Below are 51,930 nucleotides of genomic sequence, written 5' to 3'. Positions count from 1 at the left end.
GACATGGCAGCCTCACTATATAGATTGCAGGAGTTGGGGGCTCAAGGAAGGAGAACAAAAGAAGAAGGTATGCTTAGATTCTACACAGTAATTCGATTACACTGTTACATTTCTGAAATATGTTTGTTCAGTGTAATTCGTTTAAAGTTTTTCAGAGTATTGGTTTCTCTGCTCAAGGACCACAATAAATTCCACAAATCTGTACATGGACATGATTTACCTGTCGATTTATGTACTACTGTTGTACATAAATCGAAGCTCCATGTACAGATTTGTGGAATTTATTGTGGTCTTTATTTACATGATATGAAATTATGAAAATCGTCTGGAATGCCCCTTTAATGATTTGAGGGGAATCACATCCCGATGAAAACAATAATTGCTTGGTTCAACAGTTGGTTCCGTCATACAAAGTGTATTACATTTCACACTCCTGCGCCTGTAAGTCTTAGCTCCCTGCGTTGTCTATTTTGTTCTTATTAAATCATTGCATTTTCTTTTGTATAGCTATTATGTTTGGAATTGTAATTCTATGATTTTGATATTTGCTGCCTCCTCTTCCTCCTCCTCCTTCTTCTTCTTCTTCTTCGTCTTCTTCTGATTAAGTCTGCCTCCTTCAATAAACTGAAGATTCTTGCACACAAATGTGTCCCGTGATATGTATTGTAGGCCATTATTTGCTTTTGTTGTGAAATGCGAGAAATGAATTCAGTTCAATTAAAAAACAAGATTGTCAGAGCTCTCTACTTTACTGTCTATAAAATTACGCGACTAAATCCCCTGAACCTCTCGAGTCACACTCTACGAATTCTACCCTTACCCGCGGGATTCGCAAAATCGTGAATTGGGCTACCATTGCTACGAGGACGACGGCAAAGAAACCACTGGTGGCCACAACATGAACGTATAAACAATACGCAAAAGCTGGACGCTGATGGCGTACTTCCACCTGTGACAGTCCCTTATACCAGTGTTGTCGCGTGAATGTTACTAAATCTGTATTCCCTGAATTTCACGAGTAAAGCTTTGGGTGCGCGGGCGTGTTTTTTTTTTTTTTTTTTTTTTTTTTTTAGACGGCGCAGATTGGGGACCCTATCCCTAAACCTAACCCTAATCCTAATCCTAACCCTAACCATCAAACCCTAACCCTAACCCTAACCCTAACCCTAACCCTAACCTTAACCCTAACCAAAAACCCTAACCCAACGTTTTTCCCATAGGTTTAACACGCGCCATGCCCCAATCTGTGCCGTCTGAAAAAAAAACAAACGCGGGCGGGACTAAAGTTGATGCACGAATCCACCCAATGCTGATGACGGACTAACCCCCATTAGCTGTCGCTTGTTACACCAGGGAGGTGGAAGTTTCTTCCACCTCCCTGGTTATACCATAAGTCTGTGGAAAAACGTCACTCGATCATGTTGTCAATCATTCTGTTGTTTCCCCTACATGCCTTCAAAAAAAAAAATACATGTACAATGTTCCTTGTATTATTCTATGAAAGTTCGCATGAAATGGATGTACTGAAATAATCATTGATTAAAGATATATGTATTTTGGAATCCGTACTGTATAGGGTCTAACATACGGGAATCGCCACTTCACGTACTTGCCCCCCCCCCCCCCCACCTTTTTTTTTTTTTTTTTTTAACCCGGAAGTACGTAAGTGGCACTAAAAAGAAATAGAGAGAGAGAGAGAGATCTTGAAGGGTTATATTTTTGCGCTGCAGATCTTTTTTTTTAAGTTTTTTTTTTCTTCTTTTTTTTTTACTTGCATGGTCAGCTGAAGAAACCCGGAAGTGGAAGGAGAAAGATGAGCTGAAGACCTTTTTTTTTTTTTTTTCATTTTTAAGGATTGAAAACTTTCGATATGATAAAAGTGTAATATCTCGTGAGAGGAAAGTTTTAAATAGTTTAGGGCCTGTATAGTCATTAAAAAGAAAAAGAAAAATAGGCCCCAGACCTTCATCTATAGTGGATCGAGGTTATTTTCAATTACTGAAACTAGTCCTGCAATTTATTATCTTATTTACTTGTTTGTTTTACTTCTAAGCTTTTCATATGGATTTATGGAATAATCAGCCTGTTTCCATGCAAGGGTAAGTACCTTGATGCAACTTTCACTCGATAGCGTTTCTTTCCATTTTTGCCCCATTCACATTTTACATGGCGGAAATGAACCCACGGGGATATGAGGGATCGTTAATTTTTATATGGATCGGAACATAAAAAAAAAGAAAATGCATGCTGAAATAATGTATAAATATAATTGGTCATGATTTGCGCTGAAACTCGCAATATTATGTTGAATTTTACTGCTTGAAGTAGGAATTTTCGGCCTAAATAGTCTATGTAGGCCTATACCGGAGTTCATTTTTTTTTAATACTAATACAATGTTCAAAGTAGGCCCTACTGTCTTTCAACAGGGCCTGGCAAAATTTAACGTGACCAGGGAGGCGATTCTCCCAGTCTCACCTCCCTGATACTGCGTGTAGAACCAAATTCCCAAAAATGACTTATGGTCCTTCGACCAGAATTAACCCTTTGTGGGACACGTATATAAGACTATTTCCTGGTCATAGGTTTTAATGTGTGTGAAATTATTTGACCATTAAATTGGCACAGAAAGAAATCGATAAAGCAGTAGAGCCGAAGCCAGCTTGGACGAAAATTCCCGCCATCAAAACCAACAATAATGAGACCGACAACAAAAGTACAGGGTGTTTCCGGCGGAAGCTTTTTGTTGCTACTTTTGGTACACCATAGCAGTTACAAGGCAGGGGCGGATCCAGGAATTCTGTAAAGGGGGGGGGCGTGACTAATATTTCTGGTGCCACTTCCAGGTTTCATTTCATTTTTTTTATTTCTCTTGTTTTTAACGAAAAACAAAGGGGGGCGTGCGCCGGTTGCGCCCCCCTCTGGATCCGCCACTGCAAGGTAAAACGGTCTATTTGTATAAATTTTGTAATAACTCTGGACTAAAATAAGCATTTAAGATGAAATTTTCTAAAACATTTCTTTTATGTACATATTTTCAAAATACATAACAACCACAAGCCATTCTCTTTACAAACAAAGAGGCAGAGTCTGCCTCTGGCAGACATACAAATACACCAAACTTTAAAGGGATCGTACAGGTTTGCTTGAGACCTAATTTCAGGTTTCTAACATTTTTTGGTGAAATAATGAGAAACCTCTTGTGAAATATGAAAGAGCATGTAATTCTATGAGGAATAAGTTATTTGATGAAAATTGGTTTTGAAATGGCCGAGATATCAAAAAAAAAAAGAGCGATTCTAATAAGGCTGCCTTCTAATAAAGGGTTGGACCCACACTTTATTACGATCGCTTTCTTTTACTTTGTTTTTGGATGTTTCAGTCATTCCAAACCCGATTTTCGTCAAATAAACCTTGAATTCCTCTTAAAATGGTATGCTCTGTTGGATCATAAGTGTTTTCTTGGTATCTTGCAAAGAGTTAAAAGCCCAATTCTCATCTCCACCAATACGTTTTTCTCCGAAGTAACATTTCTCGAGATACTACGAGTAGACCCTTTTGCCGTGTGACGGCCGACCACCTGTTGTTATCTTTATTCTACTACGTACACTACGTGTATTACGTGTACCTCACGTGCACGTACATCTGTACAGGCGCGCGCGATGACTTTTGCAATCAATCTGCTTTTCATTCGATTCGACTGTAGGATCGAGCGTACTGGTCGACTCGAATCACTCTTGTACTTGTACTTGTGCATGGACTCGGGTTGAGAAGGCCCAGTCCAAATTGGGTTGTTAACTACCGGTCATCCACATAAGATTGAGCTTCTTTCAAGTAGAAAGGAAGTATTGAGCGCAACAATGTCTCGACAGTTATCTAAAGATGTCACTGACATCGAGGTAAGTCAGTTTGTTTAGCATTGAGTTGGTTCAGATGATTGCAAGCCAATTTTTATTTTGTAAACAAAGTAGCCCTACTAGAGTGGTCTAGTCACTGCAGACACTGGTCACCAATGTCACGTCTGGTGATGCTGAGCTAGGATTCGTCATTAGCACACTACACTACGCCAAGACCAAGGCAACGGATATCGAACTGTAACTTGTTAGATGGAAAATCCCTTTAACTTTGTCTGTCCGAAGGAGGAGTTTTATAGCATTTTTTTACTGATCTTTCGGTCATGGAATAATATGTGTATCAGTGAGATGAGTAGTGCGTTAGAGCGAGTGGATCAATCGATGACAACGCCAATGAAAAACCACAAGGCCCCTGTTCTCAGAAGTGTGGCTGTGAATGGCCTGTATAGTAGTAGGCTAGTACATAAGAGGCGAGGAGTGTGACGTAAGCAAAGCAAGGAGAGGGCTTCGTCCATTGTCACCACCACATCAGTGGCAGCTAGTGCTCCTAGTAAAGACATATACCATAACTTAGAAGGGCACATCGATTTTGATGGTCTGTTTATAAATTCAGGACATACAAATGTACATCCAATAGATTTCAATTACAATAGTAAATAAACAACACAGCTAAAGATTTGATCAAAATTTTTAACTGTTGGAGATTCCATTTAGAATCTAGTTTTCTGTTTGAATATTAATAAAAAAAAAATGTGAATTTTCATTTCAATTCAGTTCAATTCAATAGGCCTTACTTGCATTCTATTTATAGCAGGCGGCAATGCACTCCAGCCCCTTTCCCCTTTCCGCATTTAGGAACTACAGTTGTATGCACAGCTTTACGTCTACAAATTCAATTTGACATTATCTCTTACTTTAGACTTGTTGAGATACATTGTATGTTGGATGATTGGTCCCTACTCAAACTCATACACTAGTTTTCGCTGCACTATCTGGCAGTCAGCTAGCAGTTTTCAAGGTGTTTGTTCCTATACAGTATTACTAGTATGGTATCTTGCACATGCTGTAGTGAAATTATACTTCATGTATTGTCTCAGACCCATGGCACAATAACTTAATTTCGTTTCCTTTTTAGGTAGCATTTATATATAAATTCCTAAACTAAGTGGGATGAAACAAGTATCAAATAGATCTACTTCTTTTTTTGTCACAGCTTTGCCCTTGGTAATTTCTTAACAGTGCTATGTCCCTTGATGGTTTTATTTTGTAGCATAGCACTGTTAAGAAATTGTCTCTGGGCAATAGTTTTGTAACAATGTCCTTGAAGCAGTCAGTATTTGTAAATAGTTCACAGCATGTTGTGATCTCACATTGCAGCTTCCCCAAACATGTCAGTACAAAGCATTGCCAGTGGTATTTTGGCTTTGAATGCTGGTGTCAATTTATATTGTCAAACTCATAATTCAATGGAATTCAATGAAATGCCATTTGTAGAACTACATTGTAAGATCCACTTTTTGTTTTATTTTGGTGCATGTATAAGTGAAAGCTGCCTCTCTGCTGAATTGGCTGTTGGGGTTTGATGCAGCCAAATCATTTTTTTTTTCTCTTGCACTCTGTTCCTCCACAGAACCTGCTTGCCCTGAATCCTGTAGTACCATCCCATGCAAAACTAGTCACGACCAAAACAACAAAGCAAAACAGGAAATACTGGAAGAGGAACGGACCAAAGTCATGTAATGTAAGTGTAACAATTTCTTTTCTGTTGATACTCAAAGCTGTGAAGTGTGCTTAAGGACATGTTTATACTTACATACATAAGGCATGCCAAGCACTGATCTATCAAGTTTATGGTGATTTTGCTGCAGAACTCTGAATTTTTATGGCATATCAGAAAATGGAGAAAGATTAGGATGAAACTGGTTAAGTTTGTAACATCTCTGCAAAATCAGAAAGGAATTCAATATTGCTATTTAGTCTGTTCAAAAATATATTGCCAATTAAAGGTGCATAGTCCCGGTAGTGTAGAGGGCGCTGTGGATGATACTGCCAATCACCGTTAGCATTGATACGAAGATTGCCAAAATTGAGCTGTCATCAAGAGTAAAGCGCATAGGTGTTGCTAAGTAACGTTGCCTTCGTTGTCTTCTCTGCGCATCACGCAGTCTGTAGTAATGCCAGGGTGCGTGCATATGTGCTTCTTATTATGACATCACAAAAGAAGTGTGCTAAAGCTGTCATCCCCCTCAGCCGAATCATGAGCCGAACTGTGATCGGACCACTGACTACAGTGGATCGGACTTCTTTGGACTCGGGGAAGTGGGCCACAGCGTAAGCACCAAAGAGGAGTCGATAGCATAGGTCTCTATAGGAAACTTGCGCCGTGCGCCCGCGTACGCATTTGACTAAAACACCGGGACCATGCACCTTTAAAGAGTTAGTTGTGAAATTTAGCAGTTAAGAGGCTTTTCATGATTCTGCAACATAGACCAAAGAAAAAAATATGTATAGGCTCTCTACTAGGTGTTACAAAAAACATTTCCCACTTTTGATCCTTAATATTTCAAAAACTATATACCAGATAACACTGACATTGATATGAGCAAATAGCTGAATAGTGTACAATTTTGTTGGAGGCAATTTCAAAATGACAGCATAATCCAGTTTCATTAAATTAAACATTTTTTTTTTTTTTTTTCAGTTTATAGGTTTCAGATTTTGCTCTGTTTTCAACCCTCTGTACAAAACTTTAACTTTACACAGAAGTCAGTTGGTGCGTACATGGGAGTGTGTACAACGTGTAGTTGACACCCAGACAATGGTCCTGGACAATGACCAAGATTTGCATGAGAAACTCCACTATCACAGCTAGTCTTTATCATTCTGAAATGTGGTGTATGCAAGCACGTGGAAACATGTGCTTACTTTTTTCATGTGCATGCATTTCACCATTTGCTAGGAATTCAGACTAGCAGTGCCCAGGCAGTCCATCATGAATATCAAATTGATAAAGCATTCATGTGCCTTGGAGCAGAGCTCTGAACAGATGGTATCCAGGTCCATTGTTAAGGGTCATTGTAAGTACTCACTCACATACACATGTATCATTAGTTCCTGTGTAAAGTTCAGGTTTTGTACAGAGGGTTAAAATTTGACCAAAATCTGGAACCTAACTTTGAAATTAATCATGGATTTCATGAAACTGAGCTTGGTTTTCATATTCAAATCACCTCCAACTAAATTGTACACTATTCAGCTATTACTCATATCAATGACAGCTTTATCTAATATATAGTTTTCGAGCTATTAAGCTTCGAAAGTGGGAGATGTTTTTTTTTTGTAACACCTTATGTATATGTATATATATCATTTGAACTATACAAGACCAAAATGAAATGTAAATGTACATTTTTTTTAATACTGCCATATGAGATGTTTAACCCTAAAAAGACTGGGGGGGGGCCTAAAAGGCCCCCCCCTCGACATTTCGCGCGATTACTCTGCAACACGCAATGCTCTCGCCGCGATGCTCTATGACTTTTTTCTTTCGAGTTTCCCGCACATTTTGACACCAAATTTGTGACGCCCGGGGGTACGGTTCTGAAGTTACATAACTTTTTGTACATGCACGTGAGGCCGAAAATGGCTCAAAAATGTGATTTTGTGTACAAAGTCAATGCAAATTCAGTTTTGTTCACATGGTTCATATAAATATGCTTATTTTTACTCTCAATGGCTAAAATCAATTTGTTTTAGGAGTATTATGCTTCAAAAAGTGTCTGCCACAAATTCTGTCAAAAAAACAACAAAAACATAAGGTCGAAAAAACAAAGAAATACATAAGAAATTCATAAAACAATAAAATAGATAAGAAATTAATTTTGATACCGAATTTTTTTTCAAGTACATTTGCTAAGAATGCCACAAAGAATAATTAGACCAAAAATGAGCACTTTTGGAGCTTTATTTACTGATTTAGATCAAAGAGTCTGATTTCTCGCATAAATTAGCATAATTAAATCAAAATAAAATAAAAGAAGACTATTTTGTAAAATCTAAATATACGATCTTGTAGATTACATTGCACACTACCATTGTGCAAATTTCCGCGGCGATCGCGCGATCCACGGCCGAGATCTTAAGGGGGGGCCCTTTAGGCCCCCCCCCAGTCTTTCGAGCTACCAAAATAGCCCAGTCTTTTTAGGGTTAAGGAGAACAGTAAATATGACAACACAAGATGCAGCAACAAACCACAAATGTGTAGTATTTTTGAGTCAATTGGCGAGTAGCTGACATCTTCATGTTCGCAAAATAGGGCATCAATGAATCTCAAAGATCCAATCTTCTCATTCTTTCGTTGTCATTGCATGTTCCGCAGACCTGTGGGCAGCTTGATAACAACTTTGACGATGTGAAACACACCACGCTGAGCGAGAGGGCGGCTATGAGAGAAGCGGCCCGATGCCTCAAGTGTGCAGACGCCCCCTGTCAGAAGAGCTGCCCCACTCAGCTCGACATCAAGGCTTTCATAACCAGCATCGCTAACCGGGTATGTGTCTCAATCCAATCCATCAAGGGTCTGATTTATGTGGTCAGGGAAATAAATAAACATTTAAGATTCATTTATGCTGATCTAGCCTCTCACAGAGCTATATCATTTCCTTATAACATGAATATTATCGGGTATGTGAAATTTTGAACAAAGTATACTTTATTCTGATGCAAAATCACACAAGCAAACTGAATTGACCCAGAGCTAAAAGTTCATCGCATAAAAGACTCCACTTTTACTGTTTTTAAATTTCTACTGCCTCGTTTCTCCTCCCTCCGCCAGAACTACTATGGGGCTTCCAAAGCCATCTTCTCGGACAATCCTCTGGGCCTGACCTGCGGAATGGTGTGTCCAACGAGTGACCTGTGCGTTGGCGGCTGCAACCTCTATGCCTCGGAGGAGGGCCCCATCAACATTGGTGGTCTCCAGCAGTTTGCTACTGAGGTGAGATCACTGTATGGTAAAAATCAGAAAAAAAGGTCTGCAGTTGATGTTTTGCTCCTTTCAGCATTTCATAAATTTCTTTCATGTTGCACTGTTACTATCCCAACAGCTTGAATTGTCCCTCTTATAACTATGATTGTACTCGAAGCTCACATTTTTTCCATCATTGTAATGAGTGCATTGATTCAAAGTTTATGACCATTCATGAAATGATAACTGTTAGAATAGGAGTAATGTTGATTGTATTATCTATGGAAGTCTGAAAACTTGTCAGATCTGAAATGCTTGTTTCTTTCTTGTATATGTGTTTACATGTTTCTGGAAATAATGTTTATTCATAACTATTATATCAACTCCTGAAATGATTACCTTTGAGCCCTCACTCAAGTTTGTAGTCATGAATTCTGGTCCTTTTCCTTCCACGTGGCAGATTTTCAAGGAGATGAAGATACCTCAGATACGCGACCCGGCAGCAGCCCCTCTCGACGATCTCCCCGACAGCTATCGCTCCAAGGTGGCCCTGATCGGATGCGGTCCAGCGAGCATCAGCTGTGCCACCTTCCTTGCCCGCATGGGTTACACCGACCTCACCGTCTTTGAAAAGGAGTCCTACATCGGAGGCCTCAGTTCCTCGGAGATTCCCCAGTTCCGGCTCCCCTATGAAGTGGTCAGCTTCGAAGTAGACCAGATGAAGGATCTTGGTGTAAAGGTAAGATTACTCATTGGTATCAAGGAGGCAAGAGAACATCTAATTCACCCTGGTATTTACATGATGCTCTTGCAAATAGTAGCTAAGAGGTATCTATGTAAACTTTTGTGTACAATTTATGTGGTTTTATGTCGGCAGAATATCTATTTAGTGTTTTTTTAATTGTGTTTGTGTGTGTGTTTTGTTTTGTTTTTTTATGAAAAGGTAAATTGTAAAGGCTACTGAAGTTATTAAAGCTTAGAAATATCTTGACAGTCGACTCTACACATGCCCACTGTGTGTAAGTTTATTTAATGATTTCTTTCGTAACCACACTAATTTACTTTTGTTCTCTGCCATATCTTTTAACCATCTCCCCATTGAAAGGTGGAGCTAAATAAAGGTCTCGGCCTCAACGGGATGACACTCAATTCACTTAGGAGCTCTGGCTATGACGCGGTCTTTGTTGGAATCGGTCTTCCTGAGGCCAAGAGAGCCCCTATATTTCAAAAGCTCTCCGAAGAGCAAGGATTCTTCACCTCCAAAGACTTCCTGCCCAAAGTTTCGCTTGCTAGCAAACCAGGTCAGCTACATTTTCACTCCCAATTTCTTTGATATTTCTGTGTTAATATGTTGCACAAATGTCACAATATTCATGTACTTGTGTGTTGTGTAGATGGGTATTTCATATGCAAGTGGTGTTTAATTATAGTGGGAGTTAAGGTAGAAAAAATTTTGTAGGGGCCAACCTCCTTGCAATTAATCACCTGTGCATGATTTCCGTGCCAAACTGAGTCCTGTAGTCTTACCCAAGCTAATGTATCATTTAGCCGCATATTTGGTGTGCTACTTGTCTTCAGTTTTGCAACTGTACATTTCAAGAGTGTGTTTGAATTGTATAGTTATTCCTAGGACATGATGTTTAGCTGTAACTTTTCTGTAAGAAGTGTGTGTGTCACCGAAATCTTACTTCGGCGGTAAGGTCTGCTCCTGAATTTCATTTCTCTAATAAGAAAATACTTGCACGAAAGATGATTGAGGTGTGGCATGTAGCTGCATTGGTCATGTTCATTGTAGAGTATCATAGATGAGGAAAGTCATGTGGAACATTCAAAAATATTCCCCTCCTTGACTAGGAATGTGTGCATGTAAGAGTGCTCTCCCAAGTCTCCATGGCCATGTGATCGTCCTTGGGGCTGGTGACACAGCCTTTGATTGTGCAACCTCCGCCCTGCGGTGCGGGGCCAAACGGGTGTTCATCGTCTTCCGTAAAGGCTTCACCACCATCAGAGCTGTTCCAGAGGAGGTAAGGAACATGACTTGTTTCAAGGCTTATCAGCATTTTCCTAACTTGTCATTCAACTTTATACAGACAAATCTTTGCTAGACACATGCTGAGTAAATGTCAAGGTCGATTCGTTGAGCAGTAGCCAATGGCTTTTGTAAGCAAGATATCCATGGGGCATGTCAAATTACAAGTCATTTTAGTACTTTGCAGTTTGAAAATCTTTTGTTCTCCTGTGAGTTATACTTGATGATGCGTGTCATATTTGTGTTATGCTGTTTGTGCACATGAATATAAAGTTGAGGCTAGTCAAAAGATCTTCTCAAAGTTCACAGGTCTCTTTCAAAACTTTTTCAATATTGCCAAACACAAAAGTGCCATTTGTTCGCAATCATCTCAGCATGTAAACCTTCTCGGAAACATTTTCATTCTAGCATCAAATCAGTCATGAAAGCATTCCACAGCTGAACTAAACTGTACACAAATGGATCATACACAATTCACTGCTATGTGCTGTACTAGATCTGTAAATTGACTTTCGTATTCCCAAATCTTGTATGCTTTTGGATGTGAAAGTTGGAAAATGTATGGGTTGTTGTTAGGTACTTGTGTTCACTTGTTGCTACTACTTTTGCCCAAATACCTGTAGCCTGTAAACATGGACGGAAGTTCAGGCAAGGCCTTTGCAAAATGAAGATTACCTGTCAGGGAAAGAGGGGAATAATGTGGAAAGTAAGAGTTCTGTTATAGAGTAGATAGGAATTGGATTACAATAGCATGGGAACTGTTAAAATGTATTAATAAGCCAGTTCGCAGTTCCTCTTTGGGCATGAGCAGAAGAAAGGTAATTTGTACCAACAAGCATTTGGTTTTTAAATTCACTAGGGTATCAAGCTTCTGTGATGTAATTATTATTCATGTAATCCTTATAAATTCTGCTTGCCAGCACATCCACCTGACAGCAAAAGTGGTATTTGGCAATATCAATAGAAAGAGATTGTTAATACATTCAATGTAAAATAATGAAATGGATGCTTTCTCAAGTGTTAATTGATGGAACATTCTAGTCATCTGGTCTACGCAAGTTCATTCTTTGTTTAGACAGGTTCAATGAATTCCATAATATTTGTTTCGTAAATTTTACACGTTAATGTCGCTCAAAAGTAGGTGAAGTGCCCCTCACCGCCTGAAAAAAGAAAAGAAAGGTAATTCGGACCAATGTGCCCATGACCTAAGTCCAAACTGGCTTATTTGCACTGCAGACTCTGTTCTGATCGTGAATAGGCTGGTTCATCACAGAAATTAAACTACACAGATATTCATTTTCCCTTCAAAGGACCAGCTAAATTGATATCTTAGCTATGTATTTATACTCCATACATTTCTTTACTTATAATCCCGCTTGCGTGCATTTAGTTGTTGCTATGTCACGCAAGTTTCACACAAACTTTCTGGTTATCAGGCTCATCCTCAGTAATAGAGGCATTCATAAGATTTGAATCTGTTATCAAACCAGTCTACTTTCTCCCATGCTCACATGCTGTTTCTCACGATAACTGTTCCTGTTTCTGGATCATTGAATGTGCGTGCACAATGTATGTTACACAAACAGTCTGGATAACATTCATCGGTATTCATGCCAGAAAGATTCTGTGCAGAATAGTTTCATCAAGGTGATGTGTGCACTTCCTGTGTAGAATGTTGGGGAAAATACGGACATTCTTTTCGTAATGCTCAGATCTTTTGTTTGTGTGTTTTTCAGCCATAGCAGCATTGTATCACATGACACAGCATGTGATCCACATAGTGACTGTGATCAAGGCAAAAGGTGGAGGGGATTTCCTCTTGGCCATGTGTGCAAACTTTAGGATGTATTGTTGTTATAAGGCAAACCAACACGCAATCGGACAAGAACAGAAATCACCAGAGAAGACCAGTTATGTGTGAGAGAGTCTGAAAGTTGATATTCAAGGGAATAATATTCTAACTCAAATTTGATGAGCATTATCAACTGATGAATAATATTTTAAATGGCATCCTGTACACCTCTGTAGAAGAAAACTGTTCATAAAGAACAGTTTGAAGAAAACAAATCATAAATTCTGAACTTTGGCTGAAAATGTAACAATTTTACCCAGCATGAGTTGTGTTCTGCCTCTGCCCCAATAAATAGGTAATTAGAGGCAACACTGTGAGTGTGAAAGAATATAATCTTTGATTCCAGATAACACCCAATTCCTCAGTATGCATGTCATTGCACTACACAGTTACATCTCATTTGCATACAATCACTGAAGATAGCGGGGTGGCTTGTCGAGCACAGTCAGCTTTTGTGGCACGTGGCATGTGGCACTGACCTGGTAGGACACTGGTGTGTGTTGCAAAACAAATCTAGAAAAACCACTGGATTGCCCATAATGACTAAGTTGCTACCGCTGTTGCTCAACTGTTGCTGCTACCAATACATAGGTACCACCAACCACTATCATCACTTCTATATATGAATATTACTTCTCTATCTGCTTTAACCCTATAAAGCCCAAGGGGGGGGGGGGGGGGGCACATTGTGCCCCCCCCCCCACCATATTTTCGTTTGCCACTCCTACACCCTTTACTCGATTTCAACCAAATTTGGTGACTTTTCCTAAAATCTTATTGTGAACATTTTGATATATAATTTAGCTATGTCCGATATTGCTGGTTGCCATGGCAACCGTAAACTGACAACCATGTCAGTCAGATTTTGAATGATTTTCTGTTCCAATTTCACTTAACAATATAATAATGGATGAAATGGGGGTTTTCTTGGCTGTAATTTGCTGAAGGACCAAAATGTGAAGTAATTATGGTTGTGGATTACCCTGAAATGGTCTTCTTATTATTTCCTTCATTTTTTATGTGACATAGGCATCAAACAATAGATATAATAGAAATAATCAGAAATACAGCATTTTCCAAAGACTACCCTTTTATTTTGTGTTATCTTCACACAAGCTTTGCCTGTAATATCATTTTTTATCATATTATCAATCTGCAAACTCAAAATTTCAATATTTTGGAAATATGAAATGTGATATGAATAAATGTACCCATTCCAAGCAATACATCATAGGTTTCATATATTTCTTTATATTGTAACGAGTAGCGCCCCCACGTGTTGACCTTGAGAAATTTCAACCATAACAAATAGTGAAGTTTGACTTACTTTTCCTTTTTGGTAAATATGAAAATGATTGATGTGAAATAAAAACATATATACTGGGGATAAAGAAATAAAAAGAAAAAAAAAAACACGATTTTAGCGTATTTCCTATGTATTTCTGTATATTTTGGTAAATAGCGCCCTCAGTGGATGACCTTGAGAAATATCAAATGTTGGGTCATGTAGAGTATGAGTTGCTCTACCCATGTACCAAATATGACGGTCATACATCATATAATAAAGAAGTTATATAGGGGGGGGGCGGCACAATGTGCCCCCCTTGGGCCTGGAAGGGGTCAAAATAGCTTGGGCTTTATAGGGTCAATCAGTTCTCTTCTACTACTACTACTACTACTACTACTACTACTATTGTACTACTACTTCTACTACTACTACAAAATGATAATTTGCTAACTACTTTGAATTCTTCTGTTACTAGTTTTGACAGTTACTAGTAATAGTAGTATTGATGCAGTTTGTTTTTGTTGAGATAGCCTTTTCTACTACTGGTCATAGTACATATGTACATCGTACAAATGCTCCCATACTGTTACTATCCCTACTGCCAGTACCCTGACAGACTTCCAGAGTGTCTTATTTGTAGTTTGGTACCTGCACTTTACACTACAGTTGTGCTCACATTTCCTTTTCTATATTTGGCTGTTTCTTTAAATAAAAAAAAAATGAAAGAAATACCCGTTGGACCAGGAAGACCAAACAAAAGGTGTGAAAAGGAATGAAGAGTGAAACTGAAAGTTTATCGCATATACACTGTACATTAGGGCAAAGGATGTATACTAGAAAGCCATTTTGAATGTGTAAAGACATACAATGTACATTGTACAAACTCTTGTTGGGGAATTAGCTTGTGTGTGTGTGTGTGGGTGGGTGGGTGTGTGTGTGCATGGGGGGGGGGGAATTAATTGTGGGGTGGTGGCATGATTATAAGTGTTCTGTGTACATCTGTGTTTCTGGGTTCCGTGACATTGCTCCTGTGACAATTATTGGTCCAATGAAATACCTGCATGATATTAAAGCCAAACAAAAATTCCACCCACAGACATAAATCCTATTTTTCTTGAGATTACTTGGGAACGCCCACAAAAAATCCTTCAAAACTAATCAATATTAATATTCTTGAGATGACCTCATCTGTCAATCATTGCTAAAGTACTGAAATGTTTAACAAAAGACATAGGAATGCACCTTCCTCTCAACTCCGCATAACTTGCATGTTCCTGTCATATTTATGTGACTAACAAAAGACATGGCGAGGGAACATACAAGTTATGCTGAGTCGAGGGGAAGGTGCATTCCAATGTCTTTTGTTAAACATTTCAGTACTTTACCAATGATTGACAGATGAGGTCATCTCAAGAATATCAATATTGATTAGTTTGGAAGGATTTTTTGTGGGCGTTCCCAAGTAATCTGGAGAAAAATAAAAGAAAAATCGTTAAAAATATATGGAATGTTTCTAAACATTCATTTCACCACAAAAGTGATGTTGACGGTATCATAAATCAACACAAATCAACATGCATTTGGATTTCAGGGCCCCTTTAAATCCTAATCCTCACATCAAACTAAAGCCTAAAACCCTATCGTAACCCTAATGCTGACCTTAAAGGGAAGGTAAACCCAAAAAGCAATGTGGATTGAGTGAAAGCAGCAACATTAGTAGAACACATCAGTGAAAGTTTGAGGAAAATCGGGCAATCGATGCAAAAGTTATGAATTTTTAAAGTTTTGGTGGTGAAACCGCTGGATGAGGAGACTACTAGAGGATATGACGTATGAGTGGACAACAATACAAAGAAAATATCAAGGAAATTCAACAAAAATTCACTTTTCTAGAATTATGAAAGAGCAATGGATCAACCTCTTTCAGAAAGCAGGGGGAATAATTGCTACCCCTAACATTATGTCAATATCAAGTTGATGGAATTTGTAATTTTCATGACTTTCATAACTTTTGCATCGATTGCCCGATTTTCTCCAAACTTTCACTGATGTGTTCTACTAATGTTGCTGCTGTCACTCAATCCACATTGCTCTTGGGGTTTATCTTCCCTTTAAAGGCATAATTTACCATTTTCAAATGAAACAAAAACGCAGCATTAGTACTTTAAAATAGTTCTAAAATGTGAGTTAGGGATAGTTAAACAACCACTGTGAAAATCTGAAGCAGTAGAATTGATGTTAAGTAGTACGTTTTGTATTGTTAAATGTACAAAATGTTCTCAATAGTTATAATATCCAGACTAAACCGTCTACAGTTACGGTTTATTGAGAAAAATACTTACATCTCCTTATATTTTAGACTTTATTCAAAAAAAAAATATATATATATGGGAGGGTGTTTTGCAGTACAACAGACCTACACATATGCATGAAAGGCGATATCTTGAACATTTTTCAAATCACTGCTCCCGAAGGTAAACTGAACCTTTAAGTCTTTTTGAAGAAAATAAGACCAGAGCAACTGCCGCAGGAGCAAATGTTGTGTCACCATTTTTCTGTCAGACACATAATTGGCAGTGCATCAAATTGTAGTGGTAGCACTAGCTTAGTGCAATGTTTGCAGTCATACCCCTAGTCAATATTTGAGTTCAATTTAACGTGAGGAGTGTGAAAAGCGTGTGATGTTTGAAATGATAATAGAATAGAGTACACTGACTTGTTGGCATTGTAGGCTTTTCACACCTAAATTCATTTGAATCAGACATAAATCCAACTTAGCATTTGGGGTTTTTTTTTTCCTGTTCTGTTCTTTGTGGGGGAATTTTTCTGGAAAAAAATGATCAGATTTATGTGTGAATTTTATTCATGGATCTGCGAAGTCCAAACGGTGAACTTTGAAATCATTTGAAATCATTGACAATAATTTGATTGTATTGTATTTTGTCCAGTTATGTGCATGTACATGTACAGGTATGTGTGTATGGACATATTCCAGGGTGCCAGTTTTCAGACAAATGCCTAGATGTACCGTAGGCCTCTCTTTATCCCCACTTCGTCCAAATCTCTCTGTTATGAAAGTGGATTATGCAATCATAGTATAAATAATTATGCTTCTTCCAGTGGCACTTTCTCAATTTTCTGAAGTTTGATACTGAATTCCTACAGCAAGACCCTCAAAACAAGGGGTGCAGTCAGTGTATAGTAACAGCAAAAAATGAGAAAACTATTAACCAAATGGGGATGGGGAGTCTGCATGGACGTGCATTAGTTCACACTGGTAGTATATTTTTGTAGCAGAAGTGCAAAAATTGGAATTTTTGATCATATAGTTACGCTCAGAGTGGTAAGTCATTTTGGTAAATTCATGAGTCCTGTATTACATGCCCACTCCTTCCAGTGTTAAAACAAAGAAACACTAGGCTAACATGAAACTAACTCTGAATACAATGAATGCATGATATACTGGCTGTAGTTATTTCAAATGTCAAAGTGTAAGCCCGTCTTTTCTTCTTCTTCTTTTTTATATTAGACTTTTATTTTGTTCACCCTTCATTTACTTGCTTAAATTGTGGTGCAAATTGCTCCATTACCTCTCATGCCTTTACAGCATATACCAGACTTGGCCTCGTAACCAATATGCAACAATAGATCGATTGAAACTTCCCGTTTATCTGGAATGCACAGGATGTTTGTTCACGTTTCAGTTGGACAGAATACATGTGGTCGAGGGGGGAAAAAATAGTGTCCTTGGTATAAAATCAGAATAGTGACCTAGATCACATAACAGCTACTGGAATGGCATTGTATTCCCATTCACACACCAAAGCTTCACTCAAGCCTTGCATATGTTACAGCATACATGCATACTGGTGTTTAGGTGACCAAACAAATACAGTACCTGGGTACTTTTTCTATAGCTCATTCTAGACATTTTCTGGAATATGGACATTTGTAATAAGCTTAAAGGGAACACAAACCCAAAGAGCAATGTGGATTGAGTAAAAGCAGTAACATTAGTAGAACACATCAGTGAAAGTTTGAGGGAAATCGGATAATCGATGCAAAAGTTATGAATTTTTGAAGTTTTGGTGTTGGAACCGCTGGATGAGGAGACTACTAGAGGTTATGACGTATGAGAGGACCACAATATAAAGAAAATATAAAAAGAAATTCCACAAAAATTCACTTTTCTAGCAAAATGAAAGAGTTCTTGACTAACCGCTTTCAGAAAACAGGGGGAATAAGTGCTACCCCTAACATATGTCAGTATCAAGTTGATGGAATGTGTAATTTTCATGAAAAATGACTTTTTTTTAAATTCCCTTTTTATTTTCTTTAAATTGTAGTCCACTCATACGTCATAACCTCTAGTAGTCTCCTTACCCAGCAGTTGCAACACCAAAACTTTAAAAATTCATAACTTTTGCATCGATTGCCCGATTTTCCTCAAATTTTCACTGATGTGTTCTACTAATATTACTGCTTTCACTCAATCCACATTGCTCTTTGGGTTTACTTTCCCTTTAAGCTTATGTGCACATTTCCAAAATGACCACCCCTCTATTCCCCTCCCCCCTCCCCACCACCACCATTGGTTTTGCACTTCAATCATTTTTAGAGTGGCGTAATGCCTGACATTGCAATTTATGAATTTCATGTCCAAATAAAGAATAAATTTGTATAGACCATGTGACCAGAAAGGTCTGTCATTTAACACACATTTGTGAAAGCTACTATTTCATTGTTTTATATAAATGTATTAAAGGCATATTAAATTTACCATTTGCCGATGAATTGAAAACCCAGCTTTAGTGCTGCAAAATAGTTCTGAAATGTGGGTTAGGGGTAGAAACATCCTATGTAAAAGTTTGAATCAATGTAATTAGTGTTAAGTATAGTTAACCCTTTGAACCCGAAAGGCCGGAAAACCGGCCGCGCGCAGAACGTGCAAATACCCTAAAGGCCGGTATACCGGCCAGAAATCATGTGACTTTGATAACTTGAGTTTTAACTGTCAGGTGACCCCCTAAATATGACGCCATCTATACAACGATGTGGAGAGATTCTTCGGTCTGTACTTTCGTTGATTACGGTTTGGATTTGCAAGTTTTGAGCTATAAAAATGGCAAAAAGATGCTATTCTGCAGAGGAGGCTCGTGCGATAATGTTTAAATAGGTGAATCATCTGGTGATTATGAGGAAGCTATTGACAAGTCATATTACAGTCAAAGCAGCGATTTTGAAGATGAAACGAACACAGATGATGAGCTAGATGCTGCACAAGGTGATGTACAATCTCAGCCGGGTACCAGCGGGGGAAATAGCAGCTGGGATGCTGTTAGAGCTGGAGCTCGAGGTGATCATGTTGGTGATCGTCGAAGTCAAGGGGGCGTGGCACAGTCAGGGAGTGAGATTATTGTTATTATAGCTAACATTACTATTGTTGATTATCATTATGATTATAATCATTATTGTCATACTGAGCTATTATTGCAGCTCAAATAAAATTGGAGTAATCATAACCACACTTCACAGACCTGTGGTTATTTGTTTTTGTTGTATTTTTTTGTATGTATTACCAATGTATTCAGTCATTTAGCAAAATATGCTCAATATGTGTAAATAATGCAGGGTGAAGGTCACGACCATCTCAAATAGTGCGGGGTTCAAAGGGTTAAATACACAAAATGTGAACAGGGGTTATAGTAAAAATGTTTCTAGACTAAACCATGTACAGTTATGGTTTAGTGAGAAAAAAAAATTATATCTCCATATATTTTAAGCTTTATTGCAAGATTGTTATGTTGAAGGATGTTTTGGGGTACACCTGACCAACGCATACCCATCAAATGTGATAATCTCATTTTTCTTTTTAAATCACTGCTCCCAGTAGTGAACACAACCTTTAACAAACTTGTTCTATTATTACTGTCAAAATACAAGGCTTTAATGATCTCTTTGTTGCTGTCAGGTGGATGTGCTTGCAAGCACTATTCATTTTATAAGGATTATGTCTTGAATAATCATTACATTGGAGATGCTTATCTCCATGAATTTAAAAAACAAGATGTCTAAGTGATACAAATTCACCTAATATTACTGGATTGTCAAGTTTTCCTCAAACTTTTTATGCCTCCGCCACGAAGTGTCGCCGGAGGCATTATGTTTTCGGGTTGTCCGTCCTTCCGTTCGTCCGTAATGAATTTTGTGGACAGCATAACTAAAAAAAACATTTAAGGTATCCTAATGAGACTTGGTATGTATCATGCATGAGTGGGCGAAGTTGTGCCTATCAACTTTAGGGGCACATGCTCAAGATCAAAGGTCAAACGGTCAAGGTCAAATGCTCAAAACTTCACTATTTTTCCCATATCTACATTTGTATGCAATGCCTGGAGGTTTTTTTTCTGGAAACTTGGTGTATACATGTAATACCAAATAAAGATTCTCCAGAGAGAGTTTTAAGTCATGAGGTCAAAGGTCAGAGGTCAAGTGAAAATGTTAAAATTTCACTCTTTTTCTCCGTATCTTAGAAATGGTTCAAGCTATCTTCATGGAACTTAGTACATATGCATGTACTGACTAGCAGTGATTATCTAGGGAATGTGGGGGTCATGGGTCGAAGGTCATGGGTCAAAGGTCAAGGTCAAATTCTCATAATTTCACTTTCCCCCTCATTTTATTGCAATACTAGCCTGATTTTTCTTGAAACTTGATATATAATATATATGTATACCCCAATAGAGATTCTCTTGGAAGTTTCTTGCCCAAAGGTCAAGTGAAAATGCTAAATTTCATTTCTTGGTCCATATCTCGAAAGTGACTCGAGGTATCATCATGAAACTTGAAACATAAAACATCTACGCCTGTTCTACCTGACAGTGATTCTCGTGGGAATTTTAGGGTCATAGGGTCAAAGTTCCAGGGTCAAGGCCAAGTTAAAATGCAAAAATGTTACTATTTGATCATGAAATTAAACTTTTTCTCCATACCTTAAAGTTAATCAATGCATAGACTTATAAAAAAAAAAAAAAAAAGCCAGCCATCCAATTAAACCTAGTTCAAGGAAAGTGAACATTCAACACATTTGTGACAAACCTGTCATTTTGATATTTTGCCAATTATGTGAAACTCATCACACATAGTCAAGACATTGTACTAGAGACTTATTAGGAGAACCATGCATTAAGGCGGAGGCATACCAGTCGCCATAGCGACATTTCTAGTCTGATACTGTATGTTGTTCTATTAATATTGGTTCATTCACTCAATCTGCATATATTTTGATATCATCCATTTTAAAGGACAAGGTCACCTTCATTAACATAATGATTGAGAGAATATAGCAATATTAGTAGAACACATCATTGAAAGTTTGAGGAAAATCAGACAATCCGTTCAAAAGTTATGAATTTTTGAAGTTTTTGTGTAGTCACCGCTGGTTGAGAAGAGACTACTGAAGTGTATGATGTCACATGCGTACAACAATATAAGGAAAATATAAAGAGAATTTCACAAAATTTCATCTTTTGAAAAAGGACACATTCCCTTGACTCATTACTGACATATGTTTTGGGTAATATTATTCCCATTGCCTTTAGAAAGAGACAAGTCAAGTGCTCTTTTATTATGCGAAAAAAGTGAAAATATGTTGAATTTTCTTTACATTTTCTCTATACTGTTGTACTCATACGACATCACGAGCCTTAGTAGTCTCCTCATCCAGTGGTTCCAACACAAAAATTTTAAAAATTCATAACATCGATTGTCCAATTTTCCTCAAACTTTCACTGATGTGTTCTACTAATATTGCTGCATTCTCTCAATCCTTATGTTTATGAAGGTGAACTTGTCCTTTAAGCTGCAGCTTAGCCGTAACTTAGCTTAACATTTTTATTACTTGGTGGATTCTCCTTTGAACTTGTCCAAGGCATATCAGCAAATCCAAGCAAATTCAGGCTTAAAGGGAAGGTAAACCCAAAGAGCAATGTGGATTGAGTGAAAGCAGCAACATTAGTAGAACACATCAGTGAAAGTTTGAGAAAAATCAGACAATCGATGCAAAAGTTATGAATTTTTAAAGTTTTGGTGTTGGAACCGCTGGAGAGGAGACTACTAGAGGATATGACGTATGAGTGGACAACAATACAAAGAAAATATAAAGGATATTCAACAAAAATTCACTTTTCTAGAATTATGAAAGAGCAGTGGACCAACCGCTTTCAGAAAGCAGGGGGAATAATTGCTACCCTTAACATATGTCAATATCAAGTTGATGGAATTTGTAATTTTCATGAAAAATGGATTTTTGTAGTATTTTCTTTACATTTTCTTGATATTGTAGTCCACTCATACGTCATAACCTTTAGTAGTCTCCTCATCCAGCGGTTCCAACACCAAAAATTCATAACTTTTGCATCGATTGTCCGATTTTCTTCAAACTGTCACTGATGTGTTCTACTAATGTTGCTGCTTTCACTCAATCCACATTGTTCTTGGGGTTTATCTTCCCTTTAAGGGTATTGTTTACCATTGGGAGCAGTGATTTTAAAAATGTTCAAGATATCACTTTTGATGCATATATATGTGTAAGTCAATTGTATCACAAAACATCCTGCCATACAAAGATTTCGCAATAAAGTCTAAGATATATGTACAATTAGATATCACTATTTTTCTTACTAAACCATAACTGTAGACGGTCTAGCATAAAAACAAAAAAAGAAAATATTTAATTTTTAACTATTGTTCACATTGTGTATATTTAACAAGTATTTACTTAAAATTTATTTTAATGATTAAAATTTGTACATTGGTTGTTTATATCAATAACTCACAGTTAAGCTCTATTTTGAAGCACTATAGCTAGGTTTTGGTTTTATCTGCAAATGGCAAATAATGCCTTTAAAAAATGCACCTCAGTCCAATTGTTAAGCAGTGGTGACACAAGGGGGAGTATGGGGAGTCTGTTACCTCCAATTTATTGCCGATTAGTTGACAGACATCTATTTCAGTCGATAAAGAAAGCATGCCAGCAGACTCGCCAGATGGAGAAGAAAGCATGGTACAGGTTAAATATCAGCATACCTTGTAAATAGGGATAGCCGAGATCCTCTGTCCACATACTGGCATTGACATGTTATCTTGTTGATCACATCTGTTGGGTTTATGTGACACTGTACATTCAGCGTTTACCGGTAAACCCGTTGAGGATGGTTTGATTTTGCTACAACACTCATTTCCCATAGACTCTTGCCCGAGTGTACTTGGGACTCATCCTCAATGGGTTAAGAGTGGACGATGCCGCCTTTGTGACGCTCAGCAAACATTAAAGTCAATTTGCAACCCCAAAGATCAAGAGATTTTCACTCAACTCGAGACTAGACATAAATGACACTTCTGTTCAGAAATGAACAAAGTTCAGAGAGTAAACAGGAACAGAGGCATTGTGTGTGTCAGATCAGTGCAAACACGAGGCAGTTCAATGCAATAAGGGATCATCGTACAAAGTTGCATATATATTGACTCCAAGGCAGCCTTTGAGAAGTACTGCCAAGAGAAAAAACACTGAATTACAATCCTCGTCCCTATCTCTTCATTATACCCCCGCCACAAATAGTGTGAAGGGGGTAGGAATCACCGTGATGTTGGTCGGGCGGGTGGTCGGTCGGTCGGTCTGTTGCAAAATCTTGCGTTGTGAACTCCTCCTTCAGTTTTGAAGCAATTTAAATGAAACTTAAGGTAAATGATGATAATAGGGAGCTTTAGATTTTAGACACACGGACGTTCAAAGAGAAAAAAACATGATCTGAGCGTGCGCAGTAGCGCGGATCAAGTTACTGCGCACGCTCAGATCATGTTTTTTTCTCTTTGAACGTCCGCGCGTCTAAAATCTAAAGCTCCCTATTGAGGTATACATGTGCAAGACATGTTTTTTGTGTTTGTCGGACAATGCATTGCCATGGTAACCGTAATTTTACCAAAACCTTGTGGATTGAATAACTTCCATAGTATTTAAGCAATCAATTTCAAAATTGGTATCTATGATGATCTATAGGTGTAGTTATGCACTTGTCAATGTAATGACTCACCCCACTACCCCCGGACATGGGTGCGTCATTTCCTCGTTTGGTCCGTCAAATTTGTGACCCAGGTGTTCGTCATTTTACCAGCTTTGTCCGTCAAATTTTTGACCGAGGGGTGCGTCAAAATCCCATCATTGTCGGTCAAATTTTTGACCGAGGGGTGCGTCATGGTACGTCACTTGGCTATGGAAAATAACACGCATTATTCTGAACCGAGGGGTGCGTCACTTGCTATGGAAAACTGCACGCATTTTTGCACGCTACCAGTACCGTATACACGTACCGCGAGTGAAATGACAGTGAGCGTTTTCCCGCGGCAAGTGAAAGTCGGGAAGCGTTTTGGAATAAGAGGGGAAAATGCTTGCCAGAATCTGGCAAACAAATAATCTAAAAGCCACCCTTTCTCCTCACAATTTCTAAATAATGTTCTGTGGTGACAAAGGCGAATTTTCGACAGTAAAAGAAGCGGCAGCAGAAGAAATTGCCTGCCGCATGCCATTTTCTGCTCGCGGGATTAGCCCGACGAGACGCGCGCGCGACACTTCGCTGCAGTATGCATCACATCCACCGGATTAGCAATGGCCGCGCACACACAGCGCATCTGCACACATGTGATTGTCATGTATGGATTGCATGCACAGAATACACACTACAAATGTACGGAATACTTAGTATCGTAGCATGCAGCAGCGTGATGTATGGTGAATGACGGTACGGTGCTTACAGGGCCAGGGTAAGGGAAACTTGCCGAAACTTTGACAAATTATGTTTACGAACCAAAAGAAAATGAAATTGCTTGAATAAAACGTATGCAAAAATCGTTTCAGTATTTTCAGGGGTGCGTCAAATGTACCGAGGATGTCCGTCAAAAAAGTGACTGTGGTGTTCGTCACTTTCAACGTGTTGTCCGTCAAAAAAGTGACTGTGGTGTTCGTCACTTGCAGCGTTTTGTCCGTCAAAAAAGTGACTGTGGTGTCCGTCAAAAACCCCGTGTGGTCAGTCAAAAAATGACCATGACGCACCCATGTCCGGGGGTAGTGGGGTGCGTCATTACATTGACAAGTGCATTATGCAAGACACTCTTTGTGTTTGTACTTGACAAAGCGTTGCCATGGTAAATGCATGTTTTCTTCAAAATCTTGTGGAGTGAACAACTTCCACAGTTTTGAAGCAATTGAAATTAAATTTGGTAGGCATTATGGCCTTGAGGCATAGATGTGGAACACATAATTTTTGTGTTTGTCGGACAAAGCGTTGCCATGGTAACCATAATTTTACCAAAACCTTGTGGATTTAATAACTTCCACATCATTCAAGCAATTAAGGTCAAATTTAGTATGTATGATGATCGGGAGGTGTAGTTATGCAAGACACCAATGTGTTGATATAAGAAAAATGTGTTGCCATGGTAACCACTCATTTTTGTATCAAATTTGACCATTTAATCTATGAAGGTGAAATGTGTGTATGATGCTGTTTAAGTGTAGTTTTGCAAAATGTCCTTTGTATTTGTATCGGACAATGCGATGCCATGGTAACCACATTTTTTTTTTTTTAATCCTGTGGAGTGAACTTAATTCTTCCACAGTTTTCAAGCAGTTGAAACCAAATTTGGTAGGCATTATGGCCCTGAGGTATAGATGTGGAACACATAATTTTTGTGTTTGTCGCACAAACCATTGCCATGGTAACCACAGTTTTACCAAAACCTTGCAGATCGAATAACTTTTCCATCATTCAAGCAATTAAAGTCAAATTTAGTATGTATCATGATCTAGAAGTGTAGTTATGCAAGACACCAATGTGTTAGTTTAAGGAAAATGTGTTGCCATGGTAGCCACTCATTTTTGTATCAAAATAAACCATTCAAGCTATGAAGGTCAAATTTGGTGTGTGTGATGGTCTTTAAGTGTAGTGATGCTGGGGGAAAGCATGTTTCTATTTGCTGTAAGTTTTATACTCAGTGTCGACTCTGTAATTGTACAGCTAACTAAAATTATTCTGTTTCCAATTCGACAAGTGCACAAACTTGGTATTAACATCATTTCCCTCAGGACATCACATACTATAAAGCAACACTAGGGGCGGGGGTATTAATCACCTTCAGTGATAATTCTAGTTTATATGGTAGTACAGCCAGGAAAATTGTAATCAGTGTAGATATTCTTTTAACGGGTGAAGAATGATATGGAGTCAGTGTTTGTAGAGCCATACGGCATACCATTGAAGGGCACTACACTACAGGGAGGTTTACATGACCTTTTGTAAGATGCATCCAGCCCCAGATCTCTTGTTTTCAGGTGAACTATTCAGCACAAAGAGAAGTAGAAAAGAGCAAAACAAATTTATTATGGCCAGAAATTTGATGCCCAACACTGGAACTACAGTGTTGTACCACAAAGCTTTATAGGAGTGTCTCATCAACTCACAAATACAGCATGCCTGGTCTAAAGTAGTTTATTCTATCATGTGTGCAGAAGCATAAATAATGAAATTGCAGAGTGTTTGTGATGACCCATGAATCCATCTGAACCACCATACTGTATTTATGGCTGCCAAAAATTGTTTTACAAGCTGTATTATTATTCTTTCTTCTTTTTTTTTTTTGGGTATGTAACTGAGTGATGTGTACCTTGAATGGCCCATCTGTCTCTATTGGATGAGATTCCCACGCATTTGTTTACTATTAGTTCATTGTACATATCTACTGTACCTTGATTGATGTAGGCATTGGTACGTGTAGCTGTAATTACCATACGTTTATGGTTTGGGTTTTGAATGCTTTAAAGTCAACAGTGGATGCTCTTGTGGATGAGTTGTTCAACATTTGAATAGCGAAGAATGTTTGTATTTTGTTAAAAACGTTAGTGAGCCATCATATCATCACTGATCCAACGCTACCCAGCATGTTTTGCCATAAAAGTAAAATGTACGCGTAAGCAATCACAGGTTGTAGGTGATGCACAATGTAAGTTTAGCATTGTTTAGTAAATTGAGTTAAAACTCATCTTTAAGGGAAAAAAAAAGAAGAAATGAATGAGAAACAGCAAATGGTTGCACTTTCATCAAATTGGACATAAAATGGGACTTCATGATTTCAGATTTGTACTTGCTTTCACCATATCATGATATTGGTTGCAATTTCTATAATATGCATTTAAAGGGGATGGCTAGTAACCGATCAGTGGGAATCAGTGGGAATGCTGAGGGATGACTGTTCCAATCCTTGTGGGATTCATTTAAGAGTACATTATATATCTACTGTTGTGTGAAAATTTGCTTCAGAACGGTCTCATATTCAAGTAATGTGCAGATTAATGCCCCGTCACTGACCAGAGACGCTTACCTGGAAACATTAAACTGCACATTACTTGAATATGAGACCATTCTGAAGCAAATAATTTTCACACAAGAATAGATATATAATGTACTCTTAAATGAATCCCACAAGGATTGGAACAATCACCCCTCAGCATTCCCACTGATTCCCACTGATCACTTACTAGCCATCCCCTTTAAGCTGGTGATAATGATATAGCTCACCACTTTTCCCATGGTTTGTGCCCACAAATAGTTTGGAACCCAGTCTTTAAAAGTTACCATTCAACAGTTGTTTGCAATACAACAAAAATCTGATAAGAAAGACCAAAGTGTTTGTTTTAAAAATTCTATGCCAAAGAAAGAGAGAATTTTGTCAAGCTATCCTGTGTAGGTCTATAAGAGACTTGTTGGGGGCATACCTGGAGAATAAGAATAACATTCTATTTTTTCTTCTTCTTTTTTTCTCCCATTAACCCATTTCACACCAGATGGAGGTTGCAAGGGAAGAGAGGTGCGAGTTCATGCCCTTCCTTTCCCCGCACGAAGTGATTTGGAAAGGGGGCCGCATCGGTGGCTTGGAGCTGTATCGCACCGAGCAGGATGACGATGGGAATTGGATCGAGGATAAGGAGCAGACCATTCGCCTGAGGGCAGACTTCATCATCTCAGCCTTTGGCTCCACCTTGCTGAATGAAAATGGTTCGTTCATCAGAATAATGCTTGTGCTCCTCACTGGGAGAAGACTTCAAAAATAGCACTCACCCTGCGTACAGTTGGTGTAAACATGCGATGCTCTGCAGTCCATGTGATGTTGCAGTTCTGTTGGGGAAAAAGAAAAAACAAACAAACAAACTTCTTTTCAGGAATAAAATGCTGTCAGTGTATTTCCTCTTCCTCTGTACTGCCCTACTTTGGCAAAAGGAAGCAAGTAACATACCATCCAAATTTGAGTTTTTGATGCTTTCATAATTCACATGATGATATCTTCTTCCAGGCCAAATTTCATGCAGAAACATTCATCCTACTAAGAGATATGTTAGATAAGACATCATGATAGTCCATTGACGTCAGTGTAAATGACAGACACATTTTGCTCTTTTACGAGAAATGTCACCTTTGTCACTTGCTTCCTTTTGCCAAAGTAGGGCAGTGTAGTCATCTTTCAGTTCGTCTCTCTTTTTGTAAATATATGAAGAGTTTGTTTGCAAAAACCGATAAGTCCATTTTTGAAGATTTTGAAGTACGGTCTCTGTCATAAAGTACAAAATAATACCTTTTAAATGATATATTGGTCACTATATATAAAGGTATATTTTTGAAGTTATGGTCAAAAGAAGCAAAAAAAATTCTTATTATTCTCTTTATTTTTCTTGACCTTTAATCGCAAATATCTCCATTTGACAAATATGGACTTATCGGTTTTTGCAAACAAACTCTTCATATGTTTGCATGCATCTGTTTATCTATCTACCTACCTGGATCTATATCTGTAAATATCTGTCTGTTGACTCTTTGTAAGCCACATTTGTCTGGTGAAGAGAAGATCAGGACAACCTGCTTATTGGAATTCTCAGACTATCTCTTCCAAGCCTTCCCCTGTGCAACTGTAATCAGGGCTTGACATTAGTAGTGGCCTGGTGACCTGGGGCCACTAAAAATTGGTGTCGGGCCACCAAACTTATGTTTTGGTGGCCCGATTGGGCAACTAAGATTCAAAATGAATTGCTACTTTTGCTTTTATTTCAGGCCACTAGAATTTCAAATGTAGAGATTTTAGTGGATGGAACGGGCCACCAGACAAAAAAGGTTAGTTTCGAGCCCTGTTATAAGTGTTTGACATGTACATTTGTTATCAGTTTCACCATGAAAACAAGCAGAAAATATGTGACTTTTTCAGTGGATGTTGATTGCTTGTGGGGTGTTATTGATGGTGTTTTCATTGTGTTTGTTTGTTTTCAATTATAGTGAAGGAGGCCCTCTCCCCCATCAAGTTCAATTCCTGGGGACTGCCAGAGGTCTCCGGGGAAACTATGCAGACGAGTGAACCGTGGGTTTTCTGCGGCGGAGATCTGGGCGGCGTTGCCCAGACAACCGTGGAATCTGTCAATGATGGCAAGACAGCTGCGTGGTTCATACACAAATATCTCCAGGTGGGTGTACTTCTCAATAGGGAAAGGCTGTTGCTTCAGTCAAGGATTTCTTGAACCACAAAAGCTGCTAGTTTCCTTTCAGGCTGAAATCAGGATCCCTCCTTGTCTGGTATGTGGCTTTAACCCTAAAAAGACTGGGGGGGGGGGCCTAAAAGGCCCCCCCCCCCCTCGACATTTCGCACGATTACTCTGCAACGCGCAATGCTCTCGCCGCGATGCTCTATGACTTTTTTCTTTTGAGTTTCCCGCACATTTTGACACCAAATTTGTGACGCCCGGGGGTACGGTTCTGAAGTTACATAACTTTTTGTACATGCACGTGAGGCTGAAAATGGCTCAAAAATGTGATTTTGTGTATAAAGTCAATGCAAATTGAGTTTTTTCACATGGCTCATATAAATATGCTTATTTTTACTCTCAATGGCTAAAATTAATTTGTTTTAGCAGTATTATGGTTCAAAAAGTGTCTGCCACAAATTTTGTTAAAAAAAACAACAAAAACAAAAGGTCGAAAAAACAAAGAAATACATAAGAAATTCATAAAACAATAAAATAGATAAGAAATTAATTTTGATACCGAATTTTTTTTCAAGTACATTTGCTAAGAATGCCACTAAGAATATTTAGACCAAAAATGAGCACTTTTGGAGCTTTATTTACTGATTTAGATCAAAGAGTCTGATTTCTCGCATAAATTAGCATAATTAATCAAAATAAAATAAAAGAAGACTATTTTGTAAAATTTGAATATACGATCTTGTAGATTACATCGCACACTACCATTGTGCAAATTTTCGCGGCGATTGCGCGATCCACGGCCGAGATCTTAAGGGGGGGCCCTTTAGGCCCCCCCCCCCCCCAGTCTTTCGAGCTACCAAAATAGCCCAGTCTTTTTAGGGTTAACCCTAGAAGGGGGCGGGGTTTGAATCAAAAATTCAAAATATGAAAAATGAAATATTCAATTTTTTTCTTTTATAGCTTGGTAGATTACACGACAAGTGATGTATGTGCCAATTTTCAGGGGGGGGGGGGGGGGTTGAATCAACCCTCCCCCAGCCACAGAACAGTCTAAAAAGCCCAGCCTGGTTAGGGTTAGCCATTGAAGACAGCTGACTTTGCTATATCAGTAACGCACATTTCCCACAGAAACCTGCCTGAGAGTGCTCAGGACTAGCCTTAAATGAGCTGAAGGAAAACCACAGAATCAGAATTAGTTAAGTAAGCAAACCTACAAGTTCAAAATCATATTTTGTCTTAAAGAGTGACAGTTTGTTTTGCCAAGGGATAATGTGGATAGTTGCTATCCTGCTGCCAAAATCTCAAGTGATTGCTTCCTTCCTTTATGAAACAACAAGTACGCTAAATCAGACACCAAATGCCTACTGGTCTTTTCCCGCAGCAGCAGCCATTTAAAGTAGACGCCATGTTTTCGGGAACAGGGGTGTTGCACATTTTATGGATTGCTTCCTTTCTTTATGAGTCAACAAGTATGCTAAATCAGACACCAAATGCCTGCTGGTCTTTTCCCGCAGTAGTAGTGACTTAAAGTTGACACCATCATGGGGGGGGGGGGGGGGGGGGGGGGGGGGGAATGTTGCACATTTTATGTAGCGTTGTGGAAACTTTGAGCAAAATGAGGTATGATACTGCCACACAAAAACCAAGGCACAATTTCTCCCATCCTGTTTGAATTCCAGTCAGAGCATGGCATACCAGTATCCAACACACCTGCCCTGCCAAAGTTCTTCACCCCTATCGACCTAGTGGACACCAGCGTTGACATCTGTGGCATCAATTTCCCCAATCCCTATGGCCTGGCCAGTGCCCCACCCACGACCTCAGCACCGATGATCAGGCGAGCCTTTGAGGCAGGCTGGGGATTCTGTGTCACCAAGACGTATTCACTGGACAAGGTAAGGGGGATGATCGAGTTCGTGTCATTCGCATTCGTCGGTTGAGAATGATAAGGGCGTTAAGTTGTCACTAAACCCATAGGCCCGAATTCACGAAGGTGGTACAAATGAAACCATGGTTTAAACCATGGACAAAAACCATGGAATGCCAAGTGTTGCATGCGCTATTTCGCTACGAAATCAATCATTTCGTCGATGAAATGATTATTTTGTAAAGAAATGGCAACATTTTGTAACTAAATGAACATTTCGTCCACGAAATGATAATTTCGTTAACAAAACAGTCATTTTGTCGACGAAATGACCAATTTCGTAACGAAATATTCTGTTTGACACTTGGCGCTCCATGGTTTTTGTCCATGGTTTAGACCATGGTTTTGTTTGTACCACCTTCGTGAATTCGGGCCATAGTGTTCGAGACAACTTAACGCCCTTCTCATTCTCAACAGACGCATTGATGTAGGTAAGTTTTTCGTAAGGCTCTAGAAGCGAATGAAGGTAGGGTGCGAGATGTTGGAAGATTTGTAAATTTTGTTTTTATTCATATTAGTAAATGTTTTCAATATGTCACACTTTTCTTGAATTACCTGCTTTTGCAGATGTTCTCCAGCTTATGCACTTGCAACTTCATCAGCATGAATGGTTTATACAGATCTCTTCTGCATATGTATCTCCCAACATGCTCCCTACTATTTTTGTGTTTAAAAGATAGAGAGATTTTGTGTTAAAAAGAGAGAGAAAAATAAAGTAAAAACAGCAAAACATAACATTGTATTCATTGTCTTCATAATTGATGTTACATGTGTTCTTCATATTCAGGACTTTATCACCAATGTATCGCCACGCATCGTGCGCGGCACGACGTCGGGCAACATTTACGGGCCCGGCCAGGGTTCCTTCCTCAACATCGAGCTGATCAGCGAGAAGACGGCGGCCTACTGGTGCCAGATCATCGGCGAGCTCAAGAGGGATTTCCCAGAGAAAGTGGTGATAGCCAGCATCATGTGTGGCTTTAACAAGGAAGACTGGATGGAACTGGCCAAGATGTCAGAGGTCAGTGACCCCAAGACTAAAGGAACTCTACATTTTTTTTTTTTTTTTTTTGTTCAGTTGTGCTTGCTTGATGTATGTGAGATGGAACAGACAGATCATCAAAATTTTCATAGTAGTAGATTTATGAATTATGGTAAGATAGTTTTACAATGATGAATTCAAGCACCAGAATGTTTGACGACATGATGACTCCTGTCTGGAGATCAGGAGGTCGTGGGTTCAAATCCTGCTCGAGTATGTACGCCCATGATTTTTTATCATGGCTACTACCAAAACACTGATCAATTTTGTGCTTATTTACATCAATGTAGGGCAATTTGTCAATCAGTTGCAATGAAAACATCTCGACAGAAGAATTTCATTAATTTGAATAATTACCCAGTACCCGCTGCATGATCTCGACAGAAGAATTTCATGAATTTGAATAATTACCCACTACCCGCTGCATGCTACACATATAAGGATTAGAACCAACACATCCTATCGGGCAGTAGCTCGGTGGTCTAGTGGAGATGACGCCTGTCCGGTGATCAGGAGGTCGTGGGTTCAAATCCCGCTCGAGTATGTATGCCCATGATTTTTTATCATGGCTACTACCAAAACACTGATCAATTATGTGCGTATTTACATCAATGTAGGGCAATTTGTCAATCAGTTGCAATGAAAACATCTCGACCTAAGAATTTCATGAATTTGAATTTTTTTTTTCAAAATCATTAAGTCTTGCATCGAGTTGTTTTTATTGCAACTGATTGTCCTTGATGAAGGGCAATTTATCAATCACTAGGGGAAATATCATGGATTATGGAGAACTTTTCATTTTCGATGGGAGGCAACTGACGACATTCCACCATCTGTTTGCCACCTAGAAAGCAGGAGCAGACGCACTGGAGCTGAACCTGTCCTGCCCCCACGGGATGGGAGAGAAGGGAATGGGTCTAGCCTGTGGACAGGACCCCGACTTGGTGCTCAACATCTGTCGCTGGGTGAGGGAGGCCGTCAAGATCCCCTTCTTCGCCAAGCTGACGCCAAACGTGACCAACATCGTGGACATCGCCAGGGCTGCCAAGAATGGTACCGACGGATGAATGATGTCTTGTTGTTGTTGTTGTTTTTGGTTTGTTTATGGTAGAAGTAGGAGGAAGGATATGAAATGCTTTCAGCTTCTTTTATGATTACAATATTCAAGATGATAGACCACAAGTTGTTTACAAGCAACAGGTATCATAGATCTGTGCAAACAATGGAAAAGACCAATTACTGTTGTGAGGCATTATTTCATTCCAAAAACATACAAACTGACATGCTTACTTCATCTTTCCCTCTCCCTTCAGCTCTGTGTTGGAGATTTTTACAGTCATTTAAACAGTTTGACTGACACTAATAATGAGATCTTATTACATAGTAAATGATTCAAGTGGGCACTGCTGTATAAGCAGACACTTCCATGCAATAAAGGATTTTTCCACTGTGCCAGTGATAGGGAACTGTTATTCTTTATGACATTGCATGAGAGTATTCTAGTACAAGATTTTTGTATCTCAAAAATATTCACACAATATTACTTTCACAATAGTACAGTCAAGCTCAAAATTTTGCTGGTGAAATATTCCTTTGTCTGTAGTTTATGTTCGAGAGTTACTCGGGGGAAAAACACCGAGATACAATTTGTTCTGTAAATGTGGCTGTGGTATGAGCCTTGATTAATATTTTTGGCTTTGCAACTTCTCAACTCAAAAGGTAATGCTGATGGTGTCACAGCCACCAACACCGTTTCTGGTCTGATGGGACTGAAGGCCAGCTCCAGTGCCTGGCCTGCAGTGGGCAAGGAGAGGCGTACCACCTATGGGGGCGTGTCGGGTAATGCCATCCGCCCCATCGCGCTGAGGGCAGTCTCCGCCATCGCTAACAACCTTCCAGGCTTTCCCATCTTGGCGACGGGGGGCATTGACTCGGCAGAGGCAGCCCTGCAGTTCTTGTATGCAGGCGCAAGTGCAGTACAGGCAAGGAGCATCTAGTCGTCCTGAAATGTTTTAACTTCATGATAAACCAAACTGTTTGACTTAAGATGTCCCAAGGCAACATACATACTATACATCATTTGCAATGCAGGACTATGCAGAGCACTGAGCACGTGCCACACATTTTTTAAGAGCATTTTTTTCCCTGCTAATAGGTTGCAGGAGACATTACGTTATCAGGTTGTCAAGTCATCAAGCCGTTAAGATAACTCCTCCAATAGGCACATCTGACATGATGTTTAGGTCATTTGATTATGAGGTTTCAATTAAAGTGATATTTAGTTATTTCATGAGTCCACTTTGGGACATGACAAGGGTGGCACATTGCCACGTTTTCTCTGAGAGAAAGAAGGAGAGCTGAATTTTTGTTACGAAGAGAAGAAATGGATTTCTCTGTGAAGTAAATTGGGCACTGCAGATTTCAACCTCTCTGTAAACAAAAGATATCTTGTATTGCTGGTGAAGAATCATTTTTGTGTAGAGTGACAATAGGATGTATTGTAAGAGGATTTGCACATACCATTTAAGAGCCTGATCAGTGCTGGACAGTTTTTGTTATTATTGTCATTATAATATTTTCACTATCATTGTTATTACATCAATGAATAAGATTATCAGTAGTATTATTCTAGTTGGAGGTTACACTTTTCAAAAGTGCTGAATTTGCTGCTCCAGTTTTGAGAGTGTGACCTAATGTCCCACTAAACTTTTTAATACCATATTTGTTCACATGCTGCCCCAGATTCGAGTTGAATATCTCTGTAATGACCACTTAACCTCTTTACGTGCCAGACTTCTTGTTTACTCACATCTCCATGGGGTCCCACATCGGTGTTTACAAGCCAAGGGCGGAGTTCCACATGCTTGTTTTCCCCCGCCACTGGCATGCAGCCACTGCCTGTGCCAATTATTAACCCGTTACTTGCTTCGTGTGCAAGTTGGCACAAAATACCACACATTGCTGTACTCACTGTCCAAAGTCCCTGACTCAGAAAAGATTTATTCAGGCAGATTGTGATGGCATGTACCAATGATTCCATTATGCAAGTAACCCCCACCATCCGATTCCTTCTGTACTTAACTGTTTGCTGGAGATACCTTGTGGTATTTGGTAGTGAAGAATAGGACTTTGGCACTGGCTAAAATATGAACAGGCACATAAAGGGTGTAGGAGGAACCAAAAAGGTGGCCTCTATAGACAAATGACCAGTGCAGTCATGTGTGGCTTAAAGGGGGACTTCAGGGCCAGTTTAAAGTTAGTCTGAAAAGAAAGAGTGCAATTCTATAACCACAACAGTCATTAAAATCGGATAAAAACTAGGGTTGTTAAGTTGAAGAGAATTGCGAAGTTTCACTAATCTTTGCAAAAATTTCTCGAACAGTTGATTTGAAAAATCCATATGTGTGAGGTAATGCTGTCATCACCTCAAAATTATCCATTGATTGAGAACAAAAGACTCTTTATTTTTCCTGCGTTAACATTGTTAACTATAATGTTATTCCTGGGTGAATAAATTCAAAATATTGATCCGTCAGATATGCAGGATTTTAGACTGGCATAATTGCATTTGAATCAAAGAAAACTTGAATTTCAAGATTTATTTAACAACTTTTATGGCAAATTGTCAACTCATCTACTTACTTATTTGCATATTCATATAGACTGTTCATGAACAGTTTTGTGGAAATTAAGAGAACCTTTACAATGTTTCATTACCTCCCTTAATCATCTTTATCCAATTTTGATCAAGTTTTCATTAGTTTGTTAATTCCATTTTACTCTTCCTTATCAGACTAACTTTGGTCTAGAATTTCCTTTTAAGATAGGGTTGAACCCACATTTTGTAGCCACTATGTGAAGTGAAATTTTTACCACTCGAGACTTATTTAGTGTGCAGTAGTAGCCAGGAATGTGAGATAGCTGTAGACTGATAGCCACTGATTGTATGAAGACAGTTTTGACCGTATTTTGTGTTTCACCCCAACCGCAGGTCTGCAGTGCTGTTCAGAACCAGGACTTCACGCTGATTGAGGACTACGTGACCGGCCTCCAGGCCCTGCTCTACCTACAGAGCCTTGACGAACTGGCCGACTGGGATGGTCAGAGCCCACCAACGGTCAGACACCAAAAAGGGAAGCCAGTCAGAGTGGCCGATGTCATTGGCAAGGTAAATAGGGCTGGGAGGGATACAGTACACACACTGATATATATGTGACCCGCTACTAAGGATACAAAAGTTGGGGGTAGTCAATTTTATGAAAAGGACATGATATCATTCCCTTACTCTTCCGCTTTAACTTCATATATAACACGACTCATAAAAGTACTCAGTTGTGGAGATATGATTGATTTTATGAAAGCATGTTGAGTAGTCTAGGAAATCAGCGTTTTGAGGAAACTGCCTTTGGAAGATTTCCTTCCAACGTAATTGTGATTTCAGCAGATGATAGATGAAACATTATACCTATAAAAATATGCCAAAAACAGAAATTCAATGGTCTTGACCAATTTTGATGATCTGACTTCAAACTCGTCAAGCCGTCAGCGACTTTCTCATCCTATTGTCGTGGCGGGTCACCTATCACGTACAGATATTTTCCCAAATGGCAGTTGATCGGACATTATCTTGAATTGTTAACTATGCAATTTGTTGTCTTGTCATAATGATAAGTGAAAAAAAAAAAATCAAAAATGTAACACAAATGTTCAGAAGAATGTGTGACTTCTCAAACAAACAGTTTTGTTAAAGCATTGCTTGAAATGAGCTAGCTTGTTCTGCTAGCATCTAGATTATGCCAGGAACCACTATTCTTATGCTTATGGCATCTGGGCCATACTACCAGTAGTCACTTGATATTTAGTGTGCTGGTCTTGGGCAATCCCTGTGGAGCGATATTGTTTTCGTTTTTGTCATATATTTTTTGCACATTGTTGTTTTTAGGATCCAGAGCTTATCCCCCACATTTACAAATATATAACAACTGTTAAAATTTCAGGGTATACAGTATTGCTGCTGTGGCTGAAACATCACCAGCTGTATAGGTATGCCAAGTTTTCACACAGATACATTGACTACAGGCATCTTTCTGAAATGTTTTCCCATACTAAGTATTCCTGGTTGCATAGGTCACCAAAAGAATTACGTGACATATGCAGTAATCAAAAGGAGGGATAAGGTACTGTAAGCTGAACAGGTCTATTGTGTGATGTCCATGAGGCAATGAATTAGAAAGTAATGGTTGCCGTTATCTTCAATTCCAACACCCCCAGCATCTACCATCGTTTGGACCGTACCAGGAGGAGAGACTAAAGCTGGTTGCGGCTCACAAACGCACCCTTGACCTGACCGGAGAGGACCAGCAGCCGGGTCCCCAGAGGCCTGCCAGGGTGCCCAAAAAGCCGGTGCCCACTATCAAGGTAAGTCTCCATATGGGTGCATGCTACTGTTAAACCAGACATTTTTGCATGCATGAGATTTTTTTCATAAGGAGCCAAGGTACGCAAAATTAAAACTCACGCGAAAGTTCTTGTCTACACTATGCATTGAATGCCAGTGACAATTTGCAAAAATTTTATGCCACGAAAAAGGCTGTCGGGTCCAATTCGTGAATATATCATGCCGCAAATATTTATGATTTTACAGCAGCCACGAAGTTTGGGGAACTGTTTGTTAACTCTTTCACTGCTTTGTTATCCGATTTGCATGCATGCTGGAGTGCTTTTGTTTGTCAATAGACTAAGGGTGCGTTCGAGCGCTCTCCTAAGCGAATTGTACTGTACCGTACCCGCGCCAGAGGAGCACTCGAACGCTCCTAAAGTGTACCTTACCGTACGGTAACGAGCCAAAAGTGGACCACTTCCCGATGTGCTCCAAAAGTGTACCAAAAGCATACCCAAAGTTCGCTGTAAGCATGCGTGTATTATGCGCATACGTCACAATGCAAAGACATCATTCTCTTTGTTCGGGACAGCTGTAAGTAGTTCAAGCGGCAGATGGATGACATTCTTGCTACAAAAATGCGTGACCTTTCTAAAAATAACTCGTGAGGTACGCTTTCTCAACAGAGCGCTCAAACGCTTCAAATCTGGCACAGTTCGGTACGGTACGCTTTGGTTCATTTCGCTTTGGTTCGCTTTAGAGTGCTCAAACGCACCCATAGATGTCTGGAGAGTACTGCTTGTCCACAGATAGAGATTACCTGATCCTTGTAGTTTGTATTAAGTCACTTTAACCTTCCTTTTGGACACATGGAGACACAGTGCTGTCATGTCATTGACCCAGTTGAATCGGTCCACAAAGTATGTACTCCTTTGTAAAGGGTATGACTCATCTCTGATTGAATGTTCTGAAACAGAGCTAAACAAACCTGCCACGCTATAGCGCCAGAGCAAACGTAGTATGCCCACTACACAGATTTTTTGTCCTCCAAAGTTGACAAAGACCAGATAGGCTCAAAATTGCACATATTCTTTTGCCAAAATGTATTTTTCTGAACAAAGTCTGGCCAAAGTAAACGAATGCCCGATGTATGAAGAATGATTGATTGCTTATCATATAACTTGTGTCTTATAATTCTGAAGAAGAAACCTGCAAAACATTTGCACAGCAAGAGATCAGCGTACACATTGTGCATTGATCAGTATTTTGCCCCCCTCAAAATTTTGGACATGTTCAAAGTTTGGAGGTCCCAGTGTACCTCTGCAAACCGCAATGAACTGCTAGCATGTAAAAACATTTGCACAGCAAGAGATCAGCGTACACATTGTGCATTGATCAGTATTTTGCCCCCCTCAAAATTTTTGACATGTTCAAAGTTTGGAGGTCCCAGTGTACCTCTGCAAACCGCAATGAACTGCTAGCATGTACAGCATGTGTCAAACATGCCACAAAATAATGACAACTTAAAAGAGTGTACTCATAAATTTTAGAAAACAAGCAAACAGGTAAATGTGCTACACGCTAATTTCAGCTGTAGTGTGACAGCCCCATAACCTTGTAATTTGCCATGCCCGATTTGATTAATTAGCTCTCCAAACTATAACTCAACACACCCTGTGAGGTAAAGATGGCATAGGAGGTGTTAAATAAGGAACAATCATGAAGAAAAATGCCCCAAAAAGAAATCATTGTAAGATATAATTAGATATCCCTTACTAGCTGTATGAGTGAATCAAGTACTTTGATTATGTATTGATCTTACAAAGTACAGGACACAGCAGAAACACTTACAGTATATTAAGTTACGCACAGAGCTAGGATTACAGAAGTTGAAAAAAAACAAACAAAAGAAAAAGAAAATGTCTTGTGTTGTCTTTTAAGTCTAAATTGTAACTTTTGTGAAAGAATGAAGGCCCCACCACTGACAAGCTGTACCTTCTTTTTTTTTTCTTTACAGGATGTTATTGGCCAAGCCCTGGATAAAATTGGCACCTATGGCCAGCTGACCCACAAGGAACAAGTGGTGGCGCTCATCGACGAAGAGATGTGCATCAACTGCGGCAAGTGCTACATGACCTGTAACGACAGCGGCTACCAGGCCATCACCTTTGACCCCAAGACCCACCTGCCGCACGTCACGTCTGACTGCACGGGCTGCACGCTCTGCGTGAGCGTCTGCCCGATCATCGATTGTATCAAGATGGTGGAGAGGGACGGCCCCTACATCCCCTACAGGGGCATCCCCCTAGCAATCAGCAGTGCTAGTACCTAGACCAAGGGATCTATCCACAGATCAACAGTCGCATCTATCAGGCCTTCACTTATGCTTTATAATTCCATACAAATGCCAACAGATTTTTGCTGTGGCGGCATGCGCAAGTCGAAAATAATTTGGACCAAAAAATGATGAGACATTTCTGTTAAAAGGAGATGCTGCATTATGAGTCTACATGAATCATAAATTATTTTGTTCGTCCGTCTTTGCATGATTGGCTTTTTTACATGATGTAAATGACACCAGGAGGGAACATTCTTGTGCTCCCCAAAACAAGATTGCTTTGATTTTTGTTTCAGGATGTTTGTATAAGTGTAAAAAAGGAGCAGGATGTGTGCCAGGAATGTTGGAAGATTATTAGTAATAATAATGATAATAATAATGATGATGATTTTGATGATGGTGATGATGGTGATGATGGTGATGATGGTGATGATGGTGATGATCGTGATGATCGTGATGATCGTGATGATGGTGATGGTGATGATGATGATGATAATGATGATGATGGTGATGGTGATGATGATGATAATAATAATAAAGACATATAATTGCTTACCAATTCCAAGAAATAGGTTTTTGAGGGAGTGCCATATTAACCCCAGTGTCTTGATACAAAGACTCTTAATACGAAGCCAGGTGAAAATGCAGTACCTGTTATTGCTGCACACTTCTAGAAATATTTTGAAAAAAATATTGAGACAGGGGACTGTCTGATCATGAATTAAATGTGAGTTTGAAGGTAGCCTCAATGCAATGTCAATAGAAAATTATGTATTATCAGCATACATGAATTATCAAAAAATGACATGACAGAAAATATTGATATGAATGAAATTATGTACTGAGTACTTAAGTACTAGTATTATCATGGACGGACATTTAGGTTTTTATCATTCCATTTATTTTTCAAGTTCATATTTTATGTAGTGTGTACATAAGCATCATGTTTTCTCACCACCACAATTTATATTTCTCATTAGTGCATGCATTAGTTGATCATAAATCTTCCTAATATTTACAAATGACCATCGGTTCAAGTGATCATTTGTTGGGGAGGACTTTTGTTTTGATCATTGAAGGCCATGAGATGACTCTTAGCATTTAAACTCTTCAATTCAAAGTTTCCTTTGGGTTTTACATCAATATAACCATAAGAATACACATGTCAGTGTGATCCATGGGATGGTTTCACTAAAATTTCCTGCTTTTCGTATGTTTTATGTTTAACTGTAGTGATTACAGTTAAACCTTTCCCCGATGCAGTATTTCAGGAATGAGTTGAAGACTGCATCATTCCAAACTTTAACAAAGCTTGCTGTGAAGACCCAACTTCTTTCCACATCAGTTGATATAACAAATTCTGCTCATCTGGTACGTATGACCTTTTGAATCTCCTGGTCATGAAATGAAATGTAACATTCTGAATGGTTCACTGTGTTCTAGTTGTGTTGATGTCTCATCAGTGTTGATTATTTTGGGGAGCAGGGCATAAAAGTATGTAATGGTGGTGTGGTAGTGACTTAAGTTTTTCTTTATCAACTTGTGAATGAAAAAAAGTCTGCTTATTAGTAAAGCTGCAACTGAATCACCAAAGCCTTAACCAAAAATTGCCATGTACTGTTGAGTGACTTAATGCGCATGCAAATGTTTTGTTTTGCACAAATAACCTAATACATTCCAAAGATCTTGATTCTTATGTTTGTGTCTATCTGTTTGACTTCCCTATGCAATGTACTGTGATTCTTGTCCATAGTAACAGCTGCCCATTTTACAACATGAAATAAAATTTTGTTTGTCAAAATCACTGGTATTTCTTGAGGGACAGTGGCTAAGTCTGCCCCAGGTTATGTGATATATTTTCCTCCCTCAGGACTTGAAGGCTCTTATGTCGATAGTAGAGGGTGTAGAAGGCAAAAATTCTTCCCCAAAACAAGAGTCTTCCCTGATTCTGCAAAAGCCTTCCTCAAAGTTTATATCTGTTTCTTTCTCGATGAGAGAAAATAACCGTCTTCCTGATACAGGAATTATCACTGCCAACTGAGATGCAGTCTGTCTTTGTGATCCATCTTGCCACCTCCCTGATTTCAATGTGGGAATGTTCGTTGCCCTGCTGAACGCATCTCATCGGATCTAGGAATGAAGTCATCATTGTTGTAGGGTCGCTATCCATTGTGCCGAAGTTTGCGGCTGAATATCAACAGTTTGTTCTGCAATGTTTTATTATCTTCCGTCTAGCCAGAGATGAAGCACCTTCAGGTGCCATTCTTTTCTCTGTAACATTGCAGATAAAAGTAAAGATCATCACTTCTCTACACAGAATGGAAGTGTGCTGGTGAATTTATATCAAAGCATACATAGAGTCTGGTTTTATTCAACATTAGGCAAGTGTACAGCTAGTCTGCTAGAGCAGCCTTTGTTGAAATGGTTGAGGAGTGCTTTTGTAACAATAGTAAAGTCTGTGACGACTAATACCCAAACATCATTTCCCCTCTAGTGGTAATGCAGGGGTGAAGTTGTACATTTTCCAGGGTAAATTTTGTTTGTTTGGTTGTTCTTTCTGGCATTGCATACTTCACATAAAGTATACAGTAGCCATAAGTACACACAAATTGAGTTCACTCTTGTGTGTTGCATTTGTGTAGACTACCTGAGCAAGATATTTTTCTTTGCCCAATAGAATACAGCTGAATTTATGCTACTACTTAACACAGAGATAAGGGATGGAGTATACGTTCTGAATTGTTGGAACCCTTGAGCATCCAGGCATTGTCAGTGTAGAGAAGTACCACCACACAATCTTTTAGATGAATATTAAGTCATACATAGATGTGCGTGTATGTCATCTTCATTTATTTTTTTTTTCAATCATTCAGTAGAATCATGTTTGAAATGTGGAAGAATCAATGAATTTGTCGCTGTGCATATCAATATATTATCTGTATGTGCAACATTGTCTTTTAGAATGTGATTTGATGTCAAAATTAGCTGCTTTTGCTAATTGTACTAGTACAATCAATATTTTTTTTCTTTTTTTTTTTTTCTATTTTTGCTGTGGTGTTTTACAATGGACCAAAGTATTGGCAATCATACATTGTACAATGGAATGATACGAGGTAGTCGAACCTTACGCCCTTCTGCCATAAACTACATGGTGTGTGTGTCTATGTGTCTTTCTAGGGTAAGAGAGGAAATGAACTTTAACCCTCTGTGATGTATTGGCCATAGTCATGGGATGAAATCAGATGAATTCTATTTTTTTAACAAATCAATTTAATCTATAATGTATGGGGAAAAGGGTATATTGTTTTATACAAATTTTATCTCTGGGAATAAAGGCAAGATGCCAATTCAAATAAATCGAAAATGAAATCAGATGAATTTTATTTTCTTCTTTACAAATCAATTCAATCTATTATGTATGTCATGTAAGCAAAAAGAGTATATTGTTATACACAAATTTTATCTCTGGGATTAGAGGCAAGATGCCAATTCAAATGAATTATTCTGTATGATGTCGAATAATATACAGTGTACTCATGTACTCACTGTAGTATTTGTCCATGCCCTTCCGTGCCTTTGATATATATCTGACACTGATAACAAAAGTTTTGTGGGGTTTTTTTATTTGAATTGTTATATAATCACTTGCACTTCAATAAAATCATGGAAATTTCTATTTTTTTAATGGTAAAAAGTTTTCATCGCAATCTATTTGTGGTTGTCATGGTGCGCAAATTTTTACGGAAAGTTTTCTCGATGGATAACAGTACTTAGCATACAATATTGTAGTCTGAATCTCATAAATTGCTCGTTTGAATTCCAGCACGTCACTCCTTCCCTTCCCTTACAGAAGTAAGCAGCGTGAGACGTCAAAATAATGAAGTTTTGAATAAGTATATCCTACTAATGACGTTAACGTAGCGAAGTAGCAGTGTTTTGGCATTGCGCCAGCAATTGAGAACTTCCCTCCAATGTGTAGTTATGTATTTATTTTGTCATTTTAGCGATATACACGAGCTGTTGTTACTAAAGGAAACACTGCGCTGCTAGATAATGAACTCTTGGACAAAAAACAAAACAAAACAACAACAACAAAATAAAAAAAAAAAAAAACCCTCCAATCTTACAACCAGATATTAACTCTAACTAGGCCGGGGGGGCGGGGGGGCCTCCGAGACACCCCCCTCGACGTTTCGCACGGTGTATCGCTATCGCGAAAAGCTATCGCCGCGACGTTTCATGACTTTTTTCTTTCGAGTCTCCCGCATCTTTTGACACCAAATTTGTGACGCCCGGGCACGCGGTTCCGAAGTTGCGCATAAATATGTACGTGCATGTCAGACCAAAAATTGCTCAAAAACGTGAATTCGTGTACAATTTCAATGCAAAATGTGTTTACAGGCAAATTCCCCGAATAAAGCATGATTATTCGGGGGTTTTATTGATTAATATCAATTAATAACATATTTTCTTGTTCGGAACAATGTCGTGGACAAATTTTATCGAAAAATCAATGAAAAACAAAGTCAAAAAAAAAGAAATACATAAGAAATTCAAAAAACAATAAAATACTTCAGAATTCTTGTCTGATTGCAAATTTTTTTTTCTCTTACATTTGCTAAGGACATTAAAAAGAATATTCACACAAAAAATTGCCTGTTTTGAGCTTTATTTAGTAATTCATACCAAATCTTATGATGTTTCATATGCATCATTATGCATAAATTAGCATAATTTAGCATAAATTATAATTTTTTTTTTGAAAATTAACTTCATGGTACTTTAAATTACGTCATGGGCAATGTGTGTGCCAATCACGGCCGAGATCTGGAGCGGGGGCCTTGGAACCCCCCCCCCCCCCTATCATCTACCTAAATAGCCCGGCCTATTTAGGGTTAAAGACAAAAACAAACGAACAAACAAAATGAATTAATCAAGTGATAATACCTGTTATTAGGAAAGTTTGAGTACGCCTTGCGAACAAAAATCGAACCTTGTGACCAGGATGAAAAGTATAGATTTTGTTTGGACATACGTACCCCTGTATAGAACACGCTAGGAAAAAAAAGTCTGGATCCTGCTGCTCAAGATGAGTTACAACCTATCCATGAACTGTTCATGACTTTGAAAAAAAAAAAAAAAGATATCCAGATTTACTTGGCATGCATGAAACTAACACTCGAGAAATGGCCTTGTAGACATCAGTGAGAAATTACATAGAAATACATGCACATGTATATGTTTATACAATTCGTTTTGGTGCTGTGTAGTGTTGCCAAGTATACAGTACATGTATTACATGTACTAAGAATGCAAGACGGTATCTGAACACAAATCATCAATGAAAGCCAATTTTAGAGAGAAAGAAATATCAAGAGAACGTCAAGGTGACTACCAAAAGGGACCAAGACTTATGAATTCGTTTTTTTTTTTTTTTTTTTCAATTTATACTCTTTCTAGTGGCAAAGTTTCCGTTGTGAATTCACTTTTGATCTGTATAATGGAAACGTTTTCGCAGCTCAACGGCCCGGCCACAACCAGAATGCGCAAAGAATACTATACCAGGGCCCTGTTTCATAAAGCTGTTCGTAAAGTTACGAGCAACTTACGAGCGACTGGTGATCAGTTCTGATGTGCTATACTTATCGGAATTTCCATAATTTAGCACAAGAACTGATCACCAGTCGCTCGTAAGTCGTTCGTAACTTTACGAACAGCTTTATGAAACACCCCCCAGATGGCATTCCACAAGACACGACACGAGCTAGACTTACGGACAAATAGTGACCTCGGTCTCGGTCTTGTGATGAGGTGGGGGGGGGGGGAGGGGGGAGGCCTGCGGTGAAATGACCTCAATGGTCAACAAAAAAGTGACCTTTATAATCAGCACATTAACCTCTGAGCTATAGCCAGAGGACGTTTAAGACTACATGCCCAATGGTGTAGAATTGCTTGGCTATAGTACGTCTATAATCAAGGAGGTACTAGGCTCGCCTAGTATACTTCCTTGGTATAACACGAAAGGGATACACATACCTGACTATCATACGTTACAATTTGATAGGTTATTCCGACAGCTCGCTTTTTTTCACGGGAATTTTTGTTTACAGTACATAAATTCTTATTATATGAAACGCTTATCGCGAGTCATATTTGCGATAACACCATCCTGTATATATGATTTTTCCTTTTGTTGTCTTTGTTATTAAGGGAGAAAATCAGGGTCATTTTAAATTTTGTTTACCGTGCAGCTTCTTGAAAATCATGGATGGCTAACTGACTCGTTACATACACCATGGACCTTTGTAGGTCCATGCATACACCAATGTTTAGGGCCCAATGATTAGGCCCTAGCTGGTGTACAAATGTACCGAAGTGTTGAACAACGCTAGTTAACCAAATAGTTACACTAGTATGTAACGTCAGGTGAAATGCTACAACCCCCCCCCCCCATTTTATTTCACTTTAGTCAAATCCAATTAACAATGGTAGAAGTCTCGATGGAATCGGTGTAAGAGAAGACAATTCAAAGGAATGTTACGTGTTGTTGTTGTTTTGTCACAAAATAGTGCTATTGGCCACAACCATAATCATACTATAATGTTCATTCGCTGCAACAAGATTGATAATAGACTTGTACATAATTCATACACACACACACGCACACACACGCACACACAGACACACACACACACACACACACACGCATGCACGCACGCACAATGAAAACATTACAAAGAAAAGGAAACGAGACGGAATGATTTCGAATCGTTATTCATCAGCCAAATATACCGTATATTTATCTGAGTACTGCTTGTGTTGGCATCTCAAAGAAATCACTCATTACATACAAGTAAATCTACACAGTTCAATCAAGTTAGGCGAAATTGCACTTTTGTCAAAAGGTACATACAATAATCATTAACAAAACATCATCATTGGCGCATGTCTCCAGAACTGCACAGAAATCATCACACGACATCACGGAAGGGTTGCAAGAAAGAACTAGCTTATGACATCGAGAAATTTTAGGAATTTCCCCGGAGCGCACTGTCAAAATAGAATTATAATTATCGGTAACTTGCTAGATCTTACACGGCAACAGTTGAGCTTGTCAACAAGTAGAAATAAAGAAAAAAATCATCTTTGTTTTGCCTTTTTTCTTCTCCTCAGAACTCTTGGGAACAATCAAAATGTTCCAGGAGAATGCACGCCGTATTACTTGACTGCACACATGCTTTTAAAGCATTGTTCTTTGTCTTATCTATACCGTGTCTATCTCATGACCATATACTGCATTGGAAATTGCTGCTTGGGTGTTTGTTTGCTTTTTTCACCTTTTTTAAAGGTAGGGCAGCTCTCTGTAAAAAAAAAAAAAAAAAAAAAGAATTAATAAAAAGTTGTTGGGGACGATTTTATTTTTTTATTTGCGGAATGCATGGTTCATGATAAGGAAAGTGTATCGAGGCTGTATTTGTTAACGTCACTGTGGATGGTGGGTTGTTGTTTTTGTTTGTTTGTTTGTTTGTTTGTTTGTTTGTGTTCCCCTCTTTATGAGGCAGTTGCTGTACCATACAGTAACACCTACTTCAAAGTGTATTATTTTTTTCTCATGGGCAAAATTTGTGATTAAGCGAGGGAAGTAGTACTGTACATTGCCCGAATATCTCATCTGTCAATAAACATTCTCTCCCTTTCTCGATCAACCCCCCCCCCCCCATCATTCGTCCCTTACAACGTGCATGCATTATTATTGTCATAATTATTCTGACCTCACACAGACACTCCCTCACACGCCATTTACAATTAAGAAACGATATTGTTCTCCTTCGCCTAGACGCCGAAGAAGAAATTATATAAAATTCAAAAGAAAAGGAAAAAATTCCTGAAAGGCTTCGTTAAAGGTAGTCATTGACAGACAGTTTCAGAGAAGATAGAGGAGTAGATTAGGAGGAAGAAAAAGGAGAACGAAATGAGAAGAAAAGAAAAACAAACGAGGAGACGCAAAAAAAATAAAGGAACTGTACATACAGTAAACTACCATCACACATGTGCTCGGTGATGCTATCAAAGAGTATAGAAGCTAAGAGGGCGTACTCTCGCGATTTCACACGCAAACGGGTGTAGTACGCCATGGATCCATGGAGCCCCACATGGAGCCCAATGGCGGCCATTTTCGTACTAATTATAATAGCGCGAGCTTCTTAACACGTGAGCCTATGGAGCGAACCCTACTTTCCTTTCATTTTCTTCATTTTAAGGAGAGACAAAGCGGTAAAATTGTCTTTCAGACCTCAAAATATCACAAGAAGTATATTTTCTGTCGATACTTAAAAAAAAAAATTTGAAGTAATGTCATTTACTTTTCAATCTGTAGTCCTTCAAAGTTTGTGTTTGAGCTGACAAACGCCGTCTATCTCTTTCTCTCTCGGGCTACTTTAGCTCAAACTTTGTGGGACTGCATATTGGAAAATAGATGACATTTCTTCAATTGCATTTCATGATTAGACAGGAATGATACTTCTGTATGACAAAACGACGTCCTAAGTACATCTCTTCCCCTGTATGCCCCCTAAAAAGGGGAAAAATGAAAGGGAGGCAGAAATCACTACGATAACGGCACTGTATCTCGTAATATACGCCCTCTATCGGTCTCTTAGCTAATGGCGTCCGTATTTCGCCCATGAGCGTATTACGCGAAATCGCGGGAGTAAGCCCTCTTACCGTAGCTTCTATACTCTTTGGATGCTATCAAGAGCAAACACCAAAAGCTAATGTATTAAATGTACTGAAAAACGCGTCTTCTTATGTTTCCCACTCTTCGTTCTTGAGAATCATAACCTTGCGCTAAAGCGTCAAAATTTAGGCACGATATCTTTACAACCTCCCAGCCTACCGGAGGTTCGGTGCGAGGTTTCTCGAGTTTCTTAATAGCATGAGCTAAGTGCAAACCGGTGTCTGTTTCAATCGGTTAGCACGTTCATTATACCATGTCATTCACACAAGATAAATCGATCCTGTCCTGTGGATCCTGTGCTTCTCTCTGTGGATACGGCAAAGTTCGGTGTACTGGGTGTACATAATGCTTCTCTTTGGAAAAGAAGTTTTATGCGAGTTTGAAGAGGAATGGCTTGACCTGCATTTACAGGGGTAAGAAAAATTATCGTTTCATACTGCAGAGCTATAACAACCGTTCAGCGGGGGAAACACAGTCAATAATTTTGTAGTATGCCACTGTCCACTGTGTCAAAGGCTAATCTGGTAAAATCGTCGGTCTTACAGCTCGTCAATGGTGTGTAGATCTACACGACCGCTCTGAGCTCTGCCAGGTTGGTCAAACATATCCGACTTTCTCGCCGATTCGTTCGTTTTATCCTCCTCTTTCTTACTTGGCGGATTATCAACATTCTGCGTCGGCGTCCCCGCACTCTCATGATCAACTATATCCGCATTTCTCTCCGCATTTTTATCCACACCGTTATCCGAGTCTCGACTATCCATATCCGACGAATATCCCTCGTCTTCCGACTCAGCTCCGTCAAGATCGGTTTCTGTTTCCTCGGCAGTGCTTCGGCTACCTGCGGAGTACCCCTCCTCGGGCGAGAAGTATCTATCGTGGAACAGAATTTGCCGGTGAACGTCGTTGTCAACCGTGATCCAGTTATTTGCGATCCATTTCGTTCCTGAAATGACGTCACAACCACCGTGCAAAGAGTCGTTCCGGTTGTCACCCATCCACCCTGACAGTCAAATTACAAAATAAAAGATATACGACGATAGTAAGAATTTCCTTCTTGAGTTGAACACAGTGTAGATTGGTTTGTAAGCAAGGAATGATTGTGGACGTTTCAAATAAAGCGGTTTAATATACACACGAAAAGGAAGGAAGGTACGATTAACCCTTAAATCGATCAACCTACAGGAGCACAAAGTGAAGACCCGACTGTTGCTTCAACTCCCATACCGTCCATCAACACATGTTAGAAAAATAAACATGATCTGGGTCGTAATTGTGAGTTCATGATAACCTAATGAGAAGAATATTTTTGCACAATTTTTGCAGAACTACGTTTTGTAAAATACTATCTACCGAAACATTGTTATAAAATTTGATTAAAGTTGCTAAATATGTAATGGATAAACATACCATCAGTTGCAGTCTGATATTTGCATTGCATAATAAAAACTTTTATAGTATACTCCTAGAAACTTTGAAATCAATTGGTACTTGGGTATATTCTCATGTTGTTCTTCTTGTTGATGACTATGGTTGTGTAGGTGTTGATGTTGTGGTTGTTGTTTATGTTGTTTTCCTGCTGCTGCTGCTGCTGCTGCTGCTGCTGCTGCTGCTGCTGCTGCTGCTGTTGTTGTAATAGTAACGACTGTTGACATTTTCATCGTGGAAATTGTGTCACAGTGTTATCGCTGCTGCTGTTGTTGTTATTTAATTACAGTTTATAAGTCGTGGGTGTCTACGAAGCAAAGAGTGTGAGGAGACTAGCATTCCCAGAGGGGTAATACTTTACCCCCTTACCGTTCTCTTCGTCCAGGTAGTGGTTGTACCATAAAATGGCTTTGCCCTTCTCGGGAGGCACGACCACGTTGGATTTGTGGCAGTGATTGGACAGGTCGTAGATGTCGTAAGTCGAGGCGTCCAGAGACTTGATAGGTGTGACAGGGATATGGTAGATAGTAGAATAGATAGGGATTGAAGCACTCATTGAAGGGAAATTCTAACCAGACTTCAAGTTCACTTTTAGTGTAAAGCGTGTGAAGTGCAGTGTCAAAAAGACGAGTCTAGTGAAAGTGTCACTAGAATCGACGAGGCAGATAAAATGGTGCGCATTTCTAAGTTTTGCGTGTGCACACAGTAATATCGGGCAGTCACATAGCATTATGCAAACTACACTAGGCAATGATTAATAGTTATTCATAGCCTTAAAATCCCCAATTGGTTCGTGTAAAGCAAAATCATTCCTGTGGTCAAAACGTCATCAACAACCCCCTCCGCTTCTCAGGCATCACTGCGACTTGGGAACAACACCAAGTATGACGTGAAGGATTCACAAACGAGATAATTGGCGACTGATCATAACAGAAGTAGATGACTGATGTCTTATGATTAAAATGGTTGCTCAATTGATTAAAAGTTTAAAGTCAATCGAATAAAAATATGATTATCAAAGAGATAAAGTTCACTGAAGTACCACAGAAACCTTCTTCGACTGTTAATAAATGTATTAAGGTGATATTCCTCCAAATACATGGCATTTTCTGTTTGAAGCTTTTGTGTTTTCCAAATTATTTTGTCGAAGATGGCATGTGCTGTCAAGACAGTTATTATAATATTATCACTTTATTAATCACAGGGAAATGATTTCTCACTCTTCTTTGTTTTTCCTTTCTTTGAATGCTGAAAATGGATTAAATGTTAACGCCATCGACTGATGGTGGGTTTTACTTTAAACTGAATCGTAAAAATCTGTCTACGCCATTCCTTCAAGCACACACGAGTATGGCAAAGAAGGAGTTGGTGTACATGAAGAAACGTTGTATGTACACAACGTTGCATACTTTCATTTCATTAATTACTAATAAGTTTCTTACGCTATGTTATGTTCTGTGGAAGGGAAAGTGAAAAAACAAACATTAAATTGAATCAAATTCAATTAACAAGTTCAA

The 51,930-nt window shown here is 38.9% G+C and overlaps 2 protein-coding genes across 2 annotated transcripts in view; one reads left to right on the top strand and one right to left on the bottom strand.

The window, feature by feature from the left end:
• Positions 1-3,759: 3,759 nt before the first annotated feature.
• Positions 3,760-40,592, top strand: LOC140236687 (dihydropyrimidine dehydrogenase [NADP(+)]-like). The gene is made up of 16 exons (XM_072316606.1): positions 3,760-3,897; positions 5,483-5,593; positions 8,231-8,401; positions 8,687-8,848; positions 9,279-9,557; positions 9,924-10,119; positions 10,673-10,842; positions 27,882-28,092; positions 29,359-29,543; positions 31,241-31,456; positions 32,276-32,509; positions 33,379-33,583; positions 34,250-34,512; positions 36,522-36,698; positions 37,802-37,948; positions 39,928-40,592. The coding sequence occupies exons 1-16, from the start codon at positions 3,859-3,861 to the stop codon at positions 40,240-40,242; spliced, it is 3,081 nt and encodes a 1,026-aa protein (XP_072172707.1). The 5' UTR covers positions 3,760-3,858; the 3' UTR covers positions 40,243-40,592.
• Positions 40,593-49,255: 8,663 nt separating this feature from the next.
• Positions 49,256-51,930, bottom strand: part of LOC140237059 (transmembrane prolyl 4-hydroxylase-like) — a 21,264-nt gene continuing 18,589 nt past the window's right edge. Inside the window, exons 8-9 of the mRNA XM_072317000.1 lie at positions 50,783-50,909; positions 49,256-49,988 (exon numbers count right to left, since the gene is read on the bottom strand). Of these exons, the coding sequence (XP_072173101.1) occupies positions 49,525-49,988; positions 50,783-50,909 (591 nt within the window). The 3' untranslated portion in view covers positions 49,256-49,524. The remainder of the gene's footprint in view (positions 49,989-50,782; positions 50,910-51,930) is intronic.

The sequence above is a fragment of the Diadema setosum genome, chromosome 13 (genome assembly GCF_964275005.1).
Source record: "Diadema setosum chromosome 13, eeDiaSeto1, whole genome shotgun sequence".
NCBI lineage: Eukaryota > Metazoa > Echinodermata > Echinoidea > Diadematoida > Diadematidae > Diadema > Diadema setosum.
Note: the sequence above shows the minus strand (reverse complement) of the source record. Positions and strands in the feature narration are given on the sequence as shown.

Coding starts and splice junctions, on each gene's coding strand:
- LOC140236687 (XM_072316606.1), top strand. CDS start 3,859: ATGTCTCGACAGTTATCTAAAGATGTCACTGACATCGAG. Junction 8,849..9,278: donor TCCAGCAGTTTGCTACTGAG/GTGAGATCACTG, acceptor TCCACGTGGCAG/ATTTTCAAGGAGATGAAGAT. Junction 37,949..39,927: donor AGCCGGTGCCCACTATCAAG/GTAAGTCTCCAT, acceptor TTTTCTTTACAG/GATGTTATTGGCCAAGCCCT.